The 69,854-nt window shown below is 32.6% G+C and overlaps 9 protein-coding genes across 24 annotated transcripts in view; 6 read left to right on the forward strand and 3 right to left on the reverse strand.

Annotated features, from left to right (window-relative positions):
* Nucleotides 1-3,013: 3,013 nt before the first annotated feature.
* LOC106769403 (heat shock 70 kDa protein) lies at nt 3,014-5,213 on the forward strand. Its single transcript, XM_014655010.2, has one exon. It carries the CDS (start codon nt 3,119-3,121, stop codon nt 5,060-5,062), a length of 1,944 nt encoding a protein of 647 aa, XP_014510496.1. The 5' UTR covers nt 3,014-3,118; the 3' UTR covers nt 5,063-5,213.
* A 436-nt stretch (nt 5,214-5,649) lies between these two features.
* LOC106769214 (translation initiation factor IF3-4, chloroplastic) lies at nt 5,650-11,007 on the forward strand. 3 transcript variants are annotated; one of them, XR_002668810.1, is made up of 10 exons: nt 5,650-6,047; nt 6,133-6,172; nt 6,368-6,427; nt 7,068-7,120; nt 7,702-7,757; nt 7,840-7,873; nt 8,086-8,284; nt 8,739-8,813; nt 10,042-10,114; nt 10,205-10,297. XR_002668810.1 is itself a non-coding variant. In XM_014654735.2 (9 exons), exons 1-9 carry the CDS (start codon nt 5,776-5,778, stop codon nt 10,776-10,778), a joined length of 831 nt encoding a protein of 276 aa, XP_014510221.1. In that variant the 5' UTR covers nt 5,655-5,775; the 3' UTR covers nt 10,779-11,007. The 3 variants fall into 3 exon arrangements, 1 of the variants encoding a protein (XP_014510221.1); XR_002668811.1 differs by lacking the exon at nt 8,739-8,813 and having other exon boundaries at nt 5,651-6,047; XM_014654735.2 differs by lacking the exons at nt 8,086-8,284; nt 8,739-8,813 and adding an exon at nt 10,629-11,007 and having other exon boundaries at nt 5,655-6,047.
* Nucleotides 11,008-13,921: 2,914 nt separating this feature from the next.
* LOC106768159 (cellulose synthase A catalytic subunit 7 [UDP-forming]) lies at nt 13,922-19,139 on the forward strand. Of its 2 annotated transcripts, none has more exons than XM_014653141.2 (13): nt 13,922-14,111; nt 14,189-14,384; nt 14,900-15,099; nt 15,220-15,307; nt 15,479-15,584; nt 15,668-15,934; nt 16,019-16,364; nt 16,455-16,718; nt 16,817-17,029; nt 17,163-17,376; nt 17,476-17,672; nt 17,772-18,125; nt 18,337-19,139. In XM_014653141.2, exons 1-13 carry the CDS (start codon nt 14,037-14,039, stop codon nt 18,916-18,918), a joined length of 3,102 nt encoding a protein of 1,033 aa, XP_014508627.1. In that variant the 5' UTR covers nt 13,922-14,036; the 3' UTR covers nt 18,919-19,139. The 2 variants fall into 2 exon arrangements, with proteins under 2 accessions (XP_014508627.1, XP_014508628.1); XM_014653142.2 differs by having other exon boundaries at nt 13,923-14,111; nt 15,482-15,584; nt 18,337-19,138.
* Nucleotides 19,140-19,533: 394 nt separating this feature from the next.
* On the reverse strand, nt 19,534-23,246 carry LOC106768160 (pentatricopeptide repeat-containing protein At4g30700). Of its 2 annotated transcripts, none has more exons than XR_002668812.1 (2): nt 20,659-23,245; nt 19,534-20,514 (listed from the first exon to the last, which is right to left on the reverse strand). XR_002668812.1 is itself a non-coding variant. In XM_022783847.1 (2 exons), exon 1 carries the CDS (start codon nt 23,203-23,205, stop codon nt 20,833-20,835), a length of 2,373 nt encoding a protein of 790 aa, XP_022639568.1. In that variant the 5' UTR covers nt 23,206-23,246; the 3' UTR covers nt 19,534-20,514; nt 20,812-20,832. The 2 variants fall into 2 exon arrangements, 1 of the variants encoding a protein (XP_022639568.1); XM_022783847.1 differs by having other exon boundaries at nt 20,812-23,246.
* A 583-nt stretch (nt 23,247-23,829) lies between these two features.
* LOC106768162 (AUGMIN subunit 8) lies at nt 23,830-29,074 on the reverse strand. 8 transcript variants are annotated; one of them, XM_022783848.1, is made up of 9 exons: nt 28,988-29,074; nt 28,656-28,830; nt 28,387-28,525; nt 26,035-27,505; nt 25,792-25,911; nt 25,313-25,432; nt 25,146-25,235; nt 24,832-24,939; nt 23,830-24,313 (listed from the first exon to the last, which is right to left on the reverse strand). In XM_022783848.1, exons 4-9 carry the CDS (start codon nt 27,349-27,351, stop codon nt 24,248-24,250), a joined length of 1,821 nt encoding a protein of 606 aa, XP_022639569.1. In that variant the 5' UTR covers nt 27,352-27,505; nt 28,387-28,525; nt 28,656-28,830; nt 28,988-29,074; the 3' UTR covers nt 23,830-24,247. The 8 variants fall into 8 exon arrangements, with proteins under 8 accessions (XP_022639569.1, XP_014508632.1, XP_014508631.1 ...); XM_014653146.2 differs by having other exon boundaries at nt 26,035-27,494; nt 28,382-28,525; XM_014653145.2 differs by having other exon boundaries at nt 28,382-28,525.
* Nucleotides 29,075-42,518: 13,444 nt separating this feature from the next.
* LOC106769514 (calcineurin subunit B) lies at nt 42,519-45,336 on the forward strand. 2 transcript variants are annotated; one of them, XM_022783851.1, is made up of 6 exons: nt 42,519-42,774; nt 42,866-42,990; nt 43,061-43,157; nt 43,257-43,366; nt 44,420-44,494; nt 44,698-45,142. In XM_022783851.1, the coding sequence occupies exons 1-6, from the start codon at nt 42,705-42,707 to the stop codon at nt 44,731-44,733; spliced, it is 513 nt and encodes a 170-aa protein (XP_022639572.1). In that variant the 5' UTR covers nt 42,519-42,704; the 3' UTR covers nt 44,734-45,142. The 2 variants fall into 2 exon arrangements, with proteins under 2 accessions (XP_022639572.1, XP_014510645.1); XM_014655159.2 differs by lacking the exon at nt 44,698-45,142 and adding an exon at nt 45,149-45,336 and having other exon boundaries at nt 42,520-42,774.
* Nucleotides 45,337-46,688: 1,352 nt separating this feature from the next.
* Nucleotides 46,689-49,707, forward strand: LOC106769515 (myosin-binding protein 3-like). Its single transcript, XM_014655161.2, has 3 exons — nt 46,689-47,127; nt 47,647-49,039; nt 49,416-49,707. The coding sequence occupies exons 2-3, from the start codon at nt 47,687-47,689 to the stop codon at nt 49,437-49,439; spliced, it is 1,377 nt and encodes a 458-aa protein (XP_014510647.1). The 5' UTR covers nt 46,689-47,127; nt 47,647-47,686; the 3' UTR covers nt 49,440-49,707.
* A 5,968-nt stretch (nt 49,708-55,675) lies between these two features.
* On the reverse strand, nt 55,676-58,930 carry LOC106766487 (putative leucine-rich repeat receptor-like serine/threonine-protein kinase At2g24130). Its single transcript, XM_014651211.2, has 2 exons — nt 56,407-58,930; nt 55,676-56,273 (listed from the first exon to the last, which is right to left on the reverse strand). The coding sequence occupies exons 1-2, from the start codon at nt 58,928-58,930 to the stop codon at nt 55,876-55,878; spliced, it is 2,922 nt and encodes a 973-aa protein (XP_014506697.1). The 3' UTR covers nt 55,676-55,875.
* Nucleotides 58,931-64,704: 5,774 nt separating this feature from the next.
* Nucleotides 64,705-69,854, forward strand: part of LOC106769417 (DNA-directed RNA polymerase 3B, chloroplastic-like) — a 40,825-nt gene continuing 35,675 nt past the window's right edge. The window contains exons 1-3 of one of the 4 annotated variants that reach the window (XM_014655030.2): nt 64,705-65,698; nt 67,390-67,593; nt 67,678-67,811. In XM_014655030.2, coding sequence (XP_014510516.2) covers nt 64,961-65,698; nt 67,390-67,593; nt 67,678-67,811 — 1,076 coding nt within the window. In that variant the 5' untranslated portion in view covers nt 64,705-64,960. The remainder of the gene's footprint in view (nt 65,699-67,389; nt 67,594-67,677; nt 67,812-69,854) is intronic. The other 3 variants (XM_022783853.1, XM_014655028.2, XM_022783852.1) reach the window with 3 other exon arrangements.

Genomic DNA, 69,854 nt, shown 5'->3' on the forward strand with positions numbered 1-69,854 from the left:
TGTTATGAGATATATTATATTGAATATTAATTGACAATAATAGATCTTCTAGACAAATGAAACAACAAAACTAAAAAACATTAATCTAATACTATATTAGTAATTCAACTTTAAACATGATTTAATATTATATAATCAAATTGTAAAATGAGTAAACTTTTTGTAGTTAATATAAAATTTTAAATAAATTTATTCATAACAAATAAATAAAATTCATCTAAGAAAACACGTTATATTATTAAGAAGAATAACATTAAAATAAAATAAATAACAAAAAGTACTGCATGAAAACTTATTTTCTTTCTTATTGTTTTTAATTGATAAGTAAAGTTGTTCCCGAAAGTCTGACCTCTTCATTAAAACATAACAAAATTTATAATAAAAATCATGTACAATGTAGAATTATATTTTGAAGCAATCATTTGAGTATTTTTTACTCGTATTGTTAAATTTGAACTAATATTTTTTAATATTTTACTTATTTATTGACTAAGTCTTATTTAATAAAAAATTGGTTTCTCTTACTAAATATTAGACAAGATGCATGTATTAAATAATGTGAATTTTCAGTACGCGTACACATTTTAATAATTATTAAAATTTATTTTAAGCTAGTTTTTATATTTATTTAATTAAAAAGCAATGTATATTAGTCATAACTCTCATATCATTTTTCATTTTCAATAAAAAAATACTCTATATTATAGAAAAAATCTCCTTTAAATTTTTTCAATATAATTTGAAAACAAAATTTCTAAGCAAAAAGTTTTAGAAAAATAGCTTCCAAACACGAAAAAAAGAAATACTCTTCCTGGTCTAAAGACAATCAATATATTTTGGTCTACCTGCTGAGTAGTTAATTATAGGGTAAAATTGATTTATCCTGAATATAGTTAATTATTGAGTGGTTAGTTTTATTATCAGATTAAATACCCACCTTGAGCATAATAAGAACAAGGGCACAATACAGAATAAAATTTTAATATATTTTAAAAAGATATACTGTATCATTATTTTTTAGAAAAAGAAGATTAATTATTTATTTGTTATTACAATAATTACCAAATTACACAAATGATAAAAAGTTTAATCAGATAAATCCCTCGTCTATACGTAAAAGTGAGTTTCGAAACGTGAATTAATTCGACTTATCATGAGTTTGTTTTAGTTTAGGTTGATTTTTTTTTAGGTTAAATATGTTTTTCGTCTTCCAACTATTTACCGTTTTTGTGTTTAGTCCATCTTTCAAAGTATAGTACAATTTAGTCCTTCAACTTTAGAAAACTGGTATTAGTCCTTTTTATCAAATTTTTTTAACTTTATTTGTTGTTTCCAACGCGTTTCTCAGTTGATATTGAAGCAAAAATGTGTCAAAATGTGTAAACAATCCAAATGCTATAATGTAACGTGCTTCAAACAGTAAATAAAGTTTAAAAAATTTGGTAAAAAAGACTAAAACCATAGTTTTCTAAAGTTAAAGGACTAAATTGTAGTATACTTTAAAGGAGGGACTAAACACAAAAACTGCCAATAGTTGGGAGACGAAAAACATATTTAACCCTTTTTTTTTCAGATGTGTATAAAATTAAATATGATTTATTTAACTGGAAAATCAATAAAATTTGAATGAGATTAAAAGTGAATTTATATGATCCATCAACAACATTTTTTTATCATTTCCATAATTCTTTTATTATAATAATTTTTTATGTAAATTGATAATTTAAATTTTTTAAATACTATAACATTGTTAAAAATATTTAAACAATTTAAATGTTTAGTTTATTTTTTATAATTTAATTTTTAACTTTTATTTTTATAATAATATATGATAAAATAAGTGATCACTTTAATTAAAGTATTATAAAATTAATCTATTTTTATTATATTATAATAAATATACAAAATAAATTAAAATAATAAAACATTCTTAAAATAATTCAAATTACTTTTAATCGCATTACAAGATTTTTACCTTAAAAGAATCAAATTAAACTAACTTTTATTTTTATGTTGTGTTTACTTCCCACAATTTATTATCTAAACAGATGGAAAAAAAATGGATTTGTACGATATTCAGGATATTTGTAATTCAATTTTATGATACGAGCTTACAAAAACCGTTGGTTTTTAACTCGATTTTATGTCTTAAGAAGAGAAAAAGTCAAAAATAATAATAAAAAGAATTTGTAATTTTGGATATTATTTAAAATATGACATACGTTATTTTAATTGATACGAGCTTAAAAAAAAACTACTTAAAACATTGGAATATTTTAATGAAAAAATGCTATTAATAACACTTTTTAATAACTTTTTTTATAAGGTAGTAATTTATGATTCATCCATTTTAAATATTTTTCTAAACATAAATTAAATAAATCAATAAAATAATGATATGTATTTTATTATAAAAAAATTATCAAAAAGTATTATTAAAATATCATCTTCTTATTTTAATATCTCACAATATAAGCTTATGGAAGAGGAGAATCTAAACCTTGAAGATGATTTTATTGATAGGAGCCGATGAATAGTTGTCGTTGATCTCTGGTCTAGTCATTGCTTTTCATTTTGCAATCCTCCTCCTTTCAACACCTGTTTTAACGTCGTCACGGAGCTCCAGCCATGCACCGCCCCTCTCCACCTTTCTACTCTCGCCACGTTGACAACCTTCCTTCAAATACTCAATTTTTATTTTCTCATTATATCAAAATTTAAGTTAAAAACTTAAATATTTTATTTTTTTTTTAACCTTTTTATCACTTTTGAATTTAAATAAAACTCAAAATGGCCTTAAAGGCTTATTTTGAAAATTAATTATTAAAAGTAATATAATTAAGTGCTAAAGAAAATGAAAGTTCTGGATTTCTCTCCGCTTCTTGAATGTTAAAGAAACAGTCAAGAACACTCTAGCACTCTCTCAAACATTCTTCCTTCAAATTCACCTAGTGAATTCTCGAACTCACCCTCTGCTTTCTAACTGCTACTATATATACCGCTGTGGCTATTCTCTCTCCTCACACATAATCTCTACACAGTACAAAATATTCTCTACACACAAGAAAGCTCTCAAAGTTTCAGAATTTTCTTTTCTGAATTACAAACTCAGTGATCAATGGCAGCAAAGGAAGGCAAAGCAATAGGCATAGACCTCGGCACGACCTACAGCTGCGTAGGCGTGTGGCAAAACGACCGCGTTGAGATCATCCCCAACGACCAAGGCAACCGAACCACACCCTCTTATGTGGCTTTCACCGACACCGAGAGGCTCATCGGAGACGCTGCAAAGAACCAAGTTGCTATGAATCCGCAGAACACAGTCTTCGATGCCAAGCGTCTAATTGGGCGCAGATTCTCCGACTCGTCGGTTCAGAACGACATGAAGCTGTGGCCGTTTAAGGTGGTGGCGGGCCCGGGTGACAAGCCCATGATCGTGGTCACGTACAAGGGTGAGGAGAAGAAGTTTTCTGCTGAAGAGATATCTTCCATGGTGTTGATCAAGATGAGGGAAGTGGCAGAGGCGTTTCTTGGTCATACCGTGAAGAACGCTGTTATTACTGTCCCTGCTTATTTCAACGACTCGCAAAGGCAAGCCACGAAAGATGCAGGGGCCATTTCAGGGTTGAATGTGTTGAGAATCATCAACGAACCCACTGCCGCTGCTATTGCCTACGGGTTGGACAAGAAGGCTTCAAGAAAAGGTGAACAGAACGTGCTTATTTTCGACTTGGGTGGTGGAACCTTTGATGTTTCCATATTGACCATCGAGGAGGGGATTTTCGAAGTGAAGGCCACCGCTGGTGATACTCATCTTGGAGGTGAAGATTTCGATAACAGGTTGGTGAATCACTTTGTTACAGAGTTCAAAAGGAAGCACAAAAAGGATATTAGCGGGAATGCTAGAGCGTTGAGGAGGTTGAGGACAGCCTGTGAGAGAGCCAAGAGGACGTTGTCTTCAACCGCGCAGACAACCATTGAAATCGATTCTTTATACGAAGGGATTGATTTCTATGCAACGATTACCAGAGCGAGGTTTGAGGAGATGAACATGGACTTGTTCAGGAAGTGCATGGAGCCGGTGGAGAAGTGTCTGCGTGATGCCAAGATTGACAAGAGTCACGTTCATGAAGTTGTTCTTGTTGGAGGGTCCACCAGGATCCCGAAGGTTCAGCAACTGTTGCAGGATTTCTTCAACGGGAAAGAGCTTTGCAAGAGCATTAACCCCGACGAAGCTGTTGCTTATGGTGCAGCTGTTCAGGCTGCGATTTTGAGCGGTGAAGGGGACGAGAAGGTTCAGGATTTGTTGCTGTTGGATGTGACTCCACTCAGTCTTGGGCTTGAAACTGCTGGTGGTGTTATGACAGTGTTGATTCCGAGGAACACAACGATTCCGACCAAGAAGGAGCAGATTTTCTCGACTTATTCCGATAACCAACCCGGGGTTTTGATCCAAGTGTTTGAAGGAGAGCGTGCTCGAACAAAGGACAACAATCTTCTCGGGAAGTTTGAGCTCACTGGGATCCCTCCTGCACCAAGAGGCGTTCCTCAGATTAATGTCTGCTTCGACATTGATGCTAATGGGATTTTGAATGTCTCTGCGGAGGATAAAACCGCGGGTGTGAAGAACAAGATTACTATAACAAACGACAAGGGTAGGTTGAGTAAGGAGGAGATAGAGAAGATGGTGAAGGATGCAGAGAGGTACAAGGCAGAGGATGAAGAGGTGAAGAAGAAGGTGGAGGCGAAAAACTCGCTCGAGAATTATGCTTACAACATGAGGAACACGATAAAGGATGAGAAGATAGGGGGGAAGTTGGGGGCGGATGATAAGCAGAAGATTGAGAAGGCTGTGGAGGATGCGATTCAGTGGCTGGAGGGGAACCAGTTGGCGGAAGTGGACGAGCTTGAAGACAAGCTGAAGGAGTTGGAAGGAATCTGCAACCCCATCATTGCCAAGATGTATCAGGGTGGTGCTGGTGGAGATGTTCCTATGGCTGATGACATGCCTGGTGGTGGGTCTGGTTCTGCTGCTGGACCTAAGATTGAAGAAGTTGACTGAGACTGACTTCAAGCTTGTGTTCCAGAGTGAATCAAGACCTATAGGATCTTTGTTGTTGTCTACTTGTTATTTTGTTCTGAAAATGTAAGCTTAGCGATGTGAAGTTTCCCCAAGATTGAATAAAAGTTTGTTTAGTTCTTTCATCAATAAATGTTTTGATTCAGAACAAGTTTGATACTTTCTTTTGATCAAATTTAACAATAATTAATATAAAAGAGGTGCAAGAAAGTCAAAACTAAACTTAAAGGATTTATGATTTTCACATCTAACTATAACTTTAAAATAATAAACGGGTTATATTTAATATTTAAGTAATTTAAATCGTTCAAAATAAGATATATTTAATATTTTCTTTACATTAATGTATGGTAACAAAAACATTTTAACATAAAATAAATATATTTAACATGCTAAAAATGTATAGGTTCCATTGATAAGACATTAATACTAAACAATTTGTAATTTTGAGTCACTAGTGCATCATGTAATTATTATTTTAACCAAAAAGTTGCGTGAAGAAATAAAGCAAATGAAAAAAAATGCTTTATTATTATTATTATTATTATCATGCTTAAATGTTGAAGTTATGTAGTAGTATTTTTGCGATGTTGGAGTTTGAAAGGAGCGAGTGGAGCTAATAGGTGTCACAGAGTTTAGGATAAGAGATATGCGCCATAGTTGAAGAAGCGAGAATAAGGAAGGGTCCGCGTGCCATGGCTGGCATCACCACCGTCCCCTTCAAACTCTTTCACTACCACGCCACACCTTCTCCTCTCTTCACTTCTTCCCATTCCAAACTCTTCGGCCTTTCCCTCTCTAATCCCAATTCCCTCAAATACGATCCTTCTCTCTCCACCTCTCTCTTCTACGTAACCGCCCGCTACGGTGGCGGCGGCGGCGGCTCTCGCTCCTTCGGCTCCGGCGACTCCCGTAGACGCCAGCCCGAAACCGACGACGACCAGGCTCTCGACCTCTCCACCCTCAGGTTCTGTCTCCCTCCTTGTCAATTCCTTTCTCTCTTATGCTTCCTCTGTAATTTCGTCGTTAAGAATGCTTTGAATTTGAAATAGGTCAGATACCGTGAGGCTTATTGATCAGAACCAGAATATGGTTTGTTCTTTTTTTCCTTCTTTTGTATTTCAGCGCTTTCAATTCTGTTCGCTAGAGAAGCACTTCTAGACTGAGCTACTACGTTTAGAAGTTTTATTTGATTGATTGATTCGAGGATTGTATTCTTTGAGTTGTGAATCTTTCTAATTCGGTCTGAACCTAGCGGAGGTTGCTGAACTTGTTGTGTTTTTGTAGGTTGGAGTAATGTCAATTGATGACGCCATTCAAATGGCTGAGGATGTCGAACTTGATTTGGTATGATGTCTTGTGCCCTGAGATTGCTGCTTCTGTGCTAAGTTTTGCACTACTTGTTGCCTACAGTGTCGTGGTTTTCTCATTTACATTTCTCCCTCCTTTTGTTATTGTCTCAGTTCGAAAGTACACTATTTAGTTGTATATGTTTTGCCATATAATTTCAGCTTAATTAATATAACTTACTTTCACTATGCCTAGTGTAGGTAGATGATGGAAATGGCAGTAAGTAGAAAGCGGAAGTGCTTCCTATAGTTTCACTTAGTTCATGTTTGAATAAACTTTTCTATTAGGTAAACAAGAAGGTAAAATGAGTCGAGCTTCTTCCATAAATTAAGATAAGCTTAAGTACTTTAACTTTGATAGAAGTTCTCTCATCTAATTTCCGCAACAGGTGATAAGTTGGTTTTAACTTATAGTAGAATCTCAATTCATTTTACCTTTTTATTTTTCTTCCCTATGAGTGATTGCAGGGAAATCTATCCAAACAAAGCTTTATATAGATATCACAAATAAAAGTGAATGAAATCTGTCTTAATATGTGGTGTTGAAAACCTAATTGATTCAGGAAAGTTGACAATCAATTCAGTGGGAAGTTTCTGACATCAATGTGTGACCTTATTTACTCTCGTTTTTTGGTCAGGTAATATTATCCCCAGATGCAGATCCTCCTGTTGTTAGAATAATGAATTACAGGTATTATCTTTGTATATCACGAGAGAAAAACTCTGCATTTCTGTTATCAAAATGCCGATGGTTAATGCCCACATCAAAATTTTTATGCATTTTTCAATCAATTTAGCAGTTAATGATCTGTGTGTATACTTGTTTAACAATAGTTGAACATTAAGTAGTTTGAATTGGGTTGATAGAGCACTAATAAAATTTAGTTTCCAGTTTCTCTTGATTCTGGCCTTGTGCAACTATGTTTTAGTCAATTTTTATTAATCAGGGAACAGTGGCGGCGGAGCTGGGAGTATTTTTTGCATTCAGTTGTCTGTAAATGAATGTAGTGCTTCCATGTATATTCGGGGTGGGGTGTTGTGAAGACATGATAGAGAAAAAAGTAACAGGGGATCAATGGGGAGATTAATTGACACTTGTGTAGTTGTTTCAAGAAAGACTATAGCATTTGATGTTCGTTTGACTAAATAAAATGAATCTGCATGAAGGACGTGCCTAAATCTGCATCTGTTTGACATGATTGAGCACTTGTATACTTATAGCTTAAGAATTGTTGGACCTTGTAATTGATCCTTGTATTTTCTTCTGAACAGTAAATATCGATATGAACAACAGAAGAAGAAAAGAGGACAGCAGAAGAAAAGTGCTGGTAAACATTGATATTTTCTTCTAAATTATTTGCAAAACTCAAAAAACAATAAATTACTGACCTAATAGTCTTTTAAATGTAGCTAATCGGATGGATTTGAAGGAGCTCAAAATGGGGTAATGTCCTAAGCTAATCTTGGACAATTGTTCTTCAGATTTCTTAATTATGGATCAAATACTACTTTTATCAATATTTTTAATAAGCGTTAGAAATCTGAAGAAGTATATTTTGCTATTTCAGGCAATCTAGTTTGGTTTTGGTTAAGTATTTGTTCTCGGGAAAGGCATTACACACATCTACACAAGTTAATTATTTCTGTTAATTTCAGGAAACTAGAGGAAGAACAACAACCTAACCTTTCCCCACTTGGCGAATTTGACTACATGGACCAAATGATGTCCTTTGATTCCACATATAGTTTTTCTCTGTTTTCCTCTGTGTCTATTGATCAGGGTACTTTTCATCCAATCTACTCACCTTATTGGGGGTTTTACATGTCTTTTCTACGCATGTCCAAATCCCCTAAGGTGAGTTTCTACCATTTCTTCTACTATAGAAGCTATTCTTACTTTTTCTCTAATACATTCCTAATTTTATCTTGTTTGATGTGTCTACTCATTTTTTCTACATCGAATTTATTCTCTTAGCTTTTTACCATTCGACATGCAGTTCCATACAACATTGAGTTGTGTGATAAAATCTTCCTTTAAGTTTGGTTGGTACCTTTTTGTCACAAATGATAGCCAAAGAACTTCTCCATTTTCTCCTTCGCTCTTGAATCCCATTGTATATACCTCCCTTCGTTTCTTTGTTATTCCATGTGATGGAACTTGATACTTAAATAACATGACTTTTGGTGTACTATACTCTCCTAGTTTTACTTTTTTGGTAGGGATATTGCGTCAGCAAAATCCATGAAATTTCAAAGCTCGTCATTGCATCTTTAACTCTATTTATTTCCTCTCTTGATTCTCCAACTAGAGCTATGACATCGGTATAAAAGAGGCATCATGGCATCAAATCTTTCAATATGCTCAAAACGCATTCAAGAGTAAGGTAAAAGGATAAGGGTTCAAAGTTGACCTTTGGTGCGATGCTACATATCATCTACACTTCCATATGGCTCCTAACTCACTTCTTCTATTGCTCTTCACTGAAAGTTTTTTCTTCTTCTTTCTATTCAATTATCACCACTTGATCCTGTCTTGGCTTTTCCTTCTTACTCTCCTCTCATCTCTTATGGCTGTGATCAAGATTCAATGTTGGGTACTCAAGCTCTCACTAGTTGTGACATTGTAGTCCATGCAAAGTTTTCTCTCTGATTTCCTTATGAAAAATAATAATGAGAACATAATCATCTTTATTTGTTTCTACTTGATCATAATCCCCATTTAAATCAATGTATCTTCTACATTTCTAAATGTGCTCAATACACAGCCATTTAGACCCTGTCTAATTATTTTTTTCTCCTAGTGGTAATATTACCTCTAAAGCTTCTAAATCTTCCCAAATTCTTATGTCGTGGCACCCTTATACTGGTATATAAGCATTGATCACATTTAAAGCACCCCTTTCTTTTACAAATTGGGTTAAATATGTTTTGTAAAATGAGCACATTTTAATTTTTATTTCTTGTGAAAGTTTTCCCTTGGACTTCAGCCGTTCAGAATCTAAAATTGATACTTTTGATCTCTATTGTTATAAACATCAGTTAACCATTTACATGTTTAATGGGAGGTTGCATGTGGCAACCTAGGTGGCATCCAATAGTGTGTATGTGATGTCATGTCAACACTTGACTCCCAAAAATTATTTTGGTCTCTAAAATGAATGGTATTTATTTTGTTCGTTCATTTTATAAGAACTTAACATATTTAGCCATTACAATTTATAGAGCTATGGTCTATCTATCTCCTAACCTATGTACATTCACAACATAATTTCTGAATACTTATATATAACTAAATACTTCCCCCTTTGATTTAATTTTTACAACACACCACAACTAAAAGGAGTTTGTTTACCATATTTGCTCACAGATGAACTAGGAAGTTTTATGTGATGATGCATCACGCTGTAAAGATATAGGAAACTGCTGTTACTGTATTAATTAAATGCATAAAACTTATTCTGTAATTTACGCTTTTCTTCCATAATTAGAGCAGTTACAGCTGTTGCCTTTCATGAGCTGTGTTTGAGTTGTAGTTATTCTCAGTTATTTTTACTAGAAGAGTCTTGTACTTATGCCTTTCTGTTACTAATTCTTTGTACTTAATTTCAACAGTTACAACATAGATGAGCATGATTATTCAGTGCGTTTGAGAGCTGCACGGAAATTTTTGAAAGACGGTGACAAGGTTGCATGAATTATATTGTCATGTCATATTAAGCACGGTGTTCCTACACGTATACTAATGTATTGAGATCATTGGGATCCATTCCTGCAGGTTAAGGTCATAGTAAACCTTAAGGGTCGTGAAAATGAATTCAGGAATATTGCTATTGAGCTTATTACACGTTTTCAGAATGATGTTGGGGAGGTACGTCATGTCACTTTCCCGTGAGTTATACTTATCATATATTTAGGTATTAAAAACCTGACTATTTTCCATACAAAACGATACTGGTTACAAGAAAAATAGATCTTGATGTGTTTGTTATACTGGTATTTTATTGTGTTATAGTCCCTAACTTAGCACACTTTAATAATTCTCAGGCACCACTACATTTGCTATTTCCGTTTGATTTCTTTTGTGCATTGGATTTACTTTTAGTGAATTCATTCCATAGTCTTCTGTCCCGATATCTAATTTTATGGTCATTAGAGATATATCCATTTGAATTTTATATCCGAATCACACATATGTGCAGGTTGGACTAGAGGAGGCAAAAAACTTCCGTGACAGAAACATCTTCATAATTTTGGTTCCAAACAAAGCTGCTGTACAGAAAACTCAAGAACCACCAAAGAAAAAAGACAAGTCCGCTAAAGATGAAATCTCCGCCAGTGTCCAAGCGTAACTGAAAACTTCCAAGCTAGTTTCTAATTGTAGAATGAATTGAGTAACTTGTATTGGTATGAGTTGTATGATTTATAATTCATGTGCAATAATAGCATATAAATTCTCGAGGATTTTAATTATAGAGGCAGCCTTGGCTTTTCGAACACAAGTTGCTCTGAAGGGATACCAGTATACCACTAACCGCTCTTCACAAGACTAATCATAAAAGGACAATCGCATGTGGGTAATATATGCTCATTTAATTTTAGTTTGGCAGTAATATTTTTGCATACTTGTGTTCCAATTCAATGCATGTAAAGTTGGTGACAGGTGGAAGGGTGCATACCCTGATCAAGACAAGAAGCACATGGTCCTAACAAACGATTGATTTGGAAGGAAGCCCGTCAATTTTCGGGTTTGTTCCTGCCTAATATGGTTAAGCTAACGCTAAGTACCTCTTTTTGGATCCTGCTTATGTGTAGGTTCTGCCCTAACGCTTGTTATTTTAACTAAAGATGTAGAGGCTGCAACTTACGGACCTAACGATTTGAAGGTAGCTTAGTTTTGAAGTGCTTACGTCCCAAGAAAACTAAAATGTTCCACATGTTTTTGCTCGCATGAGTAAGCAGAACGTAGTCCACTCCTCCTGAAAGCAACATCTTATCCGGTGCCTTATTTTATTTTATAATAATTTAAATATATTTTAAGTTGATATATATTTTTAAACAATAATAAGATGAAATTTATCTATATTTATAGGTGACATAAGAAAAAGGAGAGAGAAAGACATCGTGTGATACTTTGACATATTTTTTATAAATCGAAACACTAAAGCCATTTGCATTTATTTTTTTATTAAAAAAATTACTATTTGCTGATGTTCTTCTATTCTATAATCTTAATTTTTTTATTTCTAAATATTTAAGGTGGATTAGGATGATTTGAGATCAAAGTTTAAAGCTCAGAAATTTACATAGGAAAGTATAAAAATTTGAAATTTTTTATGCAATGAAATTATGGTTTGAAGTGAAAAACAGAGAATTTTTTAGTGCAATTTGATATTTTGGCTGATGAGGTTTATCTGGGGATTAACTTTACTTAATTTCACATAGACTTTGTTTAGCCCCATAAAATTGAAAGATCAAAAATCCCAAAAAGTCTAAAGTAGAGTGACTAAAAATGTAAATTAAGTCTAAGTAATATGTTGTGGTTTTCTTGAGGTGACGTGAAATCTTCTCTAATTGGAATGTTAAGTGCACTTTGTAATTGCATTTTCCTAAAGAAGATGCAATTAAGCGAAAGTAATGGAAAGTGTATTTAAGGTAAGTCAAGTAACATCCTTTGATTTCTGGTCCATTACGTGCCTAATCTTCAGGGGATATTCATATAGTTTCTTATATAGAAAAGGCCTATAGATAAGTCGATACTTCTCACCCATTATTATCAAACAACCAAAAATGTAATGAGTTTAACTACTCTTGCATTTCTGTAAAAAAAAATAAAAATGCTTATGTAATAACGTACACGTAAAGGGATTGGCCTACTTTGAAATTATAAAGTGCTTTTACGATAATTCACATCAATTTTATACTATTAAATAATCATAAGTAATTGTCGACATAACTTTTTAATTAAAGATTACAAAAACAACAAATTTACCTTACAATATTTTAATGTAAAAAAGTGTAACTCTTTTTGTGTGTGTATATATATATATATACATAGATTGCGACATTGTGTGGTTTGAGATTGCATTACCATTTATATAGAGCTTTATCATATTGCTATTGGATCGCCTTATTATATTTTAGCTAATGTATTATGTTAACATGATATTCGATAGCTTTTTATTAAATTTTTAACCATTATCTCGAAGATAGTAATTGAGAAGACCCTTATCTTTAAAATTCAGATAAACATGATGTTACTTTGGCTAACAACCATGAGAGAATAAAAAACTATTTTAAAGAACATGTGGTTTCTCATAAGTGTTTTTTTTATGAATAAAACAATATTTTAGTCCCCGAAAACATAAAGTATTGCCATACAAAAATTTCTTAAAATCACGCCAATTCAAAACAACTTTTTTATCATATGAAATAAGTTTTTAAGTTTAATTACTTACTGTTATTTTAATTCTTGAATATATATATATATATATATATATATATTATATATATATATATATATATATATATATATATATATATATCATTAATTATGAATACAAGTTTTAATTATTTTATTGGTACTTTTGTGCCACCTCCAATTTTATAGTTTTGTTGCTTAAATTTAAAATAAAAAAATTAAAGCTGAAGCTAATGCATAAACTAGTAGTTACATATGAAAACGCCATCCTTTCGCATCTGACAGTTCTTGCCCATTTCTTACGCTATTTTTATGAACAACAACAACAAAGAAACACAAATCAATTTAAAAACAAATAAGAAAATAATACAGAGAACTGATATAATAAAGGTAACAAACTTATATAAATTATTGTATATTTTCTTACTTTATAATTTCACTGTACGAACATAATATTGTTTTTTTAATTTCTAATTTAGTCGAATTATCTATAACTCTTTTCAAAACTTAAAGAACTTTTGGATGATTGAAAAAAAAAAAGAAAATTTAGTGTAATTTTTTTACCACCTTTGGCACTCCTTTTAATTTATACATTAAAAGTAAAATATAAAGTCATAGTAACATAATTCCTGAAAAGAAAAAAAAAAGATAACTATAAGCACAAATTCAAAGGAGTGCATGAAAAATAAAGAAAGGAGATTATATTATGCATGAACACCGTTAATTTTATGATACTTTTTGAAGTTTTATTTTATATTTCTCTCTTTTTTTTTTATCTCTTATTTGTATAAAAAAGATATATAGCTTTTTTCTTACAACTACAATTTCTAATTAATAAAAAGATTCTCATTTCACAAATATAGAGTAATTAAGAACAAAACATCCTATATGAAAAAGAATGAGGAAAGAAAGGTACGTATGTATGTATATACATCTGACCAACGTGTAGTCATTGTTGATGATTGCATGAAGGAGATGGTGGTTGAAAAAAAACAAAAGGAAGAAGCTTAACTTCAAGGCAATGGAGACCCTGCAACCAACAACATCCACATATTAGGTGAACACACCAAAACCTGCAAGCCTCAGTGTTCCTTCATAAACATAAACTTTGCTCTCAATTTCACCACTCACTATTTTTTTGTTGTGTTGTGTCACATTGTTGTCCCATTCATCAGTCACCACCGCCAACATGGAAGCCAGCGCTGGACTGGTCGCTGGTTCTCACAATAGGAACGAACTCGTTGTCATTCATGGCCATGAAGAGGTAATCACTAAGCATGCATGAAAGATACTTGCAGAAAGTTATTGATTAATTTATATTGTTGTGTGGTTTTGGTGCAGCACAAGCCTTTGAAGAACTTGGATGGGCAAGTGTGTGAGATATGCGGCGATGATGTGGGAGTGACGGTGGATGGAGATTTGTTTGTGGCATGCAATGAGTGTGGTTTTCCGGCATGCCGACCGTGCTATGAGTATGAAAGAAGAGAAGGGAGACAAGTTTGTCCACAGTGCAAGACCAGATACAAGCGTCTTAAAGGTACATAACTTTTACTCATCTTTCAAACGCCATTAAAAAACTTCTTTGCATACTTCTTACAAGTATTTCAGAAAAATTATCAAAATAAATAACTTAAATATGAAGTAAAAGTATTCAATATACTAAATGTCAATTTCTGATTAATGTAATCTATAAATTAATTGCTAAAGGAAAATTAGGAATGAGGGCTTGTGATTTTGGCCAGCATATATGACTGAGAAGAATAATATAAGTATAAATAAGAGTTTTAGAATATATGCTGTTGAGACAACACTGTTGAATCAATCAATGGTTTAATTACGAAAAAGTGTCTTGGAAAGTTAAGAGATTATGGTGTATTTTAAGTTGTTCTTAGACTTCCCTCATAAATGAAACTATTAAACATACAGAAACACACATATATACACATTAAAAATATTGAGCTTCTTTTCAATGGATGATCAAAGGATTTAGTTGTTAGTACTTGTAGTTAGCTAATAGTAGCATTTGGTTTTGTTGTGATTTTGGTAATTAAGGGAGCCCGCGGGTTGAGGGAGATGATGATGAGGAAGACGTGGATGATATCGAGCACGAATTCAACATCGATGACCAAATGAACAAGCATAATCACTCTGCCGAGGCCATGCTGCATGGGAAGATGAGCTACGGAAGAGGTCCAGAAGATGAGGAGAATTCTCAATTCCCAGCTGTTATTGCCGGTGGCCGTTCTCGCCCTGTAAGATTTCCAAATCATTACTTCATCTTACTCTACAAAACTTTCCCATGTTCAATAGACTTACGATAATTTTGCATGTATTTACCAAAAAAATCTTATATTAACTTTGCATGCATGCAGGTTAGTGGAGAGTTGCCAATATCATCTCATTATGGGGAGCACCCTTCACTGCATAATCGTGTGCATCCTTATCCGGCATCTGATCCTAGTAAGATATGTGGCTTATAGTCTTAGCTTTTAGACATTGATGAGATTGATTGAAAGAAGTTAATAGCTTTCTTTTAGAATTTTCTTGGTACACTTCTGGAACTTATTTTCATTAGTATACTTCAACACGGTTAAATTTTTGTTCACAATATGTGGCCTGCTGTTATCGAAGCAGGAAATGGAAGATGGGATGAAACCAAAGATGATAGAATGGATGACTGGAAGTTGCAACAAGGAAATTTGGGACCTGAACCTGATGAAGATCCAGATGCAGCCATGTATGCTTACAGTGCTACAATTAGGAAACTGTGATGCATTAATTTTGATGAATAGTAATGATGGGAAGAAATTAACTGTGCAGGTTGGATGAAGCAAGGCAACCACTGTCAAGGAAGGTACCAATAGCATCCAGCAAAGTGAATCCATATAGAATGGTGATTGTCGCACGGCTTGTTATCCTTGCCTTCTTCCTCCGATATAGACTGATGAATCCTGTACATGATGCATTGGGGCTGTGGTTAACATCTATTATATGTGAAATCTGGTTTGCTTTTTCATGGATCCTTGATCAGTTTCCCAAATGGTTTCCCATTGATCGAGAGACCTACCTTGATCGTCTTTCAGTAAGGTAAAATAAGCCACCTTCACTCTGAAGTCAACATGAAATCCAAAACCTCCAACTTACATGGCTGACAAAAAAATTGTTTGTTAGGTATGAGCGTGAAGGTGAACCAAACATGCTTGCTCCTGTAGATGTCTTTGTCAGTACTGTGGATCCCATGAAGGAACCTCCACTGGTTACAGCAAACACTGTTCTCTCAATCTTGGCCATGGATTACCCGGTTGAGAAGATATCATGTTACATTTCTGATGATGGAGCTTCAATGTGTACTTTTGAGGCCCTGTCAGAAACTGCAGAGTTTGCTAGGAAGTGGGTACCATTCTGCAAGAAATTTTCTATCGAACCTCGAGCACCAGAGATGTACTTCTGTGAGAAAATTGATTACCTCAAGGACAAGGTGCAGCCCACCTTTGTTAAGGAGCGTCGAGCTATGAAGGTTTGTATCATATCTATCAGACTCGTACTTGAAAATATGGGATTAGAAGTTAGTTTAAAGTTTATTCACTGTTATTTGTGTGTTTGACAGAGAGAATATGAAGAGTTTAAGGTTAGGATCAATGCACTTGTGGCAAAAGCTCAAAAGGTTCCACAGGGAGGATGGATTATGCAGGATGGAACACCATGGCCAGGAAACAATACCAAGGATCATCCTGGTATGATTCAAGTCTTTCTTGGTCACAGTGGAGGTCATGACACTGAAGGAAATGAGCTTCCTCGTCTTGTTTATGTTTCCAGAGAGAAAAGGCCAGGATTCCAACACCACAAGAAAGCTGGGGCTATGAATGCTTTGGTAAAGCTTTTTTATCAGTTTTTGCTGTTCTTATGATGTCCATTCACCTTTATGAGCCACAAATACTTGACTTTTAAAATTAATGCTGCAATTTACAGATTCGGGTCTCTGCTGTGCTAACGAATGCTCCTTTCATGCTGAATTTGGATTGTGATCATTATGTCAATAACAGCAAAGCTGCTAGAGAGGCCATGTGTTTCTTAATGGACCCCCAAACTGGGAAGAAGGTCTGCTATGTCCAGTTTCCTCAAAGATTTGATGGCATTGATAGGCACGATCGTTATGCCAATAGGAACACAGTTTTCTTTGATGTAAGTTCTGCAAGAAACATAACATCAGCATGGCTTGGCCTTTTCTTGAGCACTTATTTTTTTCATTCTTACTCTTTTGTTAAGTAGTGTAAGCTAGTATTAACCATTTCCACTTCTTTCTGTTTCTGTGCAGATAAATATGAAGGGTCTAGATGGTATTCAGGGTCCTGCATATGTTGGCACTGGGTGTGTATTTAGGAGACAAGCTTTATATGGTTATAATCCTCCTAAGGGTGCCAAACGTCCAAAAATGATAAGCTGTGACTGCTGCCCATGTTTTGGAAAGCGCAAGAAGGTTAAGTATGAAGGGAATGGTGTAGATGGAGGCGAGGCTGCAACCCTAAGAGGTTCTAATATTTCTGATCACTAATGTTGACAGTAACTTCAATTCAAATATATTTCACTTTTACCTTTTCTAACCCATGTCCCATCCCACGTCTAAATAGGACCAGATGATGATAAACAGATGTTGATGTCCCAGATGAATTTTGAGAAGAAATTTGGCCAGTCATCTATCTTTGTGACTTCAACCTTGATGGAAGAGGGTGGTGTGCCTCCTTCCTCAAGTCCAGCAAGCCAGCTTAAAGAAGCCATTCACGTGATCAGCTGCGGATACGAAGATAAAACTGAATGGGGAATTGAGGTAACACAAACAGCCTAGAGACTCCTTGATATCTTACCATATTTTGTTCACACTATGAAAATCAGCTCATCCATGTTATTTTGCTTTCCAAATATGCAGCTGGGTTGGATTTATGGGTCTATTACAGAGGATATTCTAACAGGTTTTAAGATGCATTGCCGTGGTTGGAGGTCCATTTATTGCATGCCTAAGCGACCTGCATTCAAGGGTACTGCTCCTATCAACTTGTCTGATAGGCTTAACCAGGTGCTTCGTTGGGCACTTGGCTCCATTGAAATCTTCTTCAGTCGCCATTGTCCTTTATGGTATGGCTATAAGGAAGGGAAGTTGAAGTGGCTTGAGCGATTTGCATATGCAAACACAACTGTCTACCCCTTCACCTCCATACCTCTAGTCGCCTACTGTGTCCTTCCTGCTGTCTGTTTGCTCACTGATAAATTCATCATGCCACCGGTAACAACGTCATTCTAATTCTCACATGCTGAAAAATTAGTTAGTCATGCCATGCTTTTGAAATTATAGAATTTCAAATTTCCTTAATGTTGCCTTAAAAACCTGAATTCTCACGACTTTCGTATGTAGAGCAGGACTTAAATCTATAATTATAGAATGGGTGCCAAGCTTATTTGCTTATAAAGATATCTTTTGGTTGCTGATGATACAGATAAGCACTTTTGCCGGTTTGTACTTCGTTGCTCTATTCTCTTCAATCATTGCAACTGGCCTTCTTGAGTTGAAATGGAGTGGAGTGAGCATTGAGGAATGGTGGAGAAATGAGCAATTCTGGGTCATTGGTGGTGTGTCAGCTCACCTCTTTGCTGTCATACAAGGTCTTCTGAAGGTTTTGGCCGGAATTGACACCAACTTCACTGTTACATCAAAGGCAGCGGATGATGAAGAATTTGGAGAATTATACACCTTTAAGTGGACTACTCTCCTGATTCCTCCAACCACTATCCTAATAATCAATATTGTTGGCGTTGTTGCTGGAATCTCAGATGCCATAAACAATGGGTACCAATCCTGGGGACCTCTATTTGGAAAACTGTTCTTCTCATTTTGGGTGATTGTCCATCTGTATCCATTCCTTAAAGGTTTGATGGGTCGCCAAAACCGCACACCCACCATAGTTGTTATATGGTCGATACTATTGGCTTCCATTTTCTCCTTGCTTTGGGTAAGAATTGACCCATTCGTATTAAAAACTAAGGGACCTGATACCAAGCTATGTGGAATCAACTGTTAAAAGACTGGTTTTCCTACACTATCCTTTAGAGGGCATCTTTTGAAGATGAATGTAAATTCTTTGTTGTGCTGTATGATGCGTGAACCTACAAACTTTACATGTACAAGGACTAAAAAAAAAGAGTGAAAATTGGCTAGTGCAAATGCAGTTTTCTCATCAGTGTAATCTATTGGATGTTTGTTAGCAATTGTTTTGGCTCCATTTGCCCGAGGATTGGAAAGTAAATCAGAGTTACAGGTTTACATAGTTAATGTTCTATCGGAGGCATCTAGCACATTACGTCTAATCCAAAATGATGCATAAAAGCTGTGCATAATTATTTGACCTACCGAAGGACAATATGCTAGCCGACTTAAATCATTGATAGTCTTTAAACCAGGAAGCAAGAGCAGCAGCATTCTCTTGCTAGGAGAAGTAAATGAAAAGAAAAGGAGAGAGAAGTGTACGAACACTTATTATTTGCATATTCTCCATGAAACAGACAGTCTCAAAATTGGATGAAACGACAGGATTGCATTCAGGTCTCCCACATTTCTCTTTCAACAGTGATCCAAAAGCAGTTACTTCCATGTTTAGTTAAAGTTAAAATAAGCTTGGTGGTAAAAGTGAAAGGGAGCAAGGGCCAGCATGGGTTTAAGTTCAAAAATTAACATATTAACGCTAACACGAACTTTCATATTTGATGTTTCTAAAAATTACAAGCACGGGAATTGACACCAAGATACCTAATGTTAAAATGCATAATAAACAAATTTAGGAACAAAAGTGCTACATGTGATGCTTTGATGTTTGATTCAAAGGCGAGGAGAGAAAGGAAGGAGCGCTTCCCCCTTGTTTGGTTTGGTCGAAGACAGGGGAGTCTCCATGGCAAGGGAAGAGAGAGAAAACAATTGTACCATGTTGTGCCTTTATAAGAATTATTGGAAAGGAGAGGACAAACCTCATGAATAATTTAATCAACACGTTCCAAAAATTAAAAAACAACTCCCCTCCAACACTTAAAGGGGAGACAAAAATGGGAAGGGTGGGATTTTAGCCCCGTCATCTCTAAAATAAAAAGAAAAAAGAAAAATCATCCATGTCCTCCTTCCTTCGCTTTGTTTTCCTTTGAGCCAAACACATACATTAATTCATTATTACTTCACATTTATTCACAATCAACACTTTAAACAGCACATAAAGTTTTTTAACTGCGATCTACAGAAGATACTTACTAAAGCACCACAAAAAGGAACAGCATAACAAAAATACTGAGAGAACTTGATAGAGGCAAAGAAACTTTCTCACTTGTGGAAAGAATTTAAATTTGAAAAGGTTAATTAACAGCCCTGCAGTTGCGGCTGGGGCTGGGCTGTGCCTGCAGTTGGGGCTGGGGCTGGGGCTGAGCTGTGGCTGAGGCTGAGACTGGGCTGGGGCTAGGGCTAGGGCTGTGGCTGAGGCTGGGCTGGGGCTGGGGCAAGGGCTGGGCTGGGGCTGGGTTGTGGCTGGGCTGGGCTGTGGCTGGGGGAGTGGCTGAGGCTCGGGCTGGGCTTGTGACCGTGACTGTGACTTTGGAGGGTACTGTGGCAGGGCTAATTTGGCAAAAAGAGATGTGACCTGCATGGACAAAAGAATGTATAATTCAAGGAGTTTCTTGACTTAAGTTAACTGGTTTGTATGATTTTGAAAGAGAGGACAGTAGAGATACACGCATCTAATTTAAAGAGTGCAAGAATTCGGATACCATTTGGTTGGACTTACTATAAAAAACTCCATTCAACCAATTCTGTGATGTTTTTCGCTTCTCAAGTGGATGACCACAAGAGGATTTAGACTCCGGATATATGTTGTTGTAAGGTAAAGAATATGAAACCAAAAGTTTGGATTATGATGCATCTGTCAAATGTAACTTACTGAAAAAATATTTGCTCAGCTTCACCAATAATCACCACAAGAACAGGTCCCATCTTTGAAATGGTGGAATCTGTTGGCATCCCTAACTACAATTACTCTTTCTGTGATCTTTGAAATAAACTTAGTAGCAGTGTGACAATCTAAACAAACCCGAAGATTCTTGATTATCCTGATCTCAGTACCAGGTTCAGAGGTAATAAGGCCAAAAGCAATAGCTAGTTTCTCACTATGAACATTAAACATGAGTTCCTTTTCTTCTTCTTCCACATCATGCAAAGCAGTAACTGTCTCCGGCTTATACCCCATCTCTCTCATCTTACTCGTTAACTTCTCCAGCTTTGCATAGATAGCTACTGCTTGAGAATGAGAACGATCACCCGATACGAAGACATGTGGGGACCCATTAACCTCAATTAGAGTGCACCCTGGAGTCTTTGATAGTTTTCTTTTTTTAACTACTTCCCTTACTGAAGCAGCCTTTGGGAAGTTTCTCTCTGCAGAGTATATATTAGAAAGTAAGACATAGTATCCTACACTCCCTGGATCCAGTTCAAATAGCCTTTCTGAAGCCACACGGGCTATTTTCGTGTCTTTATGAATCATGCAAGCACCGAGTAATGTACCCCATACTGCAGGTCCTGGTTCAACAGGCATTCTCCTTACAAATTCTAAGGCTTTTTGTAACTGTCCAGCTCGTCCCAAAATATCCACCATGCATGCATAGTGCTCAGCTAAGGGCACAATCCTGTATTTATTAACCATAGCATTAAATATTTCATCTCCTTCTCTTACCAAGCCAGCATGACTGCAAGCATATAAGACTGAAAGAAAAGTAACACTTGATGGCTGAAATCCCAATTCCAGCATCTCATTAAAAAGCTGAAGTGCTTCATGCCCGTATCCATGAAGCCCATAACCAAAAATCATAGTATTCCAAGTGACGGTATTCTTTTCACTCATCGACTCAAATAATTGCCAAGCCTCCAAAATATTCCCACACTTGGCATACATGTCAATCAGAGCAGTCAAAACATAAATGTTTGGCTCAAGGTTTTTGCTTCTAATCAACTGATGAACCCATTTACCAAAACTCAGCGCTCCTAATTGAGCACAAGCTGAAAGAATACTCGTGATGGTGACTGGATTCGGAATAAAATCAGTCGCCATCATCTCCTGAAAAAGAGAGATAGCAGTCTCCGTTAAACCATTCTGTGTATAACCTGAAATCATAGCATTCCAAGCAGCCACGGTTTTCTCCGATGATTCGTCAAACAACCGCCGTGCCAAATCTATTTCATTGAGCCTGCTGTATATAGTCGTGAGTGCAGTTGAAACCAAAGGATGCAAAATAAAACCGGACTTCACACAAAACCCCTGAATACAGCAAGCCAAATGCAAATGCCCAAAGGGAGAAGACACAGGAATCAACCCAACCATTGTGCTAGAACTCACTCTCTCCCCAGAAACAAGCAATTCTCTAAAAAGCTTCACCCCACACTCAGTCTCACCATTACAACTAAACCCAGAAATCATGGCATTGTAAGAAACCAAATCCGGCTTCTTAATCATCCCAAACAATAACTTGGCCGTGTCAACATCCCCACATTTTGAAAAAACCGAAATCAAACCCGTTAACACGTAGTCATCAAAATGAAATCCAAGTTTCAAAGCCAAACACTGAATCCCCATCCCAACTTTCCCCTCTTGCATCTCTGCAACAGCCGGAAGCACAGTAGCCACCGTGGTGGAATCCAACTGCACCTTTTGCGCCACCATGTCCCGAAACACTTGAACAGAATCATCATAACAACAGTTCCTCACCAATCCAGTAATCATGGTGTTCCACAACACGGTGTCTCTGTCAGGTATTTTATCAAATACCTTCCTGGCATACCCCACACGAGAAAACTTACAGTACACGTCAACGAGCGCGGAGGCCACAAAGAGATTCGAGGCGAAGCCGTCGATGACGGCATGCGTGTGCAAGCACATGCCGAGCTTGTCGTCGGGGCAAGCGGCGACGGCGAAGGCATAGGTGAAGTTATCTGGGGAGAGGCTGGTGTTTTTGCGGAGATGGGTGTAGAGGGAAACGGATGAAGCGTTGGGGAAGAAGGAGAAGCCTTTGATGACGACGTTGAAGAGGAAGATGTCAGGCTTGGGAACCGAGAAGAAGAGGGCACGTGCGTGGTGCGCGGCGCCTACGTCAAAGAGCTTCTGGGTGAGCTTGGTAACGGTGGCGAGGTCGTGGTGGTAACCGTTGCGGATGAGCTGCGCGTGGGTTTCGGCAAGGTGCGGGAAGGTGCAAGCTTTGTTGATGAGGGCGAGGAGCGTGTTGCGGCTAATGTCCCCACGAAGCATCTGAATGCAACACACCGCCGCTGAGCACAAGATCATACATACGGTTTGGTAACTGAGTTAAGTCTCAAAGTTAACTAAATTTACTTAATTAAGAGTTTCGTTGGTATAAATTAAAAATAACAACAAATAACTTATCTATTTAAATAATTTTATTAAATCAATCCCATTCTTATTAATATATTAATTTTATATGCTGCAAATATGAATATTAATGCAGTTTATTTGAGTATAAATTATGACTAAATATATTTAAAATATTATATAATTTGAAAAAAAAAATAACTAAAATTATGACACTTTAATTCATATGTAGTGGTTTAAAAAAATTAAAAATTAAAACTCAAATGATAAAAACAGAGTTGATTGGAATAGACTAATATGTCATGCCGCATCTTAAAATCAAATCTTAAGTTTAAAACTTTAAAGTCTTATTGTATTTTTTTTTTTGTTTATATGGAGTAATATGGCGAGCAACATCCAACTTTATTAAAAATGATATCATATAGCTATAATCATTTAAAAAAATAAAAAATAAAACTTGTTAATTTCTTGTAAGAATCTCCTAGATTCTAAGTTTACTAATTACAAAATTACTTAGTATTATATCATTTAGTTCAGTCTCAGTTAAAAATTCTATAATAGTAGTGTACTTGAAATATATATGGAAGAACATTTGTCTGGTTAACTAATGAGTGTTTTTAATGTCTGATTCTTGGCTCATTGGGATGCAGTAAAATTAAATCTGGAAAGAATGCTGTGCTCCTTCCATTTGTATTTTCTTTTCATCTGCTTGATACGAGGCTTGTGCTACCAGTGTTGACAAGAAAGGCAAAAATGAAGACGATGGAAGAATATAAATTGCCGGGGGAGGGGGAGAAGCCTAATACAAAAATTTACAATGGTAAAGAATCCTGGGTGTTGATTCCTTATGTTTCAGCCGAACATTCCCAAGAATCTTTAAAACATTCTTGTAACGTCTCAGAAATTATAGTTTCCGAGCATTTGGCTGCAGCTGCAAGAGAGTTCTTGTTAGCATAGAAGCAGGAAGAGTCTGGCGTGTTTGAATTTCCCAGATTGTTTACTTATGCACCATAAAAGCTTGCTTGATCTGCATGAGATGCGTCCGAAGGCTATATTCCTCAACCTGTTTACGCCAAAATAATAATGAAATTAAGAGATAAACTTTTGACCTTTAGAAGCATCGTGAAATGCTCAACTTTCCTCAACGACTAAATCATTATTTCAGTCAATTCAGTGAATATAAGCTACTTATAGCTCAAAAACAGGAAAACACTAAGGCCGCAATTTCCACTGTTCTTGTGCTGCTGACAGTGACAATATCATATTAAAAGCAGCGACTAGACCAGTTAATAAAGATAGACAAGGAAGGCCCCGACATATCAAAAGCAGCGACTAAGTAGCAAAAATTGCACTGATTCACGACCAGCCTAGATTCTTGTAGATCAAGAATGCTAGAATAGTTCTCTAACCACGCATGGCTCCTGACGTTGAATCCCCGTAAGAGGTAAAATAAAATCAAACATAATGTAAATTGTGATACATGCAAATGAAATTTTTTTCCAACTAATCTTTGCTCGTTCGTAATAAAAAATGGAGAGATCCGTTGTGCATAATTCTTAAAACATATATCACGACTCTTACCTGCATAGCAGTTGCAAAATTCAGTAGGGCTTCACATTCATCAAGCATCGCTTTTTCCTGTGCTGATACAACAGCAACTTCAGCAATTAAATTATTCATGCCGTCCACCTACACAGACAATAAAAAACATGGTGTCGACCTTTATGCACTATGAATTTACCATTGAGTCCAAAATGGAAATGGTTTAGGAAGGAAAACATAAAATCAGAAACAGAAAGAAAGTTTGATAGTAAATTTGTTGGGGCAATAAAATAGCACGACCTAGGTGATATAAAGTGAGTGAAACCAGTAGAACTCATAAACAAATATCTCACCCTTGAGAGTAAAGGGCAAATAGCAGATCCCATTGCTTGCATGGCATCAACAGCCGAACAGATTGCAAGCTTCAAATGTTCAATATCTGCCTGTAAAAGTGCACACATGGTAATGAATGCCAGTGTCTCTTTGCAGGCATCAACCAAGAGACAAAAACCATGCATACCTTTGCCCCTCCAGTTAGAGGAAGACGAAGAGTACTTGCCTCCAAGTCTTCTACAGTTCCGGATAAAGCATTAATATGACCACTTTCAAGTACAGCCCAGTCATCAAGGTAGGCCATCTGCTTCATTAATTGTAAAAGGACCACAATCAAAAAAAGTATCACAAAGTATCTAAAGAAAGTCGAAACATTTAAATAGGGAAATAGCATCACATATGTATTGTAATCATTAAAATCAGCCATTAATACGAATTATGAATAACCTGTTACGACAGACTAGCATAGACCATTTAAACCTAACTTTTCAATGTGGTGTAGGGCCAACATCTTGCTGCGTATATTAGCGTCATTTATAATCTCCACAATAATTATCTCAACTTTAATTACCAAAACCAGAAATCCGGAAAAAATTGTAATTTATCATCCACTATAATATGGGCACATAGCAATGATAAATATTTCAGGTAAGAGAGAAGTATTACTTGATCATTCAAAATAGAATTCAGCTTCAGCTCAAGCTGCAGCTGCTGGAGGTTGATCCTCTTCCTAATAATTGTTTCCCATATAGACAGAGTAGTGTGCCATACGTTGTACAGTGATTTCTGAACCATATGGGCAAGTTTTTGTAAAATGACGTTGGGAAATCATTTGTTATACACAAACTTCTGCAAAGCAGAAGAATTACACTAAAAGAATAAGCCAGCTTGAAAGACCGTAAGTCATACCTCCGCTTTTGCATTTTGGATGTAAAACACATCCTCTGCTTGCGCATTGATAAATCTCCATTGCAAGTACCTGTTGTAGAGAAGTCTCAACTGGTGAGCATCTTCTACGAGGGCTGCACCCTTTTTCCCCTTTTTAAAATCAGCAATAAAGCTGAGTACTGAAATTGAATTGTTGGATTGGTTGGATGAATTGGCTGGCCTTATTCTAGAAGGACTAACCCCTCTAGGAGGAGTCGAAGGCCTTGACCGAGAAGGACTAACAACACCTCTTGAACTAGAAGAGGATAACACTGAAGTCTTACTTGGTGATGGGTGCCCTGATACTGGATTAGGCAAGAACTGTGATCTGACTCCAGTAACTGTTAATCCCGTTTTATCCAATGTAATTGCAGGAACAAATTTATGAGGTCTTAACACATGAACATTGTCATCGATTGGTCTCACCTCGCCTCCCATTCTACCACTTTCAACTAGAAACATTAGTCTTGAAGCATCACTAGAAGCTTTCCGCAAGGGCTTACTAGCATCACCTGGTAAAGACAATCTTCTCAGAGAAGACACACTAGTTCCTGGAACTGAAGAGTTCAACGTTCTGGTTGTCTTATCAGTATGATCAATACTTCTACTTGATGCACTAGAACATACCTTCCCACTGATTCTGCCTGGCCACCGGTGCTGATCTATCAACCGGGAATGCAAGCCATCATCAGGTTTCGAATTCTCTGTCTGATTCGAAGCATTATTCCCTTTGAGAGGACTCCTCTTCCTCTCTGGCGTGGGCTTTCTTACAATTGGTGTTTGAACCTGCTTGTGAGTCACGTTTGAATTCGGCCGAAGTGTACGATCAACGGCACTGGTCACCGGCTTCTCCTTCTTGATAACAGGTATGGAAATAGTATCGGACTGGAAAGAAACACTCAAACTCCGCATTGTGGATGGCCAAAGCGCCTCTGGCATTCTGCTACCAGCCGCCCTTCTCGACGATAAATTCACATCCATCGATGAGTCTTGGACGGGTGTAGAAGGACGTGGTGGGGAAGGTGGAGTCGCTGGCCTCTTCCTCTCTGTAGATTGAGCTCTTTTGGGTAACAATTTGGATGATGCCGGTGTTGTCGGCCTTGTGAGGCTTGGAGAGGGACATCGCCGAGAACCAGATGGGGTTGCCCGAGTAGGAGAAGGTGACCTGTACCGTGAAGTAATTTCCCTTGTTGCCAAGCGTCTGGAGGTGATTGCATTATTTTTTTCAGCAAGACCCAAGGGTTGTCTTGTTCCTGTTCTGTGTTTCCTTAATGCTTGCTCTGACTCGCATACATCCATCCACTCTATCCCAATTAGACCACATTGATGGAAATTTCCATAAAGCTAAACCAAACTTAGCAGCTTTGGCTCTTTGGCAATCATGTGTGCACTCGATGGAATAAGTGAAATGCACAGGTTATCCAGAAAGAAGATCCTTTTCCCTGCAATAAATCTGCCACAAATGAAAATAAAGTAAAGATACTACAGAGTGGGAAACTAAAGAAAAGCAAAGAATAAACCCACCCACAATCAGAAAAGGAAAAGGGAGAATAAGAAAAGCGCACATCTTTACAGAGACTCAGATCTGCTGGGCAAGGAATTTGAGAATCACAGGCAATAAACGCAAGTGGGTATGTTTTATTCACACAAAAAGGCCCGAATCCAACAAGATCATGACAGAGCAAGAAGAATATGGAGAGGGGAAACAACATTTGGTGTAACGGGTGAGAGAAACTCGCGGAAACTGTCTCAACGTACATTTAACGTTTTATCATGAAAACGTTGCTAGTTTACGGTTAACTGAAGAAAAAAAAAAGGTTTAATTGGCGGGGAAGGGGGTCCCTCGGAAATTGGGATACTGGGAAGTGGAATCCATGGAATGAATAATAGAGGGCGCAGGATAAGAAGGCGGAAGTGCGTAGGCTAAGAGAAGAAGAGAGGCTTTAATTTTCCCCCTTTTGTCTCTCTCACGAGAATGCCATGGTCGGGTGGGCTGGCAATGGGTTCACTCCACATAAACCCACTCTGTCCTATAACTTCTTCTCTCTCAACTCCTTTTCATGAAAGGGAATTCAATGAAAGTGATGCCATAACCTGCATGCCCAAAAAGAAGAAAAAAGGTATCTAATATCTCTTACAATACAACACTCTCTCCCTCTTCCCAAACACACACAGACACAAGTTAAACTTAAAAGAAGGCTGAGTTACCATAACATACAATAATACTAACACAACTGGGTCATGAGTTTCCTCTATTAAAATACACAGACAGAATTTTCAATGGAGCCTCTTTTGTTTTGTATGCTACACAGAATATGAAATATATTACCTTACTTTAACTAAAGTTTGAACTCAATGGTGGTGTTGTTGTTCGGGAGATAGGTAAAGACAAGAGGTCCACGTGCAGGGACGATCATTGTCCATCCCCATAAAACTATTGTGAAAACCTAACATGATTCAGAGACATTGTTTCCTGCAATTTCATTAAATAAATAAATTATAATATTTAATGGACTAGTAGTAGCAGTAGTAATTAGGATTTTGACTGGTGTGAAGGAATATCACTGATAAAATCAAGGGAAGGAAAGAAAAAACCTTTTTACCTGAAAGAAACAAACGGTTCTGAACACAGATCCATGACAGATGTATGGATTGGCAGGTTCGTGTCTCGCTCACTGAAGACACGTTTAAGTGTTTCACTGTTCATGTAGCCGCACAGAAACAATGCTAGTACTAGAGTCTATTCAATGATCCTTATTCCCAAATTCCTCCTTCAATCTACAAAAACGAGTTGCAAGTTTCGAAAAAATCCAACAGCATTAAAATATATCAAAAATTAAATTTACTCATCGTAAACAAATTTCTAACCGCATAGTGTAAAATTTAGTCATAACCTAACTGACTATATTACCACAATTTACAAAGAGTTTCTTACCTTCCTTTTACCTGTAAATAGAAACCCGGTTACAAAGAAGACTCAGATTCCGGTCACCGGAGATGGCAGTTTCGTGATTTTAAAGCAGAAAGCGAAAGCGAGTTAAAAAGTAAATAGAAACAACGATTTCGTGTTACCCGAAAAGGTTTTAATTAAAATAAATATAAAAATTAAAAAGAATACGAGAAAACGGTTTCAGTTAGGAAAAAGGAGGGAGAGGTAGGGACGGTTGTTTTCGCGCCACCTACTTTTAATTGTTCTTGCCTCTTGATCCTTATGCCGTAATTATCGTTATATTTTTTTATTATATTTTAACATTATTTTATATAACTAAACTCCTATTATTTTATTCTTTAAATAAAAGGTACGAACATGTTGTGTGTAATTGCTTACATTGTTAACCATTCTAAGGATGCCTTGTCAATTACATCTCTATCGAAAATTGACTATTATTTTTATAATAAAAAAATTGACAAATATCTTCGGTATCATTTTCCTTTTTCTAAACATTATTTGCTTCGAAAGCTTATGATCGAGTACGTTCTTTATTTATACGATTTAATCAATTACTTGTTTCACCTACGACCCTTTTTCTTAAAAATAAAATAAAATAAAGGGTTTGCTTTTAATTTTAATTATTCACTTGGCTTTCATTGGATATAAATATTACTAGATGACAATAATTCTGTCTAATGACATGATGTATAAAAACAACATATTTCAGCGCGTTATGCCGTCTAGGTATTTTCATGTGTACATCATCTTTTTGAATTTGTCCAGTATATGAAATATATAACTTGTCATGTTGTATTCAATTAATGTAACATTTACTTTTGTTTTTAGTGAAATAAAGTTGTGGCTTATCACCAAATAAAACGGTCACCTGTGTTGGTAAACGCAATAAGTATTAATTAATGTTATTGGAAAAAACTTCCACTTCCGATTTTGAAGTGTTTTTTAATGTAACTAAATTGTATGGGGTTGATTAGCCCGAGTCTTCATGATTAATTTAGTTTTAATTAGTGAGTTCAGTCAACCACTAAATAGGTTACTCAGTTATGTTTCAGTCTAAAGTATAGATCAATGAACACAAACAAACACCAAACAAATTAGTTAATTATACATAAGTTTAGGTGGTTATCCCATAGCTAGGAGTAAAAACCAATAAGTTTGATTGATACGTTAAACAAACTAAATGATATACACCAACTCGTAGCCTACTTTCCACATTTTAAAGTCCACATTTCAGAGCACAAGTCATTGAGACTAGTTGGTCACCAAATAGGTCGATTGATCATAGACCAGCATGGATAGTCAATCACTAACTCGAGGAGTAAGACGAGTCTGGCTAACAATACAAATATATTGGTTGACCATGAATTAGACGAATCGTTATGAACAGTCTGAGAATAGATTAACTTTAAAGTTGATCAAGTTAAGAATAAAGTACAATTATTCATAATTATATCGTAATTAGATCAACGTTAATCAAAAGCTTACGAAATATATAAATAAATGTTTGAGATAAGAAAGTATGATAAATACATTTACTATTACATTAATTATCATCGCTTAAATGTTGAGCTAATTTGAACATCAAAATACTTTTTGTAATCACCATCCTATCTATTTGAACGAATAAAAGTTTGCTTTCAAAATAATATTTAAATTTCAAGTAATATAACACAGTCTAAAGTGTTGACATTGATCTCACGTCTGAAAAGAAATCATACAAATGCTTAAAATTTAAATTTAGAGCCTTTTATTAAAAGGTATGAGAAGTGTTATTATTTCATAAGGAAAATTTTGTCTCATTGTTTTAATATCAATTACTAAAACATTTATCTTCCTTCCATACACAGCATTAATCAGTCTTAAACGTTTGCATTACGAAACTTCTTACCCTTCTATTCCAAAAAAACACAGTTGTGAAGGAGGTATAAACGAAGCATCAATTTCAAAGTATCATAATTACATAAATTATAAACATTTTCATTATATCAAGAAAGGCACCCATTACTATAAAAAGACACTGAAGTATAAGGAAAGATTAATGTTAAAACAAATTAAATAGCAATTAATGTAAAAATATAGGTTTAATACTCAATTTTGTCCCTAATTTGGTTGACAAATTTCAATTTAGTCTCTCTTTAGAAAATGTTTGAAATTGGTCCTTACTTTTAAATTTTTGAGTCAAAATAGTCCCTTCGGTTAAATAATGACAAACTGCGTTAAATTTTTTTTTCTCACTTCTCATTTTCTGTGTATTATAGGTTTTTGTCAGCATTTGCAGTATTTAATGATTATTGTACTTTTCTCAATAAAATTTAATATCCTTCATTGAGTAGTCAAAAAATTTTAATTATAAATAAAGATTATGCTAACTTGTTACCTCTACTACCAAATGATTCTTTATAAATGTGATTCTCTTCAGAAAAATACTTTTATTTAGTTATTACTTTTACAATACATTTTTTAAATTTTGAAAAATTGATTAAAAATAAATCTAAATATATATATTTTTAATTTCTGTAAAATAAGTAAGTTTATAATTATTTTAAAACGTATTTATTTCTTAATTACTCTAAAATTAAAAATAAAAAATTTAATTTTTTAATGATTTTTTTGTTTTTAATAAAAGTATTTTTTTTAAAGAGAATCACATTTATAAAGAAATTTAAAGGTATTCCATTTGGTAGTAGAGGTAGGAAGGATATTAAATTTTACTGGAAAAAGTACAATAATCATTAAATACGGTAAATGTTCACAAAAACCTGCAATGCACAAAAAATGAGAAGAGAAAAAAAAAATTTAACATCCTTTGTCATTATTTATCGGAAGAGATTATTTTGACTCAAAAATTTAAAATAAAGACCAATTTCAAGCATTTTTCTAAAGGAAAACTAAATTAAGATTTGCCAACCAAACTAGGGTCAAAATTGGGTATTAAACCAAAAAATATATATAACTTAAAGAAGTTGGAAAAGAAAAGAAAAAATATGTATTTATTTATTGGAATGTTTCCATAGTAATAACAAGAATTACATTAGATGACATTTCTGATTAGTAGGTGTTACATATGGGGGTTGTTGGAGTTTTTCTCTTTTACAAAAGAAAATGATTGCAGATGGAAATGGGTGAGTGTGAGCAGTAGTGAAATTTCTCTTCCTCTGAGCTAAGTTATCTGCTTTTGTTTTTTGCAGTGTGTCCAAAAACATCAATCAAAGTTTTCAGATTAGTTTTGGTGGTTTGTTGTCTGATTTTTCTGCTTATTTTTTTCTGAATGGAAGCCAATGGTTGCTAAGTCGCTCACTTAATCGTATCTACAGTCTTCCAAATTAAGCTAACTTAGAAATGATCTTAAAGCGGAATTTAACCACTAATAGGCCTTAAAATCTTTAATATAAACAATACTAAGAATTGTAGAAAAAAATTGAACTCCTCCTCCATGTTAGGAATTCAAATGTTAGTCAAAGTTTTATATTAAATAAAAATTAAAAAATAAAATATTATATAAAAATAAAAAAGACTCATTAATTTATTAATGTAAAAAACAATATCAATTTTTTATATCATCAGACTTATATCTACTTGATATTGTGTCTTTTCAATAAATTTTTTCCTCGATAGATCCAACATTACCTGCATAGTCTCAAAAGCATTATCATTGACTAAGAGTAAAATCAACACTCTTAAACTCATCTTTTTTAAGACATTACACCAAATCATTATTTTCCAAATGTTGAATACCGGCATGCATGAGTAGCACACTCATGATCATTCTCCAAATGTAAATTGGTATAAAGAACCACATTTTCTCTAATTTTCTTTCAATTAAGGAGAAAAAAATAAATAAAAATTTCTCACCATTTCGTTATTTTCATTGAATCATCTATTCTTTTTTTGCACTTCAAAAATTACCACTTTGAAAATAAGTATTTTGACATCGTATAGTGTTCTTTGCTTTCAAGTGATGTGAAATTTAAGATTAATTTAATTTCCAACTATATTTGAAGGTGGCAAGCATCCACATTAGAGAAAATGTTCAATAAAAAACTAAAAATTAAGGTAAAAAGTTCAACTGAAAATCTAAATTGTCATATAACAATTTGATAAGTCTTTTATTTTTACTGTTTCATACACTTTTTTTTATGGCTTAAATTTGAATATCATCAACTTGAAAAATGATATTATTCTTAAATAATAATAATATATAACTATATATAAAAATGATACATCTATTTGGTATCTTTTTTGTTTTTCCAATTTTATCCTCTTAATTTTTACTTTTTAAATGTAAATAATTATTCATAATAAAAAACTATTTTTTAGTTTATCATTTTAAGAACTATTTTTTTAATTAAAATAATTACTCGTTATATAAAATTATTTACTCTTTTATTATTTTAGTAACTATTTTTTTAAAATTTAAATAATTATTCATAATATTATTTAAACAATATCCCTTGTAATATTTTTTATTTCAATAACTAAAGTTTATTTTATCCATAACTATATTCAAAACTATACACATCTTTTATTTTCCCAATTTTACTCCTTTAATTATTACTTTTAACATTTGAATAATTTATAAATATTTTAAAAATAGCACATATTTATATTTAAAAATAATAACAGTACACTCAAATCTATATTCTAAAGTAATGATAAATAATTGTTTGTCTCACTTTAAAGTTTGGTAGATGAAAAAAAAAGACAGAGGAAAAGAAAGGGGGAGAAAGGAATATTAAAACAAATAAAATAATTTTAGAAAAAAGTAAAATAAAAATTACTTAATAAATTATATTTATTATTAAGTAACCAATTTTGATTTTCAGTTATTTTTCTCTACCAACCAACCAGTAATGTACTTATATTGGATTGAAGAATGAGATTGGGTTAAAACATGTGATTCTAGGAAGGACCATCTCTAATAATAATAATAAAAAATAAAAAAAAGTTTTAAGTAATGAGTTGTCGGCATCAGAGTACGTGTATGGTGAGCTGAATGAGAGACCCCACAACTTCAAATAAAACACTCTTTTTCTGCAGCTACATGTATCCATCACATCCTACAACCGAACAACTTTCCTCTTTGCAGCCTTCCACCATGTAATTAAACTGCCTCAAAACATTATATTATACACATGTAAGTCTCATGTAAACTATTAATAAAATCTATATATACTATATAAATAGACATATCTTATTTTATAAATTAATTTTATAGAGTTTAATTAATTTAAATTTTATTTTATAAATTATTTTTGTAAGATTAAATTAGATTTAAAATTTATTTTTTAATTCATATATAAGTAATTAGGTGAAGTAAAAAATTGCCTCAATTTAATGTAAAATTATTGAGTGTACTTAATTCTTTTAAATTATGATTTAGGAGAAGAATAAAAATATTTATAATTAGAATTTCAATTTTATTCACTATAAATAATATGAATCTTCAAATATTGTATAAGATAATATTATTAAAAGAAATAATTATGATATTTTTGATTATCACAACAAAATCTTACATTTATAATAAATGTAATTATTTACTTTATTATTTTATTTCTATATTTATAAGTTTCAAAATAAATTTTTAATTAAAATTAATTTAAATACGGTTTAGTAGGTCCAAAAGTCCACGAGCATGTTTTTATTTATTAATATAAAAGATTTGTAATGCTGAAATAGGTATGGATTTATTGAGAAATCATTCAGTTTGTACAAACTTGGAATTGAAAACAGTCTTCCTCTAATGTTCTTTTGGAAGCATTTACCGTTGGTCTATGAAAAACTGATCATACTATATATGTAATAATAATAATTTATTTAAAAATAATTTAGTGTAGGAAATGCAAAAATAATTATTTTGGATAGTTAATAATTTAATAAGTAAATAATTGGAAAAGGAAAATTAGATGAAGATTTTTTTTCTAGAATGAAATTATGTGAGTATTTTTACTGTGGAAAATTATGATATGAGTAGGCATATGTTAATGAACAGAAATTATTTTTTTTTATATATGTTGTGAAAATAAAAGAATTTATGCAATGATATAATGTATTAAATAAATAAAAAAAAGAACAAAAAAATTTGAGAAATTAATTGTTTAATAAAAAATAAAACCTTTATAAAAAATTTCTTTTATCAATAGCTATATATATATATATATAAAGAAAATTATTCTTCAACAACTTCATTAATTACGAAGGTATTTGCGAAATCAAGGGTGCAAAGTGAACCCCTTAAAAATACAGGACAAAACGTCCTAAAACTCATGCAAGTTTGATCCAAGACCCTAATTTTCCTCATAAATAAAATAGTATTATACTTTGATAATTAATCTTACAATAGGTCTACTTTGAAAAAATAAACCGGAAAAAGAGTTTATTTAGAGAAAAAAAAATATTTAATTATATTTTATAATCCTTAAAATAATTTAGTAAAAAAGAAAATTTTCTGAAATTGAAAATTAAAATAAAATTAAGATATAAAATTATTATGAAATTTTAGTAAATAAAGAACTACATTTTATAATAAATATATATTAAAATAAATTGTTAAATTAAATAAATATATTTTATTTTTGTTTTTATTTATTTTATTATAATAATAAAACATATTTATAAATATTTAGCTATTATATCTTACATTTTAATTTAAAAATATATGATAAAATTAATTTTAAATTTAAAATAATTAAATATTCTTTTTTAGAACAGTACTTCATATCTTATCTTATATTCTTAAAGTTATATATATATATATATATATATTAACATTTTTTTAATTCTCGGTTTCAACACTTTCAGTGTATTTCTCTCTGTCGTCTGCAAACAAACACAATCCAAAAGGTGTTTTAAGAAAAAAAAAACATATTTAAATCATTTAAATTTTAAATGATTTGAATTTTCAGAAAGAAAAATGAGTTAATGTATTTAGTGGAAGATAAATGGAAAAATGAAAAGAATATATATGAGGATAAATAAAAACATATAAAAAATAAAGCCACATGCAAAAAAAGAAAAGAAGAATAGAGCTTAGAAGAGTGGTGATGGTGGAGAGAGACAGAAGAAGCATTGAATAGTTTGTTTTTGTGGACAGAAAGATAGGAAGTAACATGTCCCTGACACCCAACATAGAAGCAGGAGTCTGTGATTGAATGAATGGCCTTTGGATTCCCTCACACCAACATGCATTTTTTATTTATTTTTTCCTTTTCTGTCTATATACATTCCTCTGTGAAAGCAATGGGCAGTGTAAAAAAATTAAGTGAAATGTATTTCTAAGTTTTTTTATTGCTTAATACCCTTTTCCTCATATCTTATTTATAAAAACTTTTGGTTTTACATTCAATTAAGAAAAAATAGCTTTAACTAATTTTTTCCTCAAAAAAAAAATAACACGTCTAATATGGTTTATTTGATCTCTACATAGGATATTTTGCAACTTCAATAGTTTTAACAATCTATAAAACAGTTTAAAAATATTAAAAAGTTCAATTATAAATAATTTTTTTATTAATTAAGTTTCACTTTATAATCTCAAATTTTTTCCAAATTTTTTTCATTTTTTTATAGATTTTTTACTTCATCATTTATTTGTTTGAATTATATTATAGGATTCATGATGTCAAGATATACAATTCTATCTTATCAGAATTTCAAACATAATGAGTTTATCTTTTACCTTTTTTTTTTGTAAAGAATATATTGTATTTGGAGTATTTTGAACTTATGTATGACGGTTAAGGGCTTAAAATGAATATTTGATCAATTGTGATTGTTAAGGTGTGATCAGATTGTTGACAAGAATTATCTATGTATTACTGGTAGAGCAATCTAAGTGAGATAGAGTCTATGGAGCTTGTGAGAGTTAAACTTTTGTAGAACACATTTTGGAAGTCTAAGAGCATCTATTTAGGAAAGGAAAGCTAGATTAAGTGTAAATAGTTTTATTAAATTGTAGTTTGATCTGATGAAGTGACTGTGAAATTGTGATTGGTACAGTAAAATTTAATTGTTTGTGTCTGTGTTGATTTAATTATGATAGTGTGTGAATTATGAATTGTGAAATTTAGAATTTGGGGATGTTGAATTGTATTGTAAATTATTTAAGTATATCGATGGAATTGAATTGTGATTTTATTGCTTGGACTATTGTTTTTGGGTTGTTTTAGTATTATTGTCTCTCAAGCTGATTTAATTTGGATAAGATCGTTCAATTTGATTTATTTGATGTTATTTTGAACTAAAATAAGGTATTATAAACTAGTAAGAAACTAAAGTTACATAGATTGTCAAGTTGGATAGTCTATTCAGATCAATTTGGAAGTTAAAACTCTGGTATAACATGACACGGTACTACATAATCATCAGGTTCCACTCACAAGACTCAAGTGGTCTAGAGCATCGAGTGTAACTTTGACATTATTGGACACTCACTTGACATTAGGCTCTGGAGTTCAAAGGTGCTCGGTGGTCCCCAGGGCACTCATCTAACATGGAGCACTAGAGGATTTGACATTAGGTGCCACCTGAGTTTTTCCTCATGGATTATTATCTCGATAAAATTTTGATTTTCATTTTGTTAACCGTTGGATCGAACTAAAATTTTGACAAATAGTTTTTGAAGTATGGTTATTCATTTTGATTGGTAGTTCTTGACACATGCTTATTCATTTTGACAGATAATTCTTTATTTTGACAGTTGAGATTGTTAATTGGAGGTTTGTGATAATAAAAATGCTTTTTATCGTTATGATTATACTTAACAGAAATATTGTAATTGAATATTATGTTAATTCAATAAAAAAAAATTATGAATCATTAACATGTAATGGAAAGAAATATAGGTGATTGATACTATGAGATAAATTTAGATTGAAGCAAAATACATACTTATGACATGATGTGACAATTTAAAGTTATATTTGAATCATATGTAATATGTTTTTATTTGATTTTTCTATTATAATTGTGTTTGTCAATTTAGTAATATTTATCGTGAATTAGAATGAATACGAATTGAAGAATGAAATAATTATTCTTAGAATGAGAATATTACAATGGAAAATACTATAATCGATAAATATAGCATTGGTTAAAACAAAAATGAATGTAATGTGTTCTTAAGCATCGATTAAATGTTTGTTGAAATATATATTGCATCAATTTTTTTTGAAGGAACCTATGTAATATGTAAACACTGTTTCGGTCGTTCTAAATAACAAATATAATATATTATATTTGTAAGAGGGAAATGATATGAGTTATATGTATGTTATCTTGCAATTGCAAATCAATAACAACTAATTAAACTAAATTGTGTGAAAAATGAAAATTCAATACTGGCTTAATCTAATAAATAATGAAATTTTGCTTAAATATAAATGTTTACTTATAATTTCATCAAAATTGTCATACATCACATTATATATAAACTAACTACAACTATTAATGGAAAGTAAATTAATTAACATTTTCAAAGTAACACACTATTTCAAACACAACTAATGTTAATTTCTAACACATAAAAAATAAAAATATATAAATATTCAAATATAACTAATGTATTACTGTAATGATATTTTAATTCAAATAATGGTAGCAATTTGTGGCAACTCCCGTTATATTAATGGTAATAAAGGTAAATGACTTAACAAAAAGTTGTATCTTTGGAGTGTGGTGGTATAACAACGTTTTTAGTGTGGTGGAAATATATGAGATAATTTTATTTCTTATTGAGGAATGATGGCAATTTATAATAGAGAAATAAGTATAAATTTTATCTTAAAAATTGAATTTATAAAGTTTAGTTAAATTTAAAGTTTACTTTTTTTAATATGATATCATATTTTTAAATTAAAGTTTATCATAATAAAATTTATTGTTTTTAAAATTTTTTATTTTATCAATTATAAAATTATTAATTAGCCTCATAATTAAGATATATTTAAATTAATGTGAAAAGAATGTGATAAAAATTTTATATCACTTAAAAATAAAATTAATTCATAATATAAAAGAATATAAATCTCACGTTATCATAATTTTAATTATGAGATTATGAAGAAACAACAATCTCACAAGTATTCATTACGTTCTCGTGGTTCACGAGTGGAAGAACATCACGATGGTTTGTCGGTGAAGAGAAGTTTCGAATTAGATTTTTGAAATGGAAGTGTGTCCGAAGTGAAAATGCAAAAGTGTAGATTTTCAAAAATGGTAAAAGAGGAAGACACGTTTAAGGGTTGCTGGGTTTAAAAGGATGATTTATATATTGTTATAAACCATCAATGTAAAAAGTCAATAAAAAAATACATAAATTCACATATTAAACTATATAATATAGTTGTTTGTGCATAATTTACATCTGTACAATTAATGTAATACCTATTAGTTGCACAAAAACTAATTTTATTTATGGATGTAAAATAAACGTTTTTCACAAATGAATATGTCAATATGTACTAATAATAAAAAAAAAAAGCAGTTATTTGATTAGCTATTCACATTTCTCGTTTCTTTTGTCTTATTAGTGCAAAAATGTTATTTAACGTCATCCAGAAGATGTCGGTGTGCTGGTAATCCGACATATATGAGTGGATGGTGGCATTATCGTAAATAATTTGGTAAATTAGATGTCGGTTTTAAGCTAAGGCGACGTCTATGATACTGTAGACGTCCTCACTGCCCCAAACCGACGTCTAATAGCCTGAGGTAGGTGAGAAGACAGTCCAGTGACGTCGGTGTTAACGGGGGCCGACGTCTACTAGACTGCAATTAATGCTCTTCACCTAATTCCCATGCGCTTAGACGTCACGTAGTCAAAAGGCGACATCTAAGGCCTGTCTGGAAGGCGGGAAGACAAAAAATTCTTCAGTTTAGACGTCGGTATTGAGGGGAAGCGACGTCTATGTGTCTGTAATTAATTATGTTCACCAAACTCGAGGGCCTTAGACGTCGGCTAGAAGGGCACCGATGTCTACGTTACTATAGACGTCAGCGCCCCATCACAACTGTCGTGAATATCCCTGACAGGAAATCAAACGTCAATCGGTTCAGCTTCCTAGACTCGAGTCCCCTCGAATTCGACGTCTAATGGGTATTCAAAAAGTCATTTTAAATGTTAACTTGGACATCATATTAGTGAGGTAACCGACGTCTAAGTGACTATAGACTTCGGTTTCTGGAAAAATCGACGCCTAATTTCATTTTAAATAAACCACAAACTCTTCGCGACATTCAATTTCTGATATTGTCTTCCTCTTCTCCTTTTTCTCTTGCGGCACCTCTTTTTTTTTCTCGCTTGCGGCACCTTTTTTTTTTTTTCTTTCTTGCGACATTCTATTGTTGTTTCTGATATCTTTATCGTCTTCCTCCTCTCCTTTTTCTCTCTTGCAGCATTGCATCCTAGGTGTGTGTTTTTTTTTATGCTTACCGTTTAAACTTTGTTTAGTCTTTCATCGATTATATTCTGGTTCAACTGATTAAAATTTGCTTTTTTTGTGTTGTGTTTTAGTGCAGTTTTGTTCCTTTCTCGGGATAACGTAGTAACACATTCTCCACTTGCTAGCTGCCTCCCAGAAAAAGCGGCGTCTTGTGAATTTCTTTTGGTCGTTTCAACCCAAAAACGACCTTGGGTCGTTGCCTAGTTATCGTTTCACTGTGATTTTTTCCTCTTGCAAATGAAAATGAAACTAAGCAACAACCCAGGTTCGGTTTTGGATTGAAACGACTCATAAGAAATTCAAAAGACGCAAGTTTTTTTTTTTTGAGGGAAACTAGCAAAAGGAGATTGTGCTACTAGGCTATCCAAAGATGAGAACAAAACTGCACTAAAACACAGCCACTAGATTAAACATCGGTTATTGCCCAGATCGACATCTATATAATGTCTTTAGACGTCCAGTTAGTCCTACTCCGACGTTTAGTGATGTTGGACATGGCGCTGACTGACGTCACTATAGACATCGGTTATATTCATGTCCGACGTTCCATTGACGTCACCAGAAATGACGTTGATTGTTTTGTAGACATTAAAAATTCAAAATAACCGACGTTAATCAGCGTTTTTCCACCAGTGCCTATTTAACAAGCTACAATGCACAATTCGTAAATCTTAATAGACAGACTAAATTAGGTAGGCTTTGGTTGGTGGTTTATTTAGTAATATAGTATTAATATAAATTATTTATAGTTTCATATTACTAGGATATTTGAACTTCTATCATCTAGTTAAAGAATACAATTTTGGCTGATAATGTAATTTACATTATCTATAATATTGTGACTTAATGTGGTAGGATTTTTTTAATTCTTATTTTTTTTATGGATAAATGATAATAGTAATAATAATAATAAATAATAATAATAAATAAAGTTAAAGTATAACAATAAAAATAACTATTTTTTGACAAATTTTTTTTTTCATTTATTTCTCATGTATTTTTCTTTCAACTTTTCATTTTTTTATCACCCTAAACCCTAAATATGCGACAGAGGGTGTTTACTATAAGATTATTTCAAGTATGTAATAAAAGTAGGAGAGTTTAAAATTATAAATGATAAAATTTACTAGAGTGGTTAAAATGGATAATCCGGCTTGACCCGGTCTGGCCCATCATGGGTTGGTCACTTAGTGAGGCAATCCAACTTGGCTCATTTATTAGCGAGTCAGAAAAATCTGAACCCGACTCGACCCACCACGGGTTGGTGGGTAAACAGGTTGACTCACTAACCCATTTAATTAGAGTTTTTTTTTTAAATAAAAAAATTACAAACTTTTTATATTCAAATTTAAACAAATTTCACTCCCAAAAAATGAGGTTAAACCAAAGACAATTCAAAATAATAATAAAAAGTACAATATAATCCAAATGTCATCCAAAAACAAACACACAAAACATACGAAAAACCTACTCCTTGAAGAATTTCAGTGAAGAAGTGAGAATGACAACACCCGTAAATAGCATAAGTTACTTTTTTGGTATGCACAGTGAGTGAAGAGAGTATTTTATATTTTAGGGTTTCATAAATAAAATAATAAATTAAAAAAATAAAATTAGGTAGGTGGGTTGGCAGACCAATCCGGCCCACCACGGATTCAACTCGCATGAGCCGAATTTAAATGAACCGGGTTGAAATCTGACCCGCATAAAAAAAAAACTCAATTTTTTCAAACCCAACCCGACCCTAACCTGTGATGAGCCGGATTAGCTCGCGGGTTGTGACCCATTTTGACGGCTCTAAAATTTACTAAAAAAAAATTAGTTGATCATGTTACTTTTGGAAATTTTTATATAATTTTTTTTAAAACCAAGAGTGACATGATATTTTTTCTGAAAAATTGATTATGTATTTATATTTATATTTTAGAAAAGTTAGGTTTTATTTAATTATTATTATTATTATTTTAAAAATTTTGAAAATAAAACCAAATATAAAAATAAAAAAATTGATTCTGAAAAATGAATTGATGGTAACAAACACCTGGTAATATTTATTTATAAAGGTGGAGTTTGATAGAATGGAGAAAATGTTGAACGTGGAGATGTTAGGTTAGGCTTCCACATGGCGAAAATAGACCTTTTCAATTCATGGATGCGTAGCAGAAGAAAGTAGTTGGGGGCAGTTGGGAAATGACGATGCAGTGTTCATTTCTTCTCTCTTTCTCTCTCACACACAGACACACACTTTCTTGCCAGAAGCCATGGGCAACACATCTTCCATGCTCACCCAATACGACATCGAAGAGGTTCAGCAACACTGTCAACACGCTTGTAACTAACTAACTATCTACAAATCCTTCAATTTTAATTTCATTTTCATTTTCATTTACTCGTCTTTGATTTTTCGCGTGTGCGTGTGTAGTTACGCAGCAGGAGATTGTTTCTCTGTACCAACGCTTCTGTCAACTCGATCGCAACAACTGTGGTTTTATCTCTTCTGATGAATTCCTCTCCATTCCCGAATTCGCCGTCAATCCTCTCTCTCAGGTCTCTCTCTTTCTCTCGATTCAGTTTTCCATTCAATTCAATTGAGGTGTTCACATTGATAACATTGCAGAGTTTGTTGAGGATGCTGGACGGATTGAACTTCAAGGAATTCGTGGCCTTCTTGTCTGCCTTCAGTCCCCGCGCCACTCTACACCAAAAAATTCAATGTACGTTATAATATCAAAAGTATCAATTTATTTTCTCTTTGTTCAATCGAAGACAGATAAATCACATCATTGTTTTAATTTTGCTTCTTCATTTTGCAGTCATTTTCAAGTTGTATGATACCGATTGCAATGGAAAAGTGACCTTCCATGACATGCTCAGGGCTTTGAGGGATTTGTCAGGATCCTTCATGTCTGAGCAACAGAGAGAGGTCACTTTATTTTTTTCTGCCTTTTGCTGATGCTGTTCGGTTTTTCTTTTCTTCTCTATATATAGTACACTGCAATTTCTTGCTTGGTTTGTTTGAAAAAAACTTGGTTTTACCAGTAATTACGAAGCTGCTTTCACTGAGTTGAATTTAGTTTTTATGCACTGAGCTGAGAGTATAAAAAGTGCTTTACTACCAATTGCAAATTCTAATTGATATGACTTTTAAAATAGTATTACGGAGTGTTGATTGAGTTATAAACTTTGCAGTGCCTGTTTTGCCTTATAAACAAAAAAAAGTCTTTTAAATGACAAATCAATAAATTTATTATATATGTTTGTAATATAAGTAACACAGTAAAATGTCCCTAAAGATGCCATTTGCACTTTTATTTTCGATTGTTAAAGATTGTATAGGAAATTAAAAAGAAAACATGATACTTCTGTAATTATTTGTATTAATGTGTCGTGAAAACATTTGGCAAATCATAGAGGTATTGGCCTTTCACTTTCTATAGTTATCTACCAAACCAATGTTTGTGTTCGATTATTATTCTGGTCCACATGACATCAGAGGAAACACATTACAGGTTACTTCTCACCTTTGTTCCTTTGAAATCAAGTTTTGGAATTGGATGTTTCAAGCAATTGAATTTAGAAGTACCGATAACAATATTCCTTGTATATAAGATATGAGCCACGTAAGCCGGAAACTAAGCAAAAGACAACAAAAGATGAGATGAACCTTTCTTTGAAAGCTTGTTATCTATTACAAGGCTCTCAACTTGTAGCTCTAATTGCACTTTTCATCCTTTTAAAATGAAAGGAGAAGGGTGTTTCCTAGCTTCCAAGTTGTATCTGTGTATATGTTACCAGGTGAAAAACATATTTATCTATCTTTTATGAGAAACATAGAAGCAAATCCTTCATTAACCAAGAAAAGTAGTTATATGAAGTGTATCATCCATGTATGTTTTGTAATATCTCAGATTGCTAAATATATAAAAGGATGATGTGATCTGCTTATAACATGTATTCTCTTTCCTTGTATATACAGGAAGTTCTGACACAGGTCCTTGAGGAAGCTGGCTATGCAAAGGATTCTTCATTAGTCTTGTCTGACTTCGTGAAGGTACTGAAATTTGCATGACTTGCCTCTCTAGAAATCTTAAGTTTAGTTTATACAATCTTTTTAATAGACAAGTACACGCTAAGAGATAGTGCGTTGAGTCCTCTATTATTTTTGGTGTTTCTCCTTCATATCTATTATGATCTTACCATTAACTTCAAAGATATGGAAAGCGTTTACCAGAATTTGATTTTAACGCTGGTTAGGGTCTGAACATAGATGTGGAGAAGGAAATCAAGTAACAATGCAATGATGACTTGATAATGTCAAATGGGAGTTCTATTTTATAGATTTATCCTGTAAATTAGAAGGCCCAGTTGCCCATATGATGCATATATATTAGCTTGCAGTGGTAAAGGTCTCTTACTTACACCTGCCAATATGTTAAACCAAGGTAATATTTTCATTTGGTTTATAGGTCGCAATTAGCATAAAACTCATGATTGTCCCTTGGTCAGTGGATATTGCATTTTCATACTCATGACTGTCTAAGGGTCATACAACAGAATTCTAGCTCATGATTGTTTGAGGGTCTTACCCTCATACGACCCATTCTTGTTTTACACCGTGCATACTGAAAACTGCTCTTAGTTTGACATCTGTTACTGTGCTACCTTTCATATGGAAATGCTTGACCATCATCCCTTTTGCTGATAGATTCTTGGCAATTCGGGTTTGAAGATGGAAGTAGAGATTCCGGTGGATTAGAGAGAGGATAGCACTATTGCCTTGTATAATATAAAAAAAAGAAATTAGCTATCATGAGTACTTTATAAGTTTGATTATTGGTTTTGGAATTTTGATCTTTATCGAAATGGGTAATAGATTATTTATTGAGTGTTTAATTTCTCCGAAGCAAAATTATCGATGATACAATTTTTAACAAATGCTTACAGGGAGCAGAATTGATTTTCTCCATGAAGTTTTTTAATGTTTAGAAATTTTATTTTAAATAAGTTCCTCTCTCAATTTATACATTAACTTTCAAGCTACATAGTTACATAGTTTTCTATAGACAAGGGTTGTTATTTTTATCAGTATGCATTTAATGAATTCCAGACAATGACAAATCATTAGCAACTACGTATAATATTTTATTAATTAAATACAAAGTAAATGCATTAAACATTTTAATATATATATATATATATATATATATATATATATATATATATATATATATATACACTTATATGTATAAATCGTTGGTTGAAATTTATTATCAAATCAAATTACACTAGAAAGCGCAACGGAAGTGAATACTAAAGTTTAAGATGATCCAATATCTAAAATTTGGCAGCTGTTTACGACTGTTCTTACTGTTATTTAGCTATTTCTTTAATCTCACCTCTTACTGTATATTTTTCTTTTTCTTTTAACAAGTAGTCCTTCAATATTGACATAAATCCCTTTTTCCTTCTTCACGGGACAATGCTGTTTTTGGCTGAATATATTTTTGGTCAAATAAGTAATAACAACAAATTATTTCTTATTATAACTTGGCTTGATAAAAAAATATCAAATCAATGAAAAGAATTTTTTATACAATCCGTACATACGAGGGAAACACATTGGTTGTTATACAATAGAAGCTCTTTCATTTTTTTTCATCGTTATTCATCAGTTGCTTGGGTTTGAAGCGTCTGCAAGGCCTGATGAGGGTAAATAATACTTCTCTCAATATAATTGACTCTGAAACAATGACAAACTATATGTAGTGATTTGTGAAATGTAATGCACCAAACAAAATTGGTAGGATATTTATTTATCATAACTAAAAAAATCGATACTTATAGAATGAATATTCTGAAAAATGAACAAAAATTATCTTTAAATGTAATATAAATATTTAGAGAAAAGAGCTAGTCATGATTATTAAAAGATTGGTCATTTAAACATGATTTATATTGTGAGCTAATAATTTATAATATTATTCTTTGCCTTCTTTAACGTATTGTAGTTACATTGAACAACTAGATTTCTTTAATCATACAAAGTTTAACCTATACGTATTGAAGAAAAACTTAGTTGTTGTATACCAATAATACTATACGGAACGGAACCGTTTAACTAAGATCTTACTGTAATTGAATAATCATAGTAATTTATCATCAGATTTAGCTGTTAAAAGAAAAACTTACTAAAAATTTAATGTAATAATAGTTGGTGAAATGGTTTTTATTTTAGAAGTGCATTAAATTTAAGTGTTAAAATAGAAAGGAATGATTTTGTTTTGATGCATGAGGAGGAGGCAAGCAGGAAGCGCGTGTTGGAACATTTGATTATGCAAAACATCATCATAAGGTGGTCGTGGCTGTGGCTCATTGTAGCCGTTGGAAAGCATGAAGAAACGACTTTTTGAAACACCAAACAGAAAATAAATAAAGAAAGAAAGAATCGAAAAGAAGGGGCTACCTATGAAAAGAAAACAAGAAGGGACCTACGAGGAGACGATGGAACAACACAATGATGCGAAGACAAAAACGTTAACGAACCTCCATTTTGTCTGTAATGTAACTGTACATCATAAGGAAACTCACTCTGTGTTTTTTCCCACCGTATTATCACCTTAGGGTTCCTCTTTTTACTGCATCGTCTTCCTCTGCAAAACTCAAACAAACCCCCAAGACATACAGGTTTCATTCTTTTCTTTTTTTTCAACCTTTCCTTTTCAATCTTCATACAAGAAACATAGGGTTTCGGAATATATAAATATTTAGAGAAGCGTGGTGCTGATTTTTACGGTTGTGCAATTTGTCCCTGTTTAAACCTCGCTTTCTCACGATTTTTTTTCGAAAGAAAATATTGAAAGATGAGATTGTTAAGGTTTTCTACTTGGCCTAGTTTTAGAGAGAATTAATATGCCTCAATTTGTGGCGATCGTCGGATATATAACCTTTCTGATCAAAGTTGTGTTCTTTTGCATGAGGGTAAATAGTTCCGAGCCACAAACATGTTGAATGGACTCTGAAGATTTTCATTTTAGGTTATGTGTTTATGATATTTTGCCTTGCATGCGTACCTTAGAGCCATGGTGTTAATATTTAATTATGAAATTGATGACTTAGGAAAGAAATGGAATTGTATTGTATCCAAGCATTGTTTTCTCGTACTGTGTTTGCAGTGAAATTGAAATTGCTATCTTTTGTGTTCAGGAATAAGTGATTGGTGATTGCTTCAACGTTTAAGCATCAAATGGTAGAAAGCAGCATGGCTGAGAGTGATATAACAGTCATGAAGGAGACGCTTCGTGCCCAGCAGCAACTTCTGCAGAAGCTGTATGCAGAGTTGGATAAGGAAAGAGAAGCCTCTGCAACTGCAGCCAGTGAAACCATGGACATGATACTGCGGTTGCAAGGAGAGAAGGCTGCGGTGAAGATGGAGGCGAGTCACTACAAGAGAATGGCAGAGGAGAAGATAGGTCATGCTGAGGCTACTCTTGAAGTTTTTGAAGAGCTTATGTATCAGAAGGAAATGGAAATTGCTTCTCTTGAGTTTCAGATATTGGCTTATAGAAACAAACTTCTCACCCTGGGGTATGATTTCAATGCCAGTGATCTTGAATTCACTGAAGAACTGTTGATGAGTAGAAGTGCATCAAATGATCAAGGAGAAAATGATCGAGCAAGTAGTAGCACAGTAAGAAGGCTGACTTCATTGCCCCCTATTCCGCTTAAGAATAACTTGAAATCTGCTCGGAAAAGAGAAAGATCACCTAGTCCTGTTCCAGTTCAAGATACGTTTCCTAGAATAGTGGAGAGTGATGGCCGAGAAGCCATTTCTCCAAGCTTGGATTTGCCCGCAAAATCAGAAGACTATGCAGAGGGCAGTCTTGATGCATACTGGAACCAGATCATGAAGTTAGATGAAAAAGTGAAAGTAATTTCAGATTGTAAAGAGTCAGAAGGAGAACAATGCACCACGTTGAGGAGCAGAAGAGGGAAGTCGGGTTCAATATTTTCACAGGCAAACATTAAGTTAACCACAGACCAAACAGATACTAGTTGCTCAGGTAAAGAAAATCAAACACAGGACAGAGAGGCTGTTGTTACTCCCTCGTGCTCGAGTAATATCCATGATGTGTTTGAAGTTCCACAAACAGGTGAACCTGGGAAAAGAAGACTTGAGAAATGGATTTCAGATGCAGATAACAGGTTAACAAAACCGGACCTGGTATCTGACGAAATCATTGGATCTCATGTTAAATATGATATGGACAAGCTAAAGAGCCTGCTCAGTGCAAATCTCGAGAGCAGAATACCGAGTCCAAAAGACATGAAGGCCGTTCTTTGGAAGAAAAAAGAAGGGGTGGATGTGGATTGCAATGCTCTAGCTGAGTTTCAAAAGTTGAATCAGAGAATTGATCAGCTTGAGAGGGAGACAGTCAGTGCAATGAAAGAAATTATGAATGAAGTAAAAGGGGAAGAGCATTTGAACTTGTTGAAAGATATATGCAATCAACTCAAATCAATGGAATCAGAGACGAGAAGTGCAAAAACCCCAAAACCCCCACCTAAGAGGGATACTCCTTTGGATCCTATTCAAGAGGTAATCTATACTCTAATGCTTTTCCCTTTTCCTTTGAGAAAAAAGAACTTTCTGTTGCCTGCAAAATAGAGTCCAGATTCTCTGCTGGGTTTTTTGTGCTATCCTCTGCTGAACATCTAAAATATACTGATATTGGTGTTTTAAAAATCTTTTTAAGGTTTTTTAAAACATTGAAATCAGTGCCTATCAGTGTATTTTGAAGAAACAACATAAGAACAACACAGAAAAACCCATCAGAGAATCCAAATTGCTGCAAAATGTCTCCTTTCTTTGATTCTCTCATATTGATGGCCTATTTGATAATGTTTTACATTTGATGATTTTGTTCTTGATTTATTTGAGTTCTTCATCACCTTTGAAAACATTATATGAACAGGCAATGGTGTACTTTTGGCTTTGATCTAGTAAATGCAGAATGGTCATCTCAGAGAATCACTTAACTGTATGCAAATTAGGTGTAAGTATGGTTTGTCCAGAGAGAGGATTGAATGTTTGTGGTGTAGGCAGGTAGAACAGATCTTCTACATTGAATATTAGTTATGAGAAATGGAAATACCCTTTCCTAATTCCATATTTTACAATTGGGACTGGTATGATGGTGACTTGACACTGTTGTGTTGTTAAGTATGGTGTCTTATGTTTTCCCCCAAACAATATACATGACTTAGTTAAATATACAAATGGTTTGATAGATTGTTTGATTAGAAAACACATTAGAAAGATATTGTCATTCTAATATTTATGACCTTGTGCTGAACTTCTTATCATATAACTACGAATTCATATGTTGAAATATAAGTACAACTATAATTCACTAATTAATATATATATCATATGAGATTTTTATTATTTTTCATGTTGAGGATATCAATAAAATAAAATAATAACATAATAGGTGCGATAACAATTATAAAGATGGTCTATGAGATTTTCTTAGCATATGATTTGAAGTCTAATTCAAATTGAACTTATTCAAAAGCTAGTTGAAGGTGTGAAAATTGTTATCTAGATAGCTTATTTAAGTTAGTTCTCAGCATAATCTTAGAGTACAAAGTACATATCTTGTACCATATGCTTCAAGTTATTCTTATGTCTTGCTTTTCATTTTTAATGTTGTGTCAAGAGGTTTTAGGAATGTCTCTGTAACAAGATAGCTTTTGGAGTTTTTGAATGTGAAATTATATTTATGATTATTTCTTTTATCGACATTCACTAGTTTTTTTTTAACCTTTTTCTCATAATTTGGGAGGATAACCCCTTAAGACGGGTTACTTTTCTTCTTCAAATGATCTTTTGATTAAAAGGATACTTATAAAAGCAGAGTTGCTGAAGGAAAGTACACCAAAATATGATTAACCATTATTATATTATTACCCATGATTGTGTGTGTGTGTATGTGTATATATATATATATATATATATATATATTATTACCCATGATTATACATCAAGTGCATCTGACCCAGCCTAAAATTTCTCATCCAGCCTAAAATTTCTCATAAAATCAGATTTTGCAGTTGTGTGGTTTTTAAATAAATGTTTTCTTTTTTATAAACTCACTAACTATTATGGTGAAAAAAAAAATCTATTCTAGTCCATCTAAATTCATAAAAAATATTCACTACAAAAGTCTAAAACAAAATATTTTATCAATTAATAAATGATGAATATTCATTTACTATTTCTCAAAATCCAATCCATTATTTCATTAATACTTATTAGTAAAAATAAGTCTAACTAATTTTTCATAGTTAAATACTTTTTCAAATTACTATTTTTAAAAGACTTAAGAAACATATGTTTAATTCTATTTTATGAATTTTAATTGTTTTTTTTTCTCTCAAAATTTAGTTTTAATTTTTTTTATATATTTTTAGTGATGAATTAAATATTTCCATTTCACAATTTTTAATAAATATCTCCGTATATTCATTTAGATTTTTTCATGTTTGTTTATGTTTTTTTTATCATATATTTAATGTAGTCTTTCCTGTTTTGTATTTATTTAAAAACTTTTAATATAGGTTTAAGAGCATTAACATAATTAAGATGTCCTAACATCATTTTATTCGAAATAAATTGAATTATAATTTTGTAAAACAAATCAGATTTCTTATTAGATTTTAGTGGATCAAAATAAGTTAATAACTTTTTTTTTTTATCTATATACGACTGTTCTTAAACGGACATTTTTTTTAAAATATAATAAAATTGTATGTACATGAATAGTCTCTATAACATATGATTGTATCTTTAATCATTATTAAGTTGAACCCACTAGTTTCAACAGATTAAAATAAAAATCTAACCAATGTTAAATGATGCTTTCAACACTTAAACAAATTAGGTTGACACTAATTAACTTTATTTGGCTAGTTGTTGTGTTGTTAGATAATAGTTTTACATAAATTAATCATGTGCATAGATACCTAACTTAGTCTAATCTATTGATAAGATTATGCAGTGGCATAAACAACAGGAGCACTCAGGACCTATATCTACTGGTGCATGAACCTACTCCTCTATATTTATTTAATCCAACTTCTTAATGAAAGGGGCTCTGCAATATTTTATAAATTTTCAAAATTACTTTATTGGATATACTATATTTATAACAAAGAATGTCTTATTAGGCACTTCCATAGACATTCTTAAAAGTATATGATCTAATAAAGTTTGTTAACTTATTTTTATTATGGAGAAAGTCTAAACTTATATTTATTAAGATAATATCTATATATCATAGTTAATTTTCGCATATTATGATTATTATTTATAATGATGTATTATTATATTATTATTAACTATATTGTTACGAAAAAGTTCAAACTTAGGTTTATTTGGATAATATCTACATACTATAATTAATTTTTACAATTTGATAATTATTATTTATGATGAAGTCTCATTATGTTATTTATGTATGTTTGAGGTAAATATTATTTCAATAAAAACATAATTCATGGTCTATATTGATATCATAAATACAATTAATATTTTTCAAAAAATATTCACTTAATAATCATTCGTACTCATGATAATCAGACTAATAAAAACTCTTAAACCATAATTAAGATTTTAACTAATATGGACTCTTAAATCATAGTTAAGATCTTACCACATGTCTACAAATTTATGCTCAAAATTGTAATAAAATAAAAATATTTATTGATTATTGAAAAATTAGAATGTGTGTAAGATTCCTAAGAGATGATAAAAAATTGTATACAAAGCAAAAAAAAATTAAATTATAAACATATTATTTTATAGTTTTGGATTGAAGTTATTATATTTAAGTGAGTTTGGCTCAAGTCTTATTGTTGTTAAACTTTTTTTTGAGAAAGATAAGACAAATTTTAGGTATATATTTTGTAAGAAAAAATTTGTGAAAATAAAGCTTAATGATGAAGTGAATAAAGGTAAATATTGTTGGCAAATTTCCTTACCAATGAACGGTGTTAGGAAGCACTAAAGTGGGCATAGAAGATGCATGTGTGATACACATTCATTACAAAGCAACTGCATAAATGTAAAGGAAGTTGTTAAACAATATACAATGAAGTACAATATGTTGGTCTTTCTCTAAAGCTAATGTCACTTTTCTTAATAACACAAAATTAATAGGACTTAAGAGTGCTATTTTACCAAATACAATTATGCACAAACATATACGTATGTAATACGGATCTGTCCTACTAATAAGTAATATAATTTTCAGCTCATTTTTTAAATCCCAAGTCAATTAGATATAAATTTCATTTTATAAAGATTTTATAAAGTTGAGAAATCTTTAGTATTTTTTTTATCAAATCTATTTAAAATTTTATTATTATAACACTTGATTTTTTTTTATGATTTATACACGTTATTGAATTATTTATTAATATTTAATTAATATTTCTATATTTTACTTTAGTAAAACATTAATAAGAGATAAAATAAATTTATAATACTTTTTATAAAAATGTTAATGAATGCTAACAATAGGATTAAATATGTTTTTAGTCCATATACTTTAGGGTGATTTTGGTTTTAATCCCTCTTTCAAATTAAGGTACAATTTAGTCCTTTAGAAAATTCTGGTTTTAGTCTTTTTTTACCAAATTTTTTTAACTTTATTTGTAAACAATCCAAATTCTATAATGAAACGTGTTTGAAACAGTAAATAAAATTAAAAAAATTTGGTATAAAAGACTAAAACCAGAGTTTTCTAAGGTTGAAGAATTAAATTGTACCTTAGTTTGAAAGATGAATTAAAACCAAAATCATCCCAAAGTATATGGACTAAAAACATATTTAACCCTAACAAATAAATGGGATCCTAAATTTGGAAAATAGAAGTGAGAGATAAAAACTTCTATTTATGAGTTGGTTTTCTTTTCTGAAGAGGCAATCGATTAAAGTGTAATTTGAGGTTCTTTATCATGCAAAAAAGGACTTGTTACAACAATTTTGCTATTATGGTGCTTTTTGTCATTTATGATAAATATAAATTTAAAAAAAACTGTTACTGGAGAGAATATAAAAATTAACTTGTTATTAGGACAAATCTTAATAGGACTGTTTCTCCATTTATAGTAAATAAAAATTATTTGTTTTTAGAAAGAATGTAAAAATGGACTTGTTATAACAAGTATGGCTCGGAATGGATTTTTTTTTTTTTATTATTTACAGTCATTATAAATTATGTTGCAAAATTTTGTTATTATTGAAGAGAAGGTAAACATGAACTTGTTCCAACTCCTTTATCATTTTGAGAAATAATTTTATTAATATTATAGTTCCAAAAATTAACTAATTCCCTATCATATAAAAGAAATATTTATCAATTTTAATCATCAATATAATTGATTATTACAATTTTAAAAGCTAAATTGATAATTGATTCTAAATAATTGTAAAATGAGATTTTCATTATAGCTAAAACAACCATTTAACGACAGTTTTCAAACTATCATAAATGTTAATGACGTTAAAAATTTGACAAAAATGACAACGATTAAAATGAAAATAGTTAAAAGTTTCAAACAACGACGTCGTTAAAAATCATCTAGAAAAAGAAAAGAATAATGTGTTATATATTATCACAAGATTAACAAGATAAAATAACCAAAATAAAGCATGAGGGAAGAAAATAAAAGTGCAAAGAGAAGAGAAAATGAAAGTGCAAGAAGAAAATGAAACACTCAAATGAAAATGCAAAGAGAAAAAAAAAACATTGAAATGAAAGTTGCACGAAAAAATAATCATGTCTTTTTGTATAGTATTACATATTTGATGACAATTTCTATATAATGTTGTTGTTTCTCAAAATTTTAACCACAATTCTCTATATAATTATATTTTTTATTGTCCATCTCAGTTTTAACAATGATTATATGGATAATAATTGCCATTTCTACTTTTTTAACGATAATTATTTAATGAATTATTGTTAAAAAAATTACAGAAATTATAATTTTGTCATTTTCTTTACTACAACTTGTTACACATAGTTCAATGTCATGAAAAATTCTTTTTGCTCGAGTGAATTGAGAAGGATATGATGTAATGTTTCAACTTATACAATCATACCCTTAATCGATTTGAAACCAAGGTTATCAATGAAATAAAAAATGCGTTGCCGGAACATTGAAGAAATATATTAGTTGATATTGAATTGAATAAATAGTTTGAGACGTACACTTCTCCTAACTTGATAACCAAATTCCATATTTATTTAAAAACAATTTTACAATGATGTTTTTTCACTTCATGTTAACTTTGTGAATGACAATTGAACAAAATTTTTGGGATCAAAATAAAAAATTAAATTAAGTATCTTTTAATATTTAATATTTATACAAAGTATTAGAATCCATTTTTCTACACTATACTTCATCTTTATCTTTATCTTTATCTTACACATAAATAAAGAATATAAAAAAATTTATTTTCTTGCAAATCAATAACGTTGACTCGTTCTTGGAGAAAGAGGTTTTAGAAACTATAAATTCGAGTGACAACATTGGAAAAACTGAAACTATCTCATCTTACTAAAACTTTTTTCAACAGTTTTCTTTACTCTTTTTTTTTATATATATAAATACAAAACTTCATTTTTGTTAGACCATTTTAAGTTGTGAAATTAAATAGTTATTTGTGTAAAGAAACTTTTTCCTTATTAAAATCAACCATGCGAATGATGACACTTATTATCTATCTACTCGTGTTTATCTATCTAGGACAACTTGACCTACCGACGTAAACAATCATGGCAAAGTGATTTTCTAGTGTTAAATGATATCTGCAATCTGAATAGGATTCATGTATGTGTAGTTCTTCTCTTTTCCTTTTTTTTTATTTTTTTTATCACTTCACATAAAAAGTAGTCAGAAAGATAAATGCACATATAATTAATATCAACTTGATAATCTAAAAGAATTGAAATATTGATCCACTTGTTTCACCCAACTTTACATTACCAAAGTATAAGAAAACTTTTATTAGAATAATAGAATAATCCTATAAAACTAGTTTCTAAAGTAAGGTTTGTATCTTATTTATGTATTATAAATTGATTTTTATCTCTAGTCGATCTGAAACTTTCAACAAATTTCTTTCCCAAACAGTAGTTGGAAGAATCACATACTGAGAAACTCGTTATCAATTCCCGCAATATACAAAAACTAACTGAATTAATGGCAATCACAATAGGATGAATGGGATTAGCCTACGAACTAAAAAAAACAAGTGTGTTAGGAGAAATAACAACACACATTAAAGAACATTTTATGTTTGAACAACTTAATCTTTTGTGGTTCTGTTTGAGTAAGATATCTTGGTTGCAAAAAGAATTAATGTTGGGATTGACTTGAATGACGTGTGAGGGTTGACTTGGTGAGGTAGTCCTTTAACCTCTCCATCTCTTGTGCTATGTCGTGCATGTTTGGTCTTGTTGAAGGGTTGTGCTGAGTGCAGATTAGCCCCAGCTCAATGAGTTCCAGAATAACATCTTTCCACTCTTTGTTGTGAGGATTTGGCAGACCAAAAGGATAGCACCTTTGAAGTGTTTGTTGAACAAAGTTTTGAAGGTGGTGTGGTTGTGTGTATAGTTTCTTAAGCCACTCACTCAAGCTTGAGCCTTCATGGCTGAGCACTTCTGTGGGGCGTCTACCTGAGACCATCTCCAACACAAGCACTCCAAAACTGTAAACATCACCCTCACTTGAAGCAGCTTTTCCCATTCCGTACTCTGTGTAATGGAATACAAAACATGTTCTGATATTAAATAGATATAAAAGATACTATCGTATATATATATATATACTTCCATTTTAAGAGCATAGTACAGAAAAATGTTGAATCTAAATTGACCAAGTACATACCGGGAGCTATGTAACCGACCGACCCACATAACAAAGCATGTGTTGAACTGAAAGATGAAGTACTGGTGGATGTGTTTTCATCAATTTGTACAAGCCTTGAAATTCCAAAATCAGTGACCAAAGCTGTCATATCTTCATCAAGGAGTATATTGCTTGGCTTAAGATCGCAATGCACTACTTTCACTGGAGAGTAATGGTGCAGATAGGCCATTCCCTCAGCTACATCACTGCAGATTCTTACTAGTTGAACCACATTCAATCTTTGGCTTGGATATAGGTGACTCTCGAGACTACCATTTGGCATCAAGGGAAAAACAAGAGCATTAAATTCTGGCCTACAACAGATTGTTATGATCCTTATTAAATTTCTGTGCCTTATCTTTTTCAGTATTTGGCATTCCCTTCTAAAGCTCCTTGAAATCTCACCGTGTGTTGTGTCCAACACCTTCACAGCTACTCTTGTGTTATCTTGGAGCATTCCTTCGTAGACCTGCCCAAACCGGCCTGAACCAATTAAGCTTGTAGCACTGAAGCCTCCAGTGGCTTCTTTAAGTTGTTCATATGTGATTCTTGGGTACTTGACCTCTTTTGCTCCTTCTTCTAAATCCTCAAAATCACCTCTGCTAGCAATTGCAAATCGTTTTTTCACTCTTGACTTCATTACCATTGGGTACCTAAAAAGTATGCATAGGAGAGGGGTGCCAAATAGTGACACAGGAATTAACAAGAACACCAAATGATAACTACATTTCTTGTGACATTGTTGCATGCCTTTGAACGGGCCGCAGAGACCACCGTTTCCCAGGAAAGAGTCTATGGTAAGATTTGAAAATGCTCCCTTGTTTGACACTTTCCCTGAGAATCTGTTGAAAGAGAAATTAAGTTCCTTCAGAGAGGGAGACAACTGCATGGACTGTGGTATTGTCCCAGTCAACTGATTTGAAGACACATCAAGTGCTCTAATATAAAGCAATCGGCCTAATGAATAAGGGAGAGGGCCTTCAAAGGAGTTACCAGAGAGGTTGAGGTACTCCAGTGCTATACAACTTTCCAGCTGTGGTGGTATGCTGCCAGAGAGGTTATTCATGGATAAATCAATAGCTAGAACCATGTCCATTTTGCTGAGCTTTAATGGCAAAGACCCATGCAAGTTATTGTTTGACAAATTCAGGTATAGTTTCAAGCTACTCAAGGCTGCAACTTCTTCAGGAATCAACCCGGTTATATTGTTGTGAGATAAGTCTAAAATCTCCAAATTGACACATTTTCCCAGACTTGGTGGGATTGTCCCAGAAAGCTGGTTGTCATAAAGTAAAAGCCTTCTTAACTGGGTGAGATTTGCAAAACTGTTTGGTATTGGGCCAGAAAGCTTGTTTCTTGACAAGTCTAGAAGTCCCAGATGCTGAATGCCACCAAGGGTTGAAGGAATCTCACCAGATAGTGAATTGTTTGATAAATAAATTCTTTCTAGCCTATTCATATGGCCGAGGCTGGGAGGGATTGATCCATTTATTAGGTTACTAGACAACTTCAAGAAATTCAGGTTGACAAGGTTGGAAATATGAGGAGGTATAGAGCCATATATGAGATTCTTTTCTAGGTGGAGTTGTTGCAGGCTGGTAGGAAGATCACCAATACTGTGAGGCAGCTTTCCACCAAGATTATTTCCCGCCAATTCAAGTTCTTGAAAGTGCGATAAATTCACCAAGGAGGCAAAAAAAGGTTCAAGGTTGGTATTACCATCATGGCTAGTAAAATTGTTGTATGACAAGTAGAGGAATTGTAGTTGTGGCCAATTACTTACAATCTCAGAAGGAAGTTCTCCACTCAACATATTCAACCCCAAATCAAGCCATTTTAGCTTGGTGGAGTTTGAAAGAGCTAAAGGAACTTTTCCTACAAGCTTGTTAGACCAAAGTAATAGGAACTTGAGTTCTTTAAGGATGCACCCTTTGTTCAAGGGGATTTGGCCACCTAAGGAATTGTTAGAGAGGTCTACATAACCCAGTGAAGTCCTATTGCAGAAGAGTGAAGAAGGGATCTCTCCCTCAAGATGATTGCTTCCTAAGTCAAGGTAGTCCAAGTTGTGAAGTGAACCAAACTCGGATGGAATGTGATCCTCAAGAAAATTCCCAGACAAACTGAGTTGTCTAAGCTGAACCAAATGGCCTATTTCTTTTGGAATCCGACCCACCAAAAAGTTCCCAGAAAGATCAAGAATTTGCAAGGAAGAGATGTTAGCAAGGGCAGGGGAAATAGTGCCTCCCAGAGACCTTCCACTGAGATCAACCTCTACGATCATGTCACTTGCATTGTTGCATCTCACACCCAACCAATCACAAACATGAACACCGGGTGACTTCCAACTATCTAGAGCGTTTTGAGGGTCTGAAACAATGCCTGACATGAATGAAATAAGTGATTTTTTTCCATTCACGATGCCAGCATTTTCTTTCCCAAGAACTGTAGAATGAACAGTGTCCAGACAGAAAAATAGGAACACTGCTAACCTAAACAAACCCATCATGAATCAAAGTGTCTTGTCTTGTCTTGTCTCTGTCTTAACAAGGAAAAACAATGAAAGAAAAGGTTGAAAACCAAAGAAAGATGTGCAAGAATTGGGGTGACAAACTAGGCTCAACGTGTCTGAATAAAACGGGAGCACTTAATTTAAAGTAAGGATTAGTGATGGAAAAATTGTGACACCATGTGCCTAATTGCCGTTGAAGTAGCAAACGAACGTTTGGTGCCTACGATGTTTGACTTTGAAACTAACGAATAAAGAAATGACAGGCGAGCAACGTTAGGGGGTGTTTTGCAATAGTGATTATAGATGTCAGCAGAAGAAGCCTAACATTGATTTTTTATTAACGAAGATATGATATGATATAAAAGTTTTGTAATGCAGCTTTGGTTGCTAGATTGAGTTGAAGTAGTGGATTATGTGCTGTTTAAAAGGATAAGCACGCCATGTGGGGACTGTGCTGACAATGTTGATTCTGCTGTTTCGATCTCAGAATTATTTCTTTGTTTCTTGTAACGGTTCAAGAGTTCCCATGGCAATGCCAATTAAGGCGGCGGGACGCGGCGACTTGCCTCTCTCCACTCCTCATGTTAATAATATTTCTTTAAAATATTTAATTATAATAATCACTTAATTAGTAATTTATTACTTATATTTAGATTTATATTTGTGATTTATTTAACTCCTATATTTGTTTTTAACTTAAGTTTTAGGCACGTTAATATTAATCTTTTCTTAAATTCACGTTAAGATGCACACTTATTAATTTAATAAAATATGTAATTAATAATTTAGTCAAATATTTTTTTTTTCATTTAAATGAGTTAGCTTACATGAGGTTTCTTTTTTTTTTCAACATAATCTTTCATACATTTAAAAAAAAAAATCAAAAGTTACAAATAAATTCATGTGTTTATCTCTTACAGTTTTGAATTTGTAATCTAGGATATGAAGGAAACTAATACTGAATTTAAAGGAGGTAATTTCAGTGAGATTGTATTATTAGAAAATAAAGAGGTGAAGAAGTAGAAAAATGTTTAGTCATTTTCTAACTATATTATATATAAGAAAACGAATTGTTTCTCTTTAAAAAAAAAAATCATATATATAAATATAGTGATCATATTATTAATTTAATATTTTATTAAATTGATTTTTAAATAAAAATTTAATATATTAACGTTATTTAATAAATATTGAGATTCATTTGAGTAAAAAATAAATATAATGGCAAAAGCCAAATCAAGCTTAAGCAGTATGACTAAATTACTATTATAATAATTGATTTTTTTTTAAGTTAAAAGAATACAAATATAAAGTTATAAAAATTTATGTTTCATAACTTTTTAGTGCAAGACTTCTTCCGATTGTTTAAAATGGCGTAATAAAGTTCAAAAACAAAGCTAATAGGCGACAAAATAAAAAAGATAAAGTAAGAATTAAGCTTAACTAGATGAAGTGACAAATATTATAAAAATATGAATTGGAGGAAGATGTAAATATTTTCAAATACTGCAAAAATAAATTTAAAAAATATATTTATAAATGGGTAGTAATACATAAACATCCCATTTTCTATTAAATACTGACAAAATAATAACTTTACTTCAGAATATAAAATAATTTCAAATAAATCAATTACAAAAGTAAAAAAAAAAAATTATTAGAAGATATTTGTAAATTCTAATGCAGTGCAAAAGCTAAGAAATAAAATATCAAGGTGTAATGAAATAAAAATACTTAGGTTTAAACATTTTTTGTCCCTAAGTTAAGTTTTGATGTTTAGTTTAGTCATCGCTTTCAAAAATGTCAACCTTTAGTCCCTATGATATGAAAAATGTATCAAATTAGTCTTATTCGTTAACAAATCACAAGTTTTCATAGATAGGTATCCAATATCCAATATTTTGTGATTTGTTAACAGAAGGTGTTATAAACAACAAATCACTTAATGAAAAACTTGTGATTTGTTAACGAATAAGACTGATTTGATACATTTTTTATATCATAGGAACATTTTTTATATCATAGGAACTAAAGGTTGACATTTTTAAAAACGGAGACTAAAACTGAACATCAAAACTTAAGTTAAAGACCAAAAAAGAGTTTAAACAAAATACTTAAATTAAATCAATGGAACCAATCGTGTGACTCATTAATATTAAAAAGGTAAAGCCTCCAAGTGGGTTTGAAACATGACATGATCATTACTTCAATTGTTATTTTTTTTTATGAAATGAATGAAAAAATATAGTTTATGGTTTATTTTTTTAATATAAATTAAAAATTGAACTTTTTAATTTATTGATAAAAGTGTGAGGCATTTAATTTTCATACTATATCTCTCACATATATTTTATTATTTAAAATAATGTGTTTTAAGTACTAATATATTATAATAACTAGTTCGATTTTTATAACATTACTTTGGATGAATTTTGAAAAAAAGTATTGAAATAGGTTAAATTAAAGATGCACATGCTTCACAAGGATTCAAACCAAAAAATAAAAAATAAAAAATCCAAAAGCTATAAACTGGGTGGAGGAAACCCATCATTATGCTACTTCAAAAACATTCATCAAATTGTATTTTTTAAATTGCAAAAAGAGAGTCCCTAGTTGTGTAATAATCTACTATTAATATTTCTCTGCGTGTTCTTTTACTCTGACTTTTATGTTGGAATTGTTTTTCGTTAAAATTAAGAGAAGATATTTTTCAAAATCTTAATTATTCCAATTAGCCTAAAAGTTGGGTTGGGAATGAAATTAAGAATAATGTATGAATATTCTCATATATCTTTGTGGGATGTTTTCTCCAAATAAAAGCATGATAAAATTATTTATTCTCGATACAATATTTCGAACTTTTTTACTCTGATTATTATTTACTTTAGGTGGAAGAAAATAAGATACAAGAGATTTTTTTTTATAGGAACTTATAAGAAATAAAATAAATATAAATTAGTATATAACTTAATTGGTATAAACTTCCAATATAACTTATTTCGATGCTTATTTTACCTTATGCATAGATTAATTTTAGACTATAAATAAACTTGTTTTTTACTTTTTTTTTTCTATAAGTATATAGAGAAAAAGGCTATAAAAACACGATAGAAAATCTCAAGAATTATTATTATTATTATTAATTTTTGTGTGAACAAAGTACACCAGTATTCCGATATTTGGATTCAGAGTAATGTAGTTCATCCAAAAACTGAGTAAAATTGGATATATTTATCAAAATTTGGTTTCTAAACACAGGTAATGGTAAGCATTACTTCAAAATAATGTAAATAAATTTATACATATAAGAATCATATTTAAAAAAAAAGAAGTAATTTTACTTGAATACATAGAAACATTTGATAAGGAAAAGAGAAAAAATTATGAATGGAGTGGTCAAAAGTGGCAAAGAAAGTAGCAGAAATATCAAAACAGTGTGATCCATTTGGATTTGTTCATATATGATGTTAGTAAAAATAGCGCAACTACACCACGTGTTTTTTTTTTATACATTTTTTTTTTCAAACACTTGTATATTTAATTACAAGAGGAACTCTACCAAACTAATATAATTATTTTACCGTCCTATGTTTTCAATATATATGATCATGCCATAATCTATTTTCGAACAAATAATAAATAAAATATATAAAGTCTGTTTTGAATTTTAACATTTGCAAATCACATACATATATTGTTTGAGAAATTCGACAAATCAAAAGTACGTTTAAATAACATGGTTAACAACATAAGTCTTACTCTCATTTATATTAATTTTTTTATTCTATAATATCTTAATTTTAACAATTCACAACTAATAAAATAAGATATTATAAAATTGATAAAATAAAATAAATTTGTCTTAATTTATAAATAAATATATAAAAAAGTAACTATAATAATAAATATTTCTAAAAGAGTTAAATATAATCATTAGACAATAAAAAAAATACTTTGGAACACTGCCATCTTTCATCAAAGATGTTTCAACACCTATTCCTCATTGGTTCACACCAATATTATTGTCAAAGAAAAAAATAGTATACCAAAGACTAACATAAGAAACAACATGGTGAGTTATTGTTTAAAAGAAAATTTCATAAACAATTTAACACATCACATATTAGTTTAACATTTATAACATTCTATATCAAGTGCCTATGTTTTAACATGTGTATTCAATATTAGTATGCACATGTAGTAACATTTATACTCTAGAGAATTATAAACGTAGGAGTTATCATCCTGTTACTTACAAGGTTAATTTTTCACATATGAGACTAAAACTCCAGGATAAAGACTTCCTATCATTTTCTCCCCCACCTCATTCATCCTTATAACTTACATTTGTTTTCAACACGGTTTAATTTGACATTTCAGTTGAGATATCAGAGTTTATTTTGACATTAAATGTTGAAAATAGTAAACGTCAAAAGTTATTTTTATAGTAGTGTAAGATAAATAAAATAATGAAAAACATAACCAAAATCATATGCAAATCAAGCCATATCCAAACTTTAACAAAATAAATCAAACTTCAAGATTAATTTAATATTTAGTGTATGCAAACCTTGAATAAGTTGAAGAGTGATGAACGAGTCGTCACCCTCGTTGTGGAGGAATTGTCATTTATGACAAAGAAAGGAAAACTCACATCGTTACTTAAAGGATTCAAAACATATTTCTTACACACAAAATAATCAACGAAAACGAAAAAAATTCATCCAAAACAACCAAACAACATGCATTTATATTAAATAAACAAAAACTTACTTTGGTGGTGGTCTTACACGTTGTCGCAATGGCTCATTATACTGAAAAAGAGAAACTGAGACATTATAAAAAGAAAAATGCTCTCACACCACTTCTTTTAATTTTAAACAACATATAACGTTGGAGTTTGACGTACAAAAATCAAAAGGTCATCATCAATTTTATAAAAAAAATTAAAAAATGACAGTTATCATTTTTGAAGTTGGTTCTTTGCTTAAAAAAGTAATCTAAATATATATTTTTGTGTTTATTCAAACGCATAATACTTCAAATATTTTTTACTTTAAACTTTTCATTCCACAAAAAGGTCATAGCACTCTTCACATGGGTATACTTGTTATTTTAGATTATACTGATATTTCTAATAACATAATAGTTTTTATCATTATAATAATAAATTTGTGATAATAAATTAAAATGTTATCATAATTATAAAGCATTTAATATTTCTTTTTGTAGATTAATTTAATCAAATCAACATTTGTTTAAGAAATTAATTATTATACAATAACACGTTTTTATGAATTAGAAAAAAGATGAAGATTAGAAAGAAATGAAAATGTCCGAAAATCTGTTTATATAGCAAAACAAAAACTTATTTGATAATATATGATTGATACAAACATACATTAGGCTATATTTTATTTATTTTAATTTGTAGAAAATATTTATTATAAGTATAATTTATTACAATAATAATCCATTACAGGTATAATTATTGTGAATAAAGAGTGATGCCATATTTTTTAAAAATATTTTAATTAATCATCTTAATATATATTCTATAAAGTAAACGACAACGACATTGTCGTATAATATTTTTCTATTATTCAACTCAAATGAGAGCCATTATAAAATTATTACATAATTTTAAAATATAAAAATATAATAATTCTTATAACTATTAACAGGAGGACATCGTGAGAAAATATGAAGTAGTTAATAAATATTGAAATAAAATAAAGAAATATGATCTTTTAGTAGATATGATCTTGAAAATATAAAATATAAACATGTTTATTTTATTTAAAAATAAAGTTAGTTAAAGAATTGTTAGCTATCATAACAAATTTCATTTAATATTATAAATACATAATTTATGAGTTCTATAAATTCTAATATTATCGTACAAGTTAACTATTATTGTATTCAAAGAAAGCAAAAGAAAATCTAAAAAATGAAAAAAATAAAAATAAAACACAATAAAAACAGGGAGGGGTTTAAGGAAGGTTTGATGTTATTCCCATTCCAATGTCTGCACTGTCCACATTGCTTTCAATGGAATTTGCAACTTTCTTTCCCACCGCAATCGCTCACAGGGGAACCCCACCAACAAAATCTCAATCTCTTCATCACTTTTTCTTCTTCCCAACCTCCATTTCCTCTTTTTTTCCTTCCTCTCTTATTCCAGTGACAATCAAACCCTCAAGATCTCACTTTCATATTCTCTTTGATTCATTCCGACACAATTTCGTCCAAGACATCGAAAATTGTCACAAACCGGTTAATGGGCTTCATCAAACCGAGCCCCCGGATCCACCCCAGAGGGTATTCATCCAAGACTCACCTTGGATTTTGAACGACTTGTTGATGAATGGTATTGGGGAGGAGGAGGAAAAGCACAATATGCTGAGGAGGAGGCAGATTCAAATGGAGACTGAAGCGTTGGAGAATATGGTGGAGGAGTACAGAGAACTAGAGAGAGAAATGCGTGAGAAGAATCTGATTCCCAATTTGCCTCACGTGAAGGCTCTATTCTTGGGGTGGTTTGATCCTCTCAAAGGGGCTATAGAGGCAGAGCAGAAGTCAAAAAGGTCGAAGAAGCACAAAGCGGCATTTGCACCCCACATTGATTCATTGCCTGCGGCAAAAATGGCTGTAATTGTCATGCACAAGCTGATGGGTTTGGTGAGTATGGAGTATCATCACGCGGGTTGTGTTCTCCTTGTGGATGCTGCTGTTCAGATTGGTATGGCTGTGGAACAGGAGGTACATCATATGACAACTTCCTCTTTACTGGTTTATCAATTGAAAGGAGGTGTTATTTCTGGCCAAGAAAGTGGTAAAGAGTGTATTGGATTGAGATTTGAATTTTTTAAAAGACTATTTTGGCATTTCTTTTTAAGATTTTTATGTAAAAATGCTACTATTTATAATAATTTTTTTGAATGACTGTTATAATCAATATTTGGTAGTTAATATTTTAATGGATTTTATCATAAGAACTTACAAGATTTTAAAATCAATTTTATGGCTACTAATGTCAAACATACAATCTATATGTTACAAGAAAAAAAAATATTAATAATGGTTGTTACATAAAAAATAATACAAAATACTGGGTGATTATAAAAGATATGTGATTTGTAATGTTTTCTACTGTTGAAGTGTGCGTGAGTTACTTTTAGCATTTGAATTGTTTGTTTCTGTTTATTTGTAATTTTAAATATAACTAAAGGTATGATAGAAATACGAAATGTGTAATGTGTTATGATGTTGTGATGATTTGTAATGTGTTGTGATGTTGAAGTGTGTGGTACTTTTATCATTTAGATAGTTGATTTCCATTCTTCTTCTTTTTTCCTTTATTTTCTTTAATTTTAAATTATATTCAACGTTAGAATAAAAATATAAAATGTGTACAGTTAAAGGAAGAATCCTGTTATAGATTATAGACAGCGTTGTTAGTAGGATATTAAGTGTACTACTATAAGCTGTTGGAAGCAGTTTTTCAAGTAATAGTATCTGAGAAGACTCCTTAGATCTTTCAATAAACATTCAAAATTTAATCATTTCAACATCATTTTTGCAGAACATGTTTTGGCTTTGAACATTGTATCCAAAAGCCAAAAAAGCTCACCACCACCCGAACAGGATCTTTGTTTCTGCTGGTTTTGTGGTCCATGTGTAAGTTTTGAGGGACCCCAAAGAGTTTTGTTTTTGACTAATTAAAATTTAATTTATTTGGGTTTATTTTAGTGTGTTGATTTTTTTTTGTCACCTAGTGAGATAATAAGGCTTTGTTGTTATTATTAGGGCATAATAGTGAAATGATATGTGGTGAGGGACTTCCGAATGGCCAATTGGCACGTTTACTACCTGTTGCCATATCTTAATAGTTAATCAGTGTTTTTGCTGTTGCATTTTGCATGGTACCTTGCACTCAAGTTTTCAGTAAAGTTTGCTGGACCCTTAGTCTGATAGTGTGTTTTGTGACTTTTTGTTACTGTTTTCACTTGAAGTTTCTGGCATTGGGAATAAAAGTGAAACGAGTTGTTCTGATCATCCAATACTTTACCCTTTGTTTGGGTTGCTAAAGGAAAGAACGTGTATCTCTTTGCTTTTTAGAATCTTCCCACCAGAAATCCAAACATGCTATTAGTAATGTGTTATACTGATTGAGGTTCAATCCTTTAATTGCTCCTTTTAGATTATATCTAGTCCAGGGGGCTCTTTGTCAAGGAATTCTCACATCCAATTTTACTGGGGGACGGAAGGTACTAGTGGGAGTTCTGTTTCATTGAAATTTCCTTCTGTGGTCGTGTCACTTTTATTGGTTGTTGTTGTTGCTGTAATCTAGCATTAATAGCGAAGTGAGATAAGAATTGCACACTTTCTACTTGTTCACTTTGGTTATAAATCACATATTTGTTTTGGCTATCTTATTTATTGTACTTTAGGTTAGGATTCATAACTTCCTGGAAAAGACTAGAACACGCCAGAGTAAGAAAACAGAGTTTGTTCGTGAAGACTGTACGGATAATGATACACAAAAATTAAGGAAACATGTAAATGGTTTGATTAAAAGAAGAAGACTTAAACAGGTTCAGATGCTATTGAAAGAGGAAGAATATGGCCCTTGGGGGCGTGATACCCAGGCTAAGGTTTGTTTTAATGTTTGAGTGTAATTATCTTTGACTTTATTGTTTTAATTGGAACTAATAAGTGCACTCTATGAATCTCTTCAGCTGGGAAGTCGATTAATAGATTTATTAATTCAAACAGCATTTGTACACTCTCCAGTTAATCAGTCTGCTGACACTCCACCTGATATTCGACCAGCATTCAGACATAGATTTAAAGTTATATCAAAGAATCCAGAGTGAGGCTTCACCCTTTTCTAAAGAACTTAAATCAATATAATGATTGGTTTAATAGTTTAATCCTCAGTAACTGAATTGCACTATCAGATTAGAGGAAGTAGCGATTGGCTGTTTGTTTGAATATTATGATGCTTTTAATCAATAATTATTAGTTTAGGATTCTCATCGACAAGCAGAAATTATAAGGTATTGTGATGGAGTATGATTGTTTCTTTACTTAAAGAAAACGAGAGGATAAAAATCTTGTTGTAATTGAGATAATATCTTTAGAATCTTTCTAATTAGAGGAAATAGATACATAAACTTTTATTTTATTTTCTCTAGATTTTCTAGTTTCCGTAATTTGAGATAATATCTTTAGAATCTTCCTAATTAGAGGAAATAGATACATAAACTTTTATTTTATTTTCTCTAGATTTCCTAGTTTCCCTATTTCCCTTTTTAGGAGAATTAGATTATTACAAATAGAGGGTATCATAATGTATTTTTTTATGATTTGAATAATAAATTAGTGTTATTTTCCACATGGTATCAGAGCTTGTCTGATCCGCATCCGCTGGCTTTGCTGTCTGTCGGCGGTCGACTGCCATGGCCGTCGACAACCCCCTAAAATTCTCTTTTTTAACCTGTGTTTTTAATGGGCTCCAATTGCCCTAATCAAGTTCAGCCTTAGAATTCTGACCTTTTTTCCAGTATTACCAAATACAAAGTTTGTTTGAATATGATTATAGTGGGATTCGAACCCATTCCCTCTCGAACGAGTAGCTGAACTGGTGCTTTAGTTATGTTGATGGCCAATCAATTTTGGCTCCTTTTGGCATTCTTATTGACTGCTAGTGGAATCAAAGAGACCGAAAGTCTCTTCTTCGAAGAATCGAAGAAAGGCTACTTCGCTGCTTACTCCGCTGTGCACCGCCGCTACCCGCCGGTCATCGTCCGCCGTACGTCCTCGACCAGCGTCTGTCGCCGGCCACTGTCGCAGTTCCGACCGGTGACCAGCGGATCTGGATTGCCTCTTCAAGCAACGGCCAACCCTGCCGGAGTCAGGACCAAACTCCGCTCAACGCACCTCCATGCGCTGCCTTCCCAGCATCGGCATCAAACCGCGCCACTGTCGGTCGTCTCGCCGGACCTTCCTCTCTCTGGTCTGGACCAACCTAGGCACCATGAAAATGCGCCGACACCGGACCACCATCCTCACAACCAATCATCCTCATCGCCGCATCATCAGAAACTAACATCGCCGTCGCAGGAGAGACTACCACGAGGTCGCGCACCGTCCAGCCACCGTTCCGTCGTGAAGCCGCCAAGAAGATGCTGCCACTGTCGGGCTGGAAGCCCTCCGTCACTCTCTTCCTTCTTCATTGTGTAGCAGCCATCAACGAGCATCGTCGTCGCCAGTCCTCTTCCATCTTCCACGCACCACCGCAACCTTCAACGCCTCACCACGGTTTGGCTCCTTTTGGCATTCTTATTCACTGTTAGTTGAATCAAAGAGACTGGAAGTCTCTTCTTCGAAGAATTGAAGAAAGGCTACTTCGCTGCTTACTCCGTTGTGCACCACCGCTACCCGCCTCTGGTCATCGTCCGTCGTCGGCCGCCGTACGTCACCGACCACCGTCTGTCGTCGGCCACCGTCGCAGTTTCGACCGGTGACCAGCAGATCTGGATTGCCTCTTCAAGCGACGACAATCCCCGCCGGAGTCAGGACCAGACTCCGCTCAACGCGCCTCTATGCGCCGCCTTCCCGGCGTCGACATCAAACCGCGCCACTGCCGGTCGTGTCATCGGTCCTTCCTCTCTCTGTTCTGACCCAACCTAGGCACCGTGAAAATGCGCTGACACCGGACCACGATCCTCACAACCAGTCAACCTCACCGCCGCACCACTAGAAACCGACATCGCCGTCGCAGGAGAGACTACCACGAGGTCACGCGCCGACCAACCACCATACCGTCGTGAAGCTGCCGAGAAGACGCTGCCACTGTCGCGCAGGAAGCCCTCTGTCACTCTCTTCCTTCTTCATCGTGTAACAGCCATCA

This window comes from Vigna radiata, chromosome 7, assembly GCF_000741045.1.
Source record: "Vigna radiata var. radiata cultivar VC1973A chromosome 7, Vradiata_ver6, whole genome shotgun sequence".
In the NCBI taxonomy this organism is placed as follows: domain Eukaryota; kingdom Viridiplantae; phylum Streptophyta; class Magnoliopsida; order Fabales; family Fabaceae; genus Vigna; species Vigna radiata.

Bases quoted from the DNA above. Each gene is read 5' to 3' on its own strand.
- LOC106769403 (XM_014655010.2), top strand. From the start codon at position 3,119: ATGGCAGCAAAGGAAGGCAAAGCAATAGGCATAGACCTCGGCACGACC.
- LOC106769214 (XM_014654735.2), top strand. From the start codon at position 5,776: ATGGCTGGCATCACCACCGTCCCCTTCAAACTCTTTCACTACCACGCC. The intron at 6,428-7,067 runs GTATGATGTCTT...TTTTTTGGTCAG, and splicing joins AGGATGTCGAACTTGATTTG to GTAATATTATCCCCAGATGC. The intron at 7,758-7,839 runs GTAAACATTGAT...TTTTAAATGTAG, and splicing joins ACAGCAGAAGAAAAGTGCTG to CTAATCGGATGGATTTGAAG.
- LOC106768159 (XM_014653141.2), top strand. From the start codon at position 14,037: ATGGAAGCCAGCGCTGGACTGGTCGCTGGTTCTCACAATAGGAACGAA. The intron at 15,585-15,667 runs GTATGCTTACAG...TTAACTGTGCAG, and splicing joins GAAGATCCAGATGCAGCCAT to GTTGGATGAAGCAAGGCAAC. The intron at 15,935-16,018 runs GTAAAATAAGCC...ATTGTTTGTTAG, and splicing joins CTTGATCGTCTTTCAGTAAG to GTATGAGCGTGAAGGTGAAC.
- LOC106768160 (XM_022783847.1), bottom strand. From the start codon at position 23,205: ATGATCTTGTGCTCAGCGGCGGTGTGTTGCATTCAGATGCTTCGTGGG.
- LOC106768162 (XM_022783848.1), bottom strand. From the start codon at position 27,351: ATGGATGTATGCGAGTCAGAGCAAGCATTAAGGAAACACAGAACAGGA. The intron at 24,940-25,145 runs GTGAGATATTTG...TTGTCTGTGTAG, and splicing joins TTTGCCCTTTACTCTCAAGG to GTGGACGGCATGAATAATTT. The intron at 24,314-24,831 runs GTAAGAGTCGTG...TGGCGTAAACAG, and splicing joins ATTTTGCAACTGCTATGCAG to GTTGAGGAATATAGCCTTCG.
- LOC106769514 (XM_014655159.2), top strand. From the start codon at position 42,705: ATGGGCAACACATCTTCCATGCTCACCCAATACGACATCGAAGAGGTT. The intron at 43,367-44,419 runs GTCACTTTATTT...TTGTATATACAG, and splicing joins TGTCTGAGCAACAGAGAGAG to GAAGTTCTGACACAGGTCCT. The intron at 44,495-45,148 runs GTACTGAAATTT...TTTTGCTGATAG, and splicing joins TCTTGTCTGACTTCGTGAAG to ATTCTTGGCAATTCGGGTTT.
- LOC106769515 (XM_014655161.2), top strand. From the start codon at position 47,687: ATGGTAGAAAGCAGCATGGCTGAGAGTGATATAACAGTCATGAAGGAG. The intron at 49,040-49,415 runs GTAATCTATACT...TTATATGAACAG, and splicing joins CTTTGGATCCTATTCAAGAG to GCAATGGTGTACTTTTGGCT.
- LOC106766487 (XM_014651211.2), bottom strand. From the start codon at position 58,930: ATGGGTTTGTTTAGGTTAGCAGTGTTCCTATTTTTCTGTCTGGACACT. The intron at 56,274-56,406 runs GTATGTACTTGG...TCCATTACACAG, and splicing joins GGTCGGTTACATAGCTCCCG to AGTACGGAATGGGAAAAGCT.